Raw genomic sequence first — 60,948 nt, 5'->3', positions numbered from 1 at the left:
CCCCTTGTGAGACCATATGCTGGTGCGGTTGGCCCTGGGTTCCTCCTAATGCAAGACAATGCTAGACCTCACTCAGGCTGGAGTGTGTCAGCAGTTCCGGCAAGAGGAAGGCATTGATGCTATGGACTGGTCCGCCCGTTCCCCAGACCTGAATCCAATTGAGCACATCTGGGACATCGTGTCTCGCTCCATCCACCAACGCCACGTTGCACCACAGACTGTCCAGGAGTCCGCCACCTCATCAGAAGCATGCCCAGGAGTTGTAGGGAGGTCATACAGGCACGTGGAGGCCACACACACTACTGAGCCTCATTTTGACTTGTTTTAAGGACATTACATCAAAGTTGGATCAGCCTGTAGTGTGGTTTTCCACTTTAATTTTGAGTGTGACTCCAAATCCAGAACTCCATGGGTTGATAAATTTGATTTCCATTGATAATTTTTGTGTGATTTTGTTGTCAGCACATTCAACTATGTAAGGAAAAAAGTATTTAATAAGAATATTTCATTCATTCAGATCTAGGATGTGTTATATTAGTGTTCCCTTATTTTTTTTAGCAGTGTATAAAGAGATACTGTACATGGTGAAACAATTGAAAGTCCCAGTTTTCACATAAAAAGAGGGACTGTTTTATTGTAAAAAACAGTCTGTGAAGGTGTATTTCTTTCCATCTTGTCTCCACCAGTCAGCGGTACCTGGCCAAGGTGCTGTACACCAGCCGACCCACAGCCCAGAACCACCTGGTTCAGCAGCAGCTCATGCTGGGGGATCACCAGCACAGACTCACCGCACAATACGGGATCTCAGATTCAGAAGATAGGCACAACACAACAATAAAATCAAGTTTATGGTATAGGCACACGTTACATGCTTTCACGTCTTTTATCCCTAAGATTTAGTCACTAGGTCAAATGTTGAAGTGTCTGCAACTTATTATAAAATGACTATCTAGCTGTTCTTTTATGTTTCATGTGTCGTGGTCAGTATCTAATTTGGCTTATCTTTTGAAGATAAACATGCATGTTACCATCTTTAGACATGAATGCTATGAGTAATTTAAAGGATGACAACCCGATGATGCCTCTTTTGGTTCAGATTGTTCCAAGTTCTTTTTATTTAAACAATCACATATTTAGTTACAAGTAGCTGATTCATAATGCAGATAGTTACATTGTCATTGGGCCCATAACATACAGTACAAGACCCCCTCCATACAGTGATCCCAACCCACTTCACTTCAGTCTCAACCAATGGCACGAGCACACTAGCCCAGTCCCAGATCGGTTTGTACTGTCTTGCCAACTCCTACGACTTTAGCATGATAACAACCATAGTTTGCTATACAACCCAAACAGATCTGGGACCAGGGTGTGAATTCACTACTGTACCTTCCAGTCCCCCAAATCCATTTTACCAGTGTTGCACCCCAAACAAAGCACACAGAGGCATTCTGTCTTTCTTCAGGCAGTGAAATACATAGTGTACATAGTGTCCTTCCCCTCCCTCCATCACAAATATAAATCCATGAATGTCATGTCCTAAAATAAGCTGTTGCTGTCATTCTCCTCTATATGCAATTCTTATTCACTTTTTTATTTGCTTTTATGTTGTAAGTATAAAAAACAGGAAAGGAAAGTAACAGAGGGGAAAAAACAAACGCTGGCGCTAAGTCTGGCTTAGACAATCTCCTCACTGACCACGTAAGAAGCAAAGCAAAGCCAGATAGATATATAGGCAGGCAGGCTGGCAGGCAGTAGAGTGAGTATCTGTGTGTTCAGTAGTTCACTCATTCAAAGCAAACATTTGTCCTGAAATCACACTATGATAAACACAGATGGTTAGCAGCTCTATTGGCACACTATTTCCCCATATAGTGCACTTTTGACCAGGGCATATGGTTATTTCTCTGAACACAAAGGGCTCTGGTCATAAGTAGTGCACTATATAGGGAGCCATTTGTGACGCAATCCATAGTCGTGATAGAATAACTGGCATATTACTTAATTTTCTCATTCCCATATGAGTGTCCTGAGTGTGTCTGTAACAGCAAACTACAGGGAGCTGGGCTCACTCAAACCTCTCGTTCAGACCCACTGTCTTTCTGCCAAGCCAGAGACAATCCCACTTTCTCTATCCCATCTCCCTGGGGATGCACTGAACAGTAACGGTTTGGCTTGCAGTCAGACCTGGGTTCAAATAGTATTCACCCTTTCTCAAATACTTCAAGCTGTGCTTGATTGAGATTGCCTGGCACAATGGAACAAATAGAGTAGTCCCAAAAGTGCAAACATTGGTCTCCGGCGATCCAGGCAGGCCCAATCAAACTCTTCTTTGAAATAAAAATAATCTTATTTGAACCTGGGTCTGTCTCAGAATAGACGGTAGGCTAGATTGACTGGGTGAGCAGTGAGAGCAGAGCCAGCACATTGCATATGCTCCCTGTGGTGCTTCATCACAAGCTAGCTCACTGCATCCCTCCTTGCCTCATCATCACACTGCCTCAGCACAAAAAGTGTATGAAATGGCAACCTAGTCCCATAATTAGTGCACTACATAGGGAATAAATTGCATTTTCAAACAGTAAATGTAAACTGGACTGCAAAGGGACACTATAAAAGTCAGGAAACAAAACATTGATGTACATGAGGAACATTAGCCTACTTTTTAACCTCTGCTTTCAATAGGTGGGTTTTGATTCTATTGTATATTTTAAAATGACATTAGCTACTGATTAATCTCGACACCCAGAACCAAATCTCACATGCGCACTTCTACTAGTAGTGATGTAAAATGTATATTTTTAGTTTTCTTTTTGAGCGTTTGCAACATGAAATGGTGTGAAGATACATTTTTTTCCTTTTAGTTTTTTTCCGTACTATTGAATATTTGTTTTAACAGCCAAATCACCGTCATCACCTTCAAAACAAGTATTCATTCATCGGTTCGTTGTTACAAAACACAAATGAAATGTATTTTTAAGTCAACTTTAAAGTAAACTTAAAACACACATTTTTATCCAACAAACTCATCGATAAATAACAATATTTTGGGTTGTATTTACATTCAGAGCGACATTTAAAAAAACATGATCTTTTTCGGTCTCGTTCCTCTCTGGAGAGATACCTCTGTTCTCCTCTAAATGCTTGTTTCTGTCTACTTCTTGTCATCATTCTTACCATTGTCTAATTCAAAACAAAGTGTTTTTGGCATGTAAATATTAGTTCTACTCAGCCCTACAAAGAACACATTCTACACATTAGATGCATAAAGCAACCAATCTACGCATATGCCTTTCAGCCCAATCTGCTGATCAGGTAAGCCTGTTTTGGATTGCCAGCGTGCATTGTTCATGGCTTGAAAGATAGAGAGAATCTGTGTATTTTACTACCAGCTAACTGTAAATATACAGAACTACTGCTCCCTACCACACATTATAGCGTGTAATAGTGTTATGTTATGCTATACTATGACATGAAGAGGTATGGGAAAGATTACATTTATCAGCTGACAGTTTAATACACCGTAGAAAGAGACAGACAGAATAGATACAGAAAGCTAGAGGTCTATATATAAATTACAATATCATACCAATAATGAAGTCACTCTTGTGGTGAAAAGGCGAGAGTAGAGTACAGTAAAGTAGAGAGGAGTAGAGTACAGTAGAGTAGAGAGGAGTAGATTAGAATAGAGAAAGGAGTAGATTAGAATAGAGAAGAGTAGAGAGGAGTAGATTAGAAGAGAGGAGTAGAGTAGAGAAGAGAGGAGTAGATTAGAGTAGAGAAGAGGAGTGGAGTAGAGAGGAGTAGATTAGAGTAGAGAGGAGTAGATTAGAGTGGAGTAGATTAGAGTAGAGTAAATAAGAGTAAATAAGAGGAGAGGAGTAGAGTAGAGAGGGGAAGATGAGTAAAGTAGAGTAGATAAGAGAGAAGTAGATAAGAGAGGAGTAGAGTAGATAAGAGAGGAGTAGAGTAGATTAGAGAGGAGAGGAGTAGATAAGAGTAGAGAGGAGAAGAGGGGTAGAGTAGAGTACAGAGGAGAAGAGGAGTATAGTAGAGTAGATAAGAGTGGAGTAGAGTAGATAAGAGAGGAGTAGAGTAGATATGAGTAGATAAGAGTGGAGTAGAGTAGATAAGAGAGGAGTAGAGTAGATATGAGTAGATAAGAGTGGAGGAGAGTAGATAAGAGTGGAGTAGAGTAGATAAGAGTGGAGTAGAGTAGATAAGAGTGGAGTAGAGTATATAAGAGAGGAGTAGAGTAGATGGGAGTAGAGTAGATAACAGAGGATTAGAGTAGATATGAGTAGATAAGAGTTGAGTAGAGTAGATAAGAGTGGAGTAAAGTATATAAGAGAGGAGTAGAGTAGATAGGAGTAGAGTAGATAAGAGAGGAGTAGAATAGATTAGAGAGGAGTAGAGTAGATAAGAGAGGAATAGAGTAGATAAGAGAGGAGTAGATAAGAGAGGAGCAGAGTGGATAAAAGAGGAATAGAGTAGATAAGAGTGGAGTAGAGTAGAAGAGGAGAGAGGACTAGAGTAAGGATGTAATCTGGTGCTCTGTGTTGAGGGCCAGTAGGCACTGGAACTCATAATGAACATGTTGTACATATCTATAATACTGTATATGGCTAGATAGATAACATTGTAGAATAACAGATGCTTCTGAATGGTCAGTAGTATATTGATCATATAGTCAGTGATCTTATCAATGGAAAAGTCAGTCAAGTAGATAGCTAGATAGATGTTAGAGATAGCTAGGAGTGTGTGGGCAGTGGACATGTTTATATTGTTGACATGTTATACTGTAGTTGACAGAGATATCTTGGTCTAACAGATAAACAGTTACTAAGGCAACGGGATTATCTAAAACGGTCACCTCTAACTAACTAGCCTAATCTAAAATGGCGGCCGAGTTGGGCAGGCCATTGGTGGTGGTGTTGGGATTGAGGGGGGAGCTGTCCTGCAGTGTGCCCGGGTCCGGGGTGGCTTCGCTGGGTCGGCTGTACTGGCTGACCAGGGAGTCTTCCATGGTCACCTCGGTGACAGCAATGCTACCATTGTTATAGCCATCCAGGTTGTCGTCACTGATACACAGTTTGCTCTCATCACACAGAGATGGTTGGCTGGCTGTCCGCTTCTCCTCGTTGTCACTACAGGATGGAGGGAGAAATTGTGGGGAGAGAGAGAGGGGGGGTAGAGAAAGACGGATAGAGAGGTATAGAAAGAAAGAGGGGGATGAAAGGAGGTTGGTAGGTGGGAGAGTTACTATGTGTGGGTGGTTCACCAGTGGAGGCTGCTGAGGGGATGACGGCTCATAATAATGGAGCGAATGGAATGACATCAAACCATTTTTTTTTTTTGACCTTTATTTAACTAGGCAAGTCAGTTAAGAACAAATTCTTATTTTCAATGACGGCCTAGGAACAGTGGGTTAACTGCCTGTTCAGGGGCAGAACGACAGATTTGTACCTTGTCAGTTTGGGGGTTTGAACTTGCAACCTTCTGGTTACTAATCCAACTCTCTAACCATTAAGGCTACCCTGCCGCCACAACTATGTGTTTGATGTATTTGATACCATTCTACTGATTCCGCTCCAGCCATTACCACGAGCCCGTCCTCCCCAATTAAGGTGCCACCAACCTCCTGTGCGGTTTACATACCAATGTCAGTCATTGTATTGTATCACATAGCCATAGGAAGGGTATTGGCTAGGTATACTGGGAAAAGAAGAGGATACATGGGAGAGCCTCTAGAAAAAACATAGACTATTTGGACTCAGTTGCAGGAAAGGCATGCAGAGTAGAGCACCTTACAGCATACCTCTCAAGAGATCTGGCAAAGCAGGGGAAAGCATTATGGGAGAGAGGAACAGTAATGAACACAGGACACTGGGATAAAACGCACATATCTTTTCAAACAGGGAATCAAAGCGATCATGTTGACATTTAAAACATGCTAATTTGCGGGGTATTGACTTGCATTGTTTGTTTTTATTGTTATTATTATTTTATTTTTTGCATTTTCATGACAGCAGCCAGGTAAACAAAGCCAAACCATGGATCGCTGTCTTACCTTGTCCAAAGACTGCTTACAAGGTAAGGAAACCAATGTCATTTTGGAACTTGGGTAAACTATCTTTTTAACTAATATTCAACAATTATATAATCTACAGGTTTGAAGGAATATTAATACATGATCAATGCCTAATAATCAGTATATCGTCTGATTAGACAGGCCAACCTGTACTCTCCGAATGTTTCATCCTTCATAGGGCGCGCCTCAGAGTCTACCTGACCCTCCTCCTTATCTTTGACTGAGAGAGAGACAGAGACAGAGAGAGAGAGAGAGAGAGAGAGAGAGACAGACAGAGACAGACACAGAGACAGGGAGAGAGAGAGAGACAGAAAGAGAGAGAGAGACAGAAAGAGAGCGCGACAGGGAGGGAGAGAGAGAGAGAGACGGAGAGAGAGAGAGAAAGAGACAGAGAGAGAGAGAGAGAGAGAGAAAGAGACAGAGAAAGAGAGATAATTGAATTTTGGTATCTGTTCATTAATCAGTAGAATGTCCTTTCTAAGCTAGTGGCTGGCTGAGGTTTTGGTAATGCCATAGACGCTGGCCAGTTAGTGAACTAGCAGCACAACAATATAGAGAATGTGTTGTGTTTTTTTAGAGCTGCCTGGTCTGCTACATATCATGTGATTTGTCAGAAACTCCCTGACATATAGGGTTTCTCAGAAACAATCTGGTATGGCCCAACTCGGTTGGAGTGTCCGCCCTGATATTGGAAGTTTTATTCCCGGCCGAGTCATACCAAAGACTAAAAATGGGACCTGATGCATCTTTGCTTGGCACTCAGCATTAAGGAGATAGATTGGGGCTAAGGCCCTGTGATTGACTAGCATCCTGTCCAGGAGGTGTACTTGTACATCAAGCTGCCTCAAACTATAGAAACAGCCAAGGCTCCTGCAAGGCTATTTACCTACCATCTTTTATATGTGGTGTGTTAGAAACTACATTCTTCAGTATATGTGGTTTATTAGAAACTATATTCTACAGTATATGTGGTTTATTAGAAACTATATTCTACAGTATGTGTGGTGTGTTAGAAACTATATTCTACATTATATGTGGTTTGTTAGAAACTATATTCTACAGTATATGTGGTTTGTTAGAAACTATATTCTACAGTATATGTGGTTTGTTAGAAACTATATTCTACATTATATGTGGTTTATTAGAAACTACATTCTACAGTATATGTGGTTTGTTAGAAACTACATTCTACAGTCTATGTGGTGTGTTAGACCTGAGGTGGTTTGTCTGGTATCTGGTGGTGTTATATTTACACCTACCTGAATACTTTCCCCCTTTGCCTCTCTTGATAAAGCAGAGGATGAGCAGCACCAGCAGCAACAGCACGATGGCGCTCACGAGCCCAATAAACCAGCCCTGAGTAGCAAAGCCTGTCTGCACATCCATCACCCCTACATAAGGAGGGAGGGAGGGAGGGAGGGCAGATGGGAATGGACAGAGGTTGAGTGAAAGGGAGAGAGGGTCATAGCAAGGGATCGTAGAGAGACGTGGGGGGATGAAAGGAAGGATGAAAGGAAGAGAAGAGATTAAGAAGAGAGGGTGGGTATGGAGCGCACACGCACTGTGGCTCAGTCGATACACACACTCACACAGACATAACCTAACATACATTACACTAAGGATGTAGGAAATACAGTCCAATTCCCCAAACAAATACTACTAATGGAGCACTTCATTTGGCCTCTGAACGTCTTGCCATCTAGTCTCTTTCATGTAGGACATTTCAAAGCAAAGCACTTCCAACAATAGCAGAGTGCTGCTGTACACTGTCAGATGTAGGCAGGGGAGGCCCAAAGGAGAAGCTGTTTTGCTGTGCGTGTCTGTATGTGTGTGTGTGTGTGTGTGTGCGTGTGTGTGTGTGTACAGGCTATGCTCCAGTACCTGCTCCCTCTGATCTCAGGGACGGACGCGTGTGGGGACGTGTTTAACTATACTTGTGGGGACCAGAAGGGTTAGTTTTAGGGTTAAGGTAAGTTTTTTAGGTTAGGGAAAATAAGATTTTGAATGGGACTGAATTGTGTGTCCCCACAAGATTACACAAGTATACTTGTGTGTCCCCACAAGTAACTGTGTGTGTGTGTGTGTGTGTGTGTGTGTGTGTGTGTGTGTGTGTGTGTGTGTGTGTGTGTGTGTGTGTGTGTCTGTGTGTGTGTGTGTGTGTGTGTGTGTGTGTGTGTGTGTGTGTGTGTGTGTGTGTGTGTGTGTGTGTGTGTGTGTGTGTGTCTGCGTCTAGGTGTGTGTACAGCCTGGGATTCCTACCAATCCCTCGGTTTCAGTCTCCCAGAATATATATATATATATTACTGCCTCCGGTACCTGCTCCCTTTGTGGTGATCTCAGTCTCCCAGAAGGTGTTGTTGCTGAAGGTGAATCTGAGGCGGTACTGTGACCCCGGGGTCAGGCCTTTCAGCTGGTAGAATGATGCAGACGAGTTCAGCTTCTCAGACTGCTTCCACTTCCCACCGTCTGAAGACAAAATAACCACTTGATTTGTTTAGACATAGAAATAGAAATATAATAAAAAATATATATTTTTCCTTCTTGTTTTTACAGGCAGGGGAGTGAAGTTATATTTACAGATTTTTATTTTAACAACATGTCCGTCTCCTCCAGAGCGACTATGTTTAAATTTCACGTTTACTGTCAGTTACAAGTGTGTTTGGTGTTTCCACAGGTATACTGTTGGTCAGCTGGTAGTGTATGTTCTTGTTGAGGTACTGTACCTGCACGGCCACATGCACACACAGAGCTCATACATACCTTGCTTGTTGAGGTACTGGACCTGGAAGCTCACACTCCTCTGTCTCTGTCCTGGCACCCAGCTCAGGTTAACAGACTGCTCTCCTACATACAAGCTGATGTTGGACGGAGGAGCTGGAATGGGTTGAGAAGGGTTTAGGGTGATTCTAATGGAACCAGTTGTAACCATGGCAGTAGCGAATTGAGTTAGAAAACCATGATGCATCTGCAACAATCAGTTATCATTCTAAAGACTAAGATGCCTAGTTTATGGTGCAGTATGTTATTTGAAATAGCTTAAATATTTTTACAATAATTTTGTACAGATTTCACCCCAAATTCTCATTACCAAAATGCATCCAGATTAAATTATCTGATCATTTTATACAATTTTACCTTAGAAAAACCAAACTTAACTGAATAAAACACAAAATATGTTGCTGTTGTTTGTCCATAAATCATACAAATGGTATACTAGTTGAAGTTTCCATTTCCAACTATAATATTTCTTACATAAAAACACAGTGTGTTTGTTTCTCATTACATAACACTTTTTCAAGTTGCTGTAAAAATTCCAATCAAAGTTTTATTCACCCATGATACATCATCTAGAGGAGTAGTCCTTAGATGAGCACAAGTTCATTTCATTTATTCACCCATGATACATCATCTAGAGGAGTAGTCCTTAGATGAGCACAAGTTCATTTAATTTATTCACCCATGATACATCATCTAGAGGAGTAGTGCTTAGATGAGCACAAGTTCATTTAATTTATTCACCCATGATACATCATCTAGAGGAGTAGTCCTTAGATGAGCACAAGTTCATTTAATTTATTCACCCATGATACATCATCTAGAGGAGTAGTGCTTAGATGAGCACAAGTTCATTTTTTATTTATTTTTTTGTATTTTTACAGGGACAGTGCACATTAATCAACGTTTCAGTAAAAGTGCCGGTTTTAGCCAGCCGGCTAATTTTCAACCGCAGTCCCTGGACAGGTTATTAAAAACAATTACAATATAGACAATAGCAACATAGAACAAGCAAGACATAGCAACATAGGACAAGCAAGACGTAGCATACAGACAGAGCAACATAGAGCAAAAAGCTGCAAGACAAAATTCATAAAAGCAACAAAGTGTTTCCACACCTCACAAGCTACAGACAACAGACAACATGGAAAGCGGCAACACACAGCTAGGGACCAGCGCTATTTCATTTATTCACCCATGATACATCATCTAGAGGAGTAGTGCTTAGATGAGCACAAGTTCATTTCATTTATTCACCCATGATACATCAGCTAGAGGAGTAGTCCTTAGATGAGCACAAGTTCATTTCATTTATTCACCCATGATACATCATCTAGAGGAGTAGTCCTTAGATGAGCACAAGTTCATTTCATTTATTCACCCATGATACATCATCTAGAGGAGTAGTCCTTAGATGAGCACAAGTTCATTTAATTTATTCACCCATGATACATCATCTAGAGGAGTAGTCCTTAGATGAGCACAAGTTCATTTCATTTATTCACCCATGATACATCATCTAGAGGAGTAGTCCTTAGATGAGCACAAGTTCATTTCATTTATTCACCCATGATGCATCATCTAGAGGAGTAGTCCTTAGATGAGCACAAGTTAATTTCATGTAGTCACCCATGATGCATCAGCTAGAGGAGTAGTCCTTAGATGAGCACAAGTTCATTTAATTTATTCACCCATGATACATCATCTAGAGGAGTAGTCCTTAGATGAGCACAAGTTCATTTAATTTATTCACCCATGATACATCATCTAGAGGAGTAGTGCTTAGATGAGCACAAGTTCATTTTTTTTTTTTTTTTTTTTTGTATTTTTACAGGGACAGTGCACATTAATCAACGTTTCAGTAAAAGTGCCGGTTTTAGCCAGCCGGCTAATTTTCAACCGCAGTACAGGTTATTAAAAACAATTACAATATAGACAATAGCAACATAGAACAAGCAAGACATAGCATCAAGCAAGACGTAGCATACAGACAGAGCAACATAGAGCAAAAAGCTGCAAGACAAAATTCATAGATGAGCACAAGATTCATTTAGATTTCATTTAATTTATTCACCCATGATACATCATCTAGAGGAGTAGTCCTTAGATGAGCACAAGTTCATTTAATTTATTCACCCATGATGCATCATCTAGAGGAGTAGTCCTTAGATGAGCACAAGTTCTTAATTTATTCACCCATGATACATCATCTAGAGGAGTAGTCCTTAGATGAGCACAAGTTCATTTAATTTATTCACCCATGATGCATCATCTAGATAGTCCTTATGAGCACAAGTTCATTTAATTTAGAGAGTAGTCCTTAGATGAGCACAAGTTCATTTCATTTATTCACCCATGATGCATCAGCTAGAGAGCACAAGTTCATTTCTTAGATGATACACAAGTTCATTTCATTTATTCACCCATGATGCATCAGCTTTCATTTATTCACCCATGATACATCATCTAGGAGTAGTTCATTTCCACCCATGATACATCATCTATGAGATGACAAGTTCATTTCATTTATTCACCCATGATGCATCATCTAGAGGAGTAGTCCTTAGATGAGCACAAGTTCATTTCATTTATTCACCCATGATGCATCAGCTAGAGGAGTAGTCCTTAGATGATCACAAGTTCATTTCATTTATTCACCCATGATGCATCATCTAGAGGAGTAGTCCTTAGATGAGCACAAGTTCATTTCATGTAGTCACCTATATGCCTTCAGAATGAGAATCTTATTCTCAAAACAACCCCTTTACGACACTTGACCTTCTTATTGCCGAAATTACTAAAAAGCTCAAATTGAGAAAAACTTAGAGAATTATTACCTTACCAACGTGGAGGCCTGAATGGGCTTTAGTGATGTGGTCAATTGTTTGCTGACTCATAATGGCTGTCTCCTATTAGGGTAGCGGCAGTGGTTCGAGCGTTGGACTAGTAACCGGAAGGTTGCAAGTTCAAACCCCCGAGTTGACAAGGTACAAATCTGTCATTCTGCCCCTGAACAGGCAGTTAACCCACTGTTCCTAGGCCGTCATTGAAAACAAGAATATGTTCAAGAATATGTTCTTCTGACTTGCCTAGTTAAATAAAGGTAAAATTAAAAAATAAAACCTGAAAATTGAGCGAAGGGCCTTTCATTACCAAAACACACATTACTAATTTCCGCATCATTTTTAGGTTTCTAATTTCCGCATCATTTTTCGGTCTGTTTCAGTCATGAGAACCTTAATTTAAGTAATGATAATAAGCTCATTATAATGTAAAGTCAGGGCATGTGCTGGTAACTTTAATTATTCACAAGGCCCACTGCTTACACCTATTGTATAGCTTTTTTTTGTGAAACATCAGTTATTTGATTAAGTAGGGGTTGTCGAGAAATGCACATTTAATTTACTTGAAGCCACAATATGGACTTTGTGTTTCAGCAAAGAGCAAACCTGCCACTTAATGGAGGAGATTTTGACAGGTGCACCTCTTTTAGCGCTGACCTATACTGTCGTCTGATATCCCAAGACAGTTTTGGTCCATATCCCACATATTTAAGTATTTTATAGGCATATCATGTTATGTGATTTATCCTTAGGATCCCATTCAATTTTGAAATGCATCTAAAATACCTTGGAACCACACATATCCATGTCATTATTACACCAACATTGCCTGTAAAGGCCTTGGAGAAATTCGTTTTTTATAGTGACTTATTTATACTTAAATCCACGTTTGAAAATACTTGCGGGTAATTACACAGATTAAAATAAATAGTGGGGGTACGCCATACCGGTAAAACGTGAGGCGATCACAATTAATAAAACATGCCCCCAAAAATATAGGCTGATACACCATTATTTAATTAACATGAACAATTTGCGATATATTTTGTGGTATACGCTTCAAATTGCGTTGTGGTTTGAGAAGAACCCTACACTTTGTCAAGGCGGGGATGAGTGGCCGAGATTTATGGATTGAAACTCTCATCTTTCCGTAGAGACGCTCGCGGACAAGGCGGAGATGTGTGGCGGAGACCGAGGTGCGCGTGGACAACAGTGGATCCATCAATTCAGGCTACAAGTGTAGGTCTCACAACATTCACATAATTTCATTACGCTACTGGTAGGATAAATTATTTCTGTTTCCATTCATCAAATTGCGTGTGCACAGTGCACGTGAACGAAAGTGCGCGTGTGGCCTACAGCCTTTGTTAAGTTATTGACAATCGGATGAAAACATCATAACATCATCACATTAAAAGGCATACTGTAGGCAGCGTGTCCATAAGGCTAGGAGAAGCGAAGCTTTCCCTAAAGTAAATTGAATTAAATTATATAGCCTAATTAGCGTATTCCTGTCTATACAGAAATCTAAAATAAAATAATAAAAAATAGGCTACTACACCAGAAAGCATGATTTGGCCACAGAGGAACATTTGCTTCTTCTTAGATTGTTTTAAATCGCATTGCCTATAGTTGGAAGGGCAGCGTGTGTAGCAAATACCAAATATACTGAACAAAAATATTCATGCAACATGCAACGATTTAAAAGATTTTACTGGGTTACAGTTCATAAGGGAATCAGTCAATTGAAATAAATTAGGCCCTAATCTATAGATTTCACATGACTGGGCAGGGGTGCAGCCATGGGTGGGCTTTGGAGGGCATAGGCCCACCCACTTCGCAGCTAGGCCCAGCCACTGGGGAGTCAGGCCCAGCCAATCAGAATGGGTTTTCTCCCACAAAAGGGCTTTATTACAGACATAAATACTCCTCACCCTCGCATTGTGTTGTGTGACAAAACTACACATTTTAAATTGGCCTTTTATTGTCCCCAGCACAAGGTGTACCTGTGTAATGATCATGCTGTTCAATCAGCTTCTTGATAAGCCACACCTGTCAGGTGGATGGATTATCTTGGCCATGGAGACATTTCTCACTAACAGGGATGTAAACAAATTTGTGAACAAAATTTTTGAGAAATAAACTTTTTGTAAGGATGGAACATTTTCTTGGATTTTTTTCTTTCAGCTCATGGAACATTGGACCAACACACATGTTGTGTTTATATTTTTGTTCAGTGTAGATGATTGTTAAGTTGCGTCTGTCAGTGAAAAGCATAAAGACCCAGCCAGGCATATCTCATTATTTAAAAATAAATTCATGGAAAAACTGTTTGGAAAGCAAATGGCTGTTGCTGTATAGAGTTGACAATGGAAAGACTCCAATCTGTCTTTTAGTTATCAACATTCTTAATTTAAAGGAGCAAACAATAGCCTATCTTACATCAGCCATATCCCCGGTAAGTGTGCATATAAACTGTCTTCAAATAAAATAAAATACTGTGAAATGGTTACTTACAAGCCCTTAACCAACAATGCAGTTTAAAGAAAATAGAGTTAAGAAAATATTTACTAAATAAAGTTATTTTAAAAAACATTTTTTTAAGTAACACAGCAAAATGACTATAACGAGGCACTATACAGGGGATACTGGTACTGAGTCAATGTGTGGGGGTACAGGTTAGTCGAGGTCATTTGTACATGTAGGTAGGGGTATAGTGACTATGCATAGATAATAAACAGAGAGTAGCAGCAGTGTAAAAACAAAGGGGGGGGGGGGTGCCAATGCAAATAGTCTGGGTGGCCATTTGATTAATTGTTCAGCAGACTTATGGCTTAGAAGCTGTTAGAAGCTGTTAAGAAGCCTCTTGGACCTAGACTTGGCACTCCGGTACCACTTGCCATGTGATAGCAGAGAGAACAGTCTATGACTTTGGTGACTGGAGTCTTTGACAATTTTTGGGGCCTTCCTCTGACACCGCCTGGTATATGCCACTTTTGTTTGTTTTTGGACAATAATTTCCTCCTACAGGTTAGATGGACGTCATATTCTAAGTGTCGCCCCTTTTCGTAGGACGATTATATGGATCAGACAACATCTGTTTGTCAGTGTCAGCAGAGTAGGCTACCCGGTCATTTTTGGAGTATAAAAAAAATGTGCAAAGAAATTAATTCCACTTTCACCCCTGATTACAGTACTTATAATTAAGATGAGGGGTATTTTAGTCAATTTTATTAAGATCAGTGATTTCAGTATTATGCAAGTCAAATTTTGCGATTTATGATGTTTGATGATGTATTGGGTTAATGAATCTCTAGTAGAGCTCAGTACAGATCTTCAATGGCAAACTTTGCAACACTCATTACCAAAACATACATTCTCATCTCCAAAACCTGTTTAGTATTGTCATAAGCACCAATATTTAGAAAATATTAGGAGAAATAAATGTCCACTTTAGTCATTTTGGCTGAATCAGATGGTGTGCCTTTTGTTCCTTATCCAAATATGTGTACATAAAAATAATAAGTCATTTTGACAAAAAAAAGCAAGATTCAGAAAAGGTTGTGTGTTGCATTAATGAGATAAATGACAAAGTAAAAGTTTATAGTTAAATAAGAAATATATTTGTTTTCATTGTATGTTTACCTCAGGCCTTTTCGTTATGTAAGCAATGTTAAAAAAATATTAGATCTGTTAATAACTTTTTTGGACTTCAAAAACTGTTGCGGTAATGAGAATTTGACATTGCTATTTGTGGAAATTGTAGTAGAATGCATAATATTTCGTCAATAAACATAACAATAATTATGAAATAGATCAATACAGATTCTAATCTTAGTGATCCAAGAAGAATTATGGTGGAAAATGTTTAGTTCAATTGTGTGCCATTTTCGTGAGAATCACCAAGTTAGAATCTCGTTCATCCTTTTAGTGTTAAACCACTCAGTAATATTACTTATGCGCTAATGTCACCACAGCATGATACATCCACCAATAAACACTATGGTTTAATGTCGGGTTTTATGTGTATGAAACCGGGAGACACATTTCCACATTGTGTAGACAAAACCGTTTTTCTACTTCTAATCCTCCTGCAGTACTGCCTTCGTCCAGTGTGGTGCCTGGTGATGGGCTGTCAATCAATCAACCTGTTAGTGTTAACCCTCTCGGTGTGTTCATATAAATAATCCTCCTGCAGTACTACCTCCGTCCAGTGTGGTAGCTCCCTCCCTGGTGATAGGCTCTCCGTCCCCGGCCGAGGTGCGCCCCCTCAGGTAGAAGCGGTAGCGGCTGTGAGGGTCCAACTGCTTCAGGGTCAGGTGAGTGACCTTGTGATCGTCTATCGTCTCCACCTGCATCGGGCTGTCACTCTTTACGACTACAGAGGACAGACAGGAAGGTTAGGGTGTGTGTGTGTGTGTGTGTGTGTGTGTGTGTGCTTATTTGTGTGTGTGTGTGTGTGTGTGTCTGTCTATCAGTGTGGTCATCTATGGTCTCCACCTGCATCGGGCTGTCGTTACTCTTCACGACTATAGGGGCAGAGAGAGGAAAGGTCGACTAGAACAGTCAATAACGTTTGTCTGTGACATAATTTGAGGAATAGTCTATAACATTATGTAGGTTTGTCTCTAACATAGTTGAGGAAGGGTCTATAACATTATGTAGGTTTGTCTCTGACATAGTTGAGGAAGGGTCTATAACATTATGTAGGTTTGTCTCTGACATAGTTGAGGAATAGTCTATAACATTATGTAGGTTTGTCTCTGACATAGTTGAGGAAGGGTCTATAACATTATGTAGGTTTGTCTCTGACATAGTTGAGGAATGGTCTATAACATTATGTAGGTTTGTCTCTGACATAGTTGAGGAAGGGTCTATAACATTATGTAGGTTTGTCTCTGACATAGTTGAGGAATAGTCTATAACATTATGTAGGTTTGTCTCTGACATAGTTGAGGAATAGTCTATAACATTATGTAGGTTTGTCTCTGACATAGTTGAGGAATAGTCTATAACATTATGTAGGTTTGTCTCTGACATAGTTGAGAAATAGTCTATAACGTTTTATAGGTTTGTCTCTGACATAGTTGAGGAATGGTCTATAACATTATGTAGGTTTGTCTCTGACATAGTTGAGGAAGGGTCTATAACATTATGTAGGTTTGTCTCTGACATAGTTGAGGAATAGTCTATAACATTATGTAGGTTTGTCTCTGACAGAATTTGAGGAAGGGTCTATAACATTATGTAGGTTTGTCTCTGACATAGTTGAGGAATAGTCTATAACATTATGTAGGTTTGTCTCTGACATAGTTGAGAAATAGTCTATAACGTTTTATAGGTTTGTCTCTGACATAGTTGAGGAATGGTCTATAACATTATGTAGGTTTGTCTCTGACATAGTTGAGGAAGGGTCTATAACATTATGTAGGTTTGTCTCTGACATAGTTGAGGAATAGTCTATAACATTATGTAGGTTTGTCTCTGACATAGTTGAGTTATAACATTATGAGGAATAGTCTATAACATTTTATAGGTTTGTCTCTGACAGAATTTGAGGAAGGGTCTATAATGTAGGTTTGTCTCTGACATTATGTAGGTTTGTCTCTGACATAGTTGAGGAAGGGTCTATAACATTATGTAGGTTTGTCTCTGACATAGTTGAGGAAGGGTCTATAACATTATGAGAATTTGAGGAAGGGTCTATAACATTATGTAGGTTTGTCTCTGACATAGTTGAGGAAGGGTCTATAACATTATGTAGGTTTGTCTCTGACAGAATTTGAGGAAGGGTCTATAACGTTATGTAGGTTTGTCTCTGACAGAATTTGAGGAAGGGTCTATATATAACATTATGTAGGTTTGTCTGACAGAATTTAAGGAAGGGTCTATAACTTATGACACAGAATTTGAGGAAGGGTCTATAACGTTATGTAGGTTTGTCTCTGACAGAATTTGAGGAAGGGTCTATAACATTATGTAGGTTTGTCTCTGACAGAATTTGAGGAAGGGTCTATAACCTTATGTAGGTTTGTCTCTGACAGAATTTGAGGAAGGGTCTATAACGTTATGTAGGTTTTTCTTGATGGATTGATGGAATATGATTGATATATAATTCACTAGCCATCTCTAGAAGTGACTGGTAATACATCAACAATATGTCACTGAGAAACAACAGAGATAGAGATAGATCAGTGATACCATATGATAATAAGTAGCAATGTTGTCTTTTACAAGACAGAGAAACAGACACGATGTGTAAACTTGCTATGACAGTCAGTTGAACACACATATTTACATTTGAGTCATTTAAAGGAGTAATTAGGATTAAGTGCCTTGCTCAAGGGCACATCACTAGATTACTAGACTACCCTCGTCTAATTAAAGATAGCCAGTTAAGGGGGAGAGGTGTAGTAAGGTAACCACTCTGGTACTGCAGCAGGTATCCTTTGAGAACCCCGTTGGGTTGGGCAGGAGGTGTCCAGTGTAGGGTCATCTCTGTGCCTGCATGGCTGTCCAGGCGTAAGGACATCGGGGGGCCAGGAGCTGACAGGAACACAGGCACGCTTGATTAGAGTATCCTTCCACTGCAGTGTACACTGTCCCCCCTGCTTTTCCCTTTCTCTCACCTCCCTCGTCAGTTTCAAAGGACAGGGTCTTGGAGGGGGGGCCCTCTCCCTTGCTGTTGAACACAGTGACAGTGAGGGTGTAGTGAGAGTAGGGTCTGAGTCCCCCCAGGACCCTCTTCTCCTCTTTGGGCCCTGTCTCCACCTCAACACTGGTGTCTGGCTCTCTAGCCCTGCGGCCTTGGTGGTGGCCCCTGGAGCCAAACCTCAGCAGGTGGATCTGGGAGGGAAGAAGTTATAAAGCTCTATGTAGCCATAATGTCATGGTTATGATGTTGATGTTGATATGACCATAATGTCATGGTTAGAGGGGAGGGGGAAGGAGTAAAGCTCTATGTAGCCATAATGTCATGGTTATGATGTTGATGTTGATATGACACACAGAGGGGGGAAGGAGTAAAGCTCTATGTAGCCATAATGTCGTGGTTATGATGTTGATGTTGATATGACACACAGAGGGGGGAAGGAGTAAAGCTCTATGTAGCCATAATGTCATGGTTATGATGTTGATGTTGATATGACACACAGAGGGGGGAAGGAGTAAAGCTCTATGTAGCCATAATGTCATGGTTATGATGTTGATGTTGATATGACACACAGAGGGGGGAAGGAGTAAAGCTCTATGTAGCCATAATGTCATGGTTATGATGTTGATGTTGATATGACACACAGAGGGGGGAAGGAGTAAAGCTCTATGTAGCCATAATGTCATGGTTATGATGTTGATGTTGATATGACACACAGAGGGGGGAAGGAGTAAAGCTCTATGTAGCCATAATGTCATGGTTATGATGTTGATGTTGATATGACACACAGAGGGGGGAAGGAGTAAAGCTCTATGTAGCCATAATGTCATGGTTATGATGTTGATGTTGATATGACACACAGAGGGGGGAAGGAGTAAAGCTCTATGTAGCCATAATGTCATGGTTATGATGTTGATGTTGATATGATGGATGGATATGACACAGAGGGGGAAGGAGTAAAGCTCTATGTAGCCATAATGTCATGGTTATGATGTTGATGTTGATATGACACACAGAGGGGGGAAGGAGTAAAGGGGACAGGAAATTGACAGTCATTGTATCTCCCTTGTAGTAGAAGCTATTTCAGTGCCAGAGCTGGAGTTGAACATGGACAAGGTGCAAGTCACCTTATATCCCAGCAGGTGTCCTCTGACAGTCTTTTCGTTCCCTGGTTCCCATGTCACCCTGATGGCTGAACTGTTGAGCAGCTCCATAGTCACATTCTGAGGAGCCTTCAGGGGGACTGGAGGAAGAGGGGGGGGGAGAGAGAAATGCAGAGAGGGGAGAGAAAGATACAATCATTATCTTGCTCAGCATCATAATCACTTGAGTGTTTATTATTGTATTGTTTACCGGTGAACACAATAGACTAATTGGTCATCATTAGAGGGAGAATAAGAGGAGAAAATGAGAGTGAGGGAGAGACAGAAACAGAGGGAGTGTTCAGGGGAGAGGGTTAGACACCTCTGTATATATACATAATATGACATTTGAAATGTCTTTATTCTTCATTACAGAAAGACAGGAGAGAACGCAGTAGCCAGAGAGAGAGAGAGATCATTACTGAAAGAGAGGAGAGAACACAGTAGCGAGAGAGAGATCATTACAGAAAGAGAGGAGAGAACACAGTAGCGAGAGAGAGAGATAATTACAGAAAGCGGGAATTCTAAAACAAAATCTTACTGTCCTCTCCAGAGTAACCAGTCACAGGGTCTAGCTCAGGTCCATCTCCTTTCTGATTGGCAGCCTGAACTTTGATTTGAAAGGCGGAGAAGTTGCCCACTTCAGTGACGATGTACGGTGGCTCAGTGGAGACATCAGAGTACCAGGTTGTGTCACCTACCACCCTTTTCCAGAACACCTTGTAGTGGAACTCTGGGCCGTTAAACACACGCCTGTCCATCTCCTGTGACAGTGACATACAGGGATATGAGCCAATCAGCCCTTCCCACAATAATAACAAAAATATTTTGAAAATGTTCTAGTGTGTGGTGGTAGGGGACAATAATAGTAAGGGTAATAACAATAATACATTATATAATAATAATCATGACAATAATCATGACAATAATAATAGTAATAATGATAATAATAATAGTAATAATAATAATAAATAATGATAATACAATGATAACAATAGTAATGATAATAGTAATAATAATAATGATAATATAATATTGATAATAATGATAACAATAATGATGAAAGTAATAGTAATGATAGTGATAGTAATAATATTAATGATAATAATAATTGTAATAAAGCTAATAATAATAATGGGTTACATATCTTTATTTGATTTAACAAGCCTCACCTCCCATGTGATGACCAGTGTGTCTGGGTCTGTAGACTCACTCCTCACATTCTCTGGGTTATTGTCTGGAGCTGTGGAGGGGTTGGAATAATTCAAGCTTGATTAAACCATTAAAGCTTGGAAGTTTTATTAAACGATTAAAGTTTTTTTCAATGATTAAAGCTTGGAAGCTTTATTAAACGATTAAAGATGTGTTCCATGTATTGGATTATTTAGAACATTTAGCCTGGTTCATCTCTACTTGACATTTAACTTTGATATATTATAATATCTAACCTTGAGGTGGGGTGCTGTGAAGGTCAGAGGGCATGCTGGGGTCACTCTTCCCGATGTTGTTGATGGAGATGACCCGGAAGCGGTAGGACATGTATGGTTGCAGAGAAATGGTAACGCTCTCATGAGTTCCACTGACTCTCTTCAGCTCCTCCCAACCCCGCTCCTTAGAGTCACCATCTTCAAACTCCACCACAAACACTGGAGAGAGAGAGAGAGAAAAAAAAAGAGAGAGAGAGAGAGAGAAAAAGAAAGAGAGAGAAAAAGAGAGGAGATAGAAAAGAGAGAGAGAAAAGAGAGAAGAGAGAAAGAGAAGAGAGAGCAAGAGAAGAGAGCGAGAGAAAAGAGAGCGAGAGAGAAAAAAGAGAGCGAGACAAAAGACAAAAGAGAGACAAAAGAGAGAGGAGAGAAAAGAGAGCGTGAGAGAAAAGAGAGAAAGAGAGAGAAGAGAGAGGAGAAAAGAGAGAGAGAAAAGGAAGAGAAAAGAGAGAGAGAGAAAAGAAAAAGAAAAGAGAGAGAGTGAGAAAAGAAAGAGAAGAGAGAGAGAGAAATGAAAGAGAAAAGAGAGAGAGAGAAATGAAAGAGAAAAGAGAGAGAGAGAGAAATGAAAGAGAAAAGAGAGAGAGAGAGAAATGAAAGAGAAAAGAGAGAGAGTGAGAAATGAAAGAGAAAAGAGAGAGAGAGAGAAAAGGAAGAGAAAAGAGAGAGAGAGAGAAAAATGAAAGAGAAAAGAGAGAGAGAGAAAAATGAAAGAGAAAAGAGAGAGAGAGAGAGAAATGAAAGAGAAAAGAGAGAGAGAGAGAAATGAAAGAGAAAAGAGAGAGAGAGAGAAATGAAAGAGAAAAGAGAGAGAGAGAGAGATGAAAGAGAAAAGTGAGAGAGAGAGAAATGAAAGAGAAAAGAGAGAGAGAGAAATGAAAGAGAAAAGAGAGAGAGAGAAATGAAAGAGAAAAGAGAGAGAGAGAAATGAAAGAGAAAAGAGAGAGAGAAATGAAAGAGAAAAGAGAGAGAGAGAGAGAGAAGAGAGAGAGAGAGAGAGAGAGAGAGAGAGAGAAAAAAGAGGAGAGAAGAGAGAGAAAAGAGAGGAGAGAAGAGAGCGAGAGAAAAGAGAGAGAAGAGAGAGAGAGAAAATCAGTGACAATGCAGGGGTCCAATGGTCCAATGACTTAACCACTAAGCAGAAGAGATGAAGTAATATATGACAATGCAGAAATCACTCAGTCCATGTAATGAGAAAACAGACTTGTGCTCTCAGGAGAGATATGATGATATAATGATTGTATGGTATGGGGTTGGTAACTCAAAGTGATGTTATCAAAGTCAGGCAGCAGTGTCTATTCTGTCTCAGGCCTGGACAGCTGTGGTCATCTCCACTGAAACTAATACTCTCCCAGGGGAGATACATGATAGGACAGCTATGGGTTTGTAGTTTAAAGCATCACAGGGCTGTAGTATCAATCAGACCTGGGTTCTAATAATTCTGAGCATTTGATTGAGCTTGCCTGAGGTGACAGATAGGCAGGGTTTGCAGTTAGCACTATTGGGGCTGTTTGATTGGTTCCATTGGGCCAGCTAGGCAAGCTCAATCAAAAGCATGTAGACTATTTAAAACAAATACCATTTGAAATGAGGTCAGGGATGTCTGTTGAGAGCAGGGGAGAATGACTGACTCATCTCATTTTAGCCACGGAGGTTCAAGGCCGACCGCAGTACTGCAGGCATTGTTAGCAGCACATTATAGTGAATTGAAAAATGGCACACTTCGTGGTCAATCTTTGTGTAAATAAATAGAAAATCAATTACAATCATGGTACCAGATGTATGTCCTTGAACTAATTATTTTAAAAATGCACAGAGAAGAAGTTATAAGGAGAATTGTGTTTCTAATGAAAGCCTGCAGTACCCCGGTCGGCCTTCAACTTGAATTACTCAATAAGAGAGTGCAGCATTGAGCTAGCCTGCAACGTCTCTTCCTGGAGTAGCTCAAACTGTGCATGCTATGTCTCCATGACTTGGTTGTGAGCCTACTGCTTGGTTGTGAGCCTACTGGTTGTGGTCATTCTAGTGTCAGTGTGTTGGTTGTCAGCCTACTGCAGGGTGGTTGTGGTCACGTTGTGTTCATTCTAGTGTCAGTGTGTTGGTTGTTAGACTACCTATGACAGGGCTGTTGTGGTCATCTCCTGCGGTCCAACTCAGGGTGACACTGCGGTCCTTAGGGTCAGAGACCTGGAGCTGGGTCGGGGGGTCTGGACGGTCTGGAAGAGGGAGAAACACAGAGAGGTATATTAAAGACATCGTTAACAGAACATATTCAGGATTTCCCAAAGTCAGTCCAGGGGCTCCCACTCGGAGCACCTTTTGGTTTCTGCCTTGCACAGCCTAATCAGCTCTGCTAGGGTGAGTAAAATGGTCAGAGTGAGGTGTTCTCTCATATGTATCTGCAAGTAGCTAGCAAGCCAGCTAACTAACTTTAGATAGCTTGGGTGCTTGACTGCCATTGTAAGGTCAGAACGCTCTGATGAACCCTACTCCTCGGCCCTCTGTACGCTCCAACGCTCTGAATTTACGAACGCCTGGGGTGCACTCTGGAACTCCAGAGAGAATTTATGAACACACTTAACTGTCGTCACTGATTGGCTCAAACGCATTAAGGAAAGACAATTGACAAATTAACATTTAACAAGGCACACCTGTTAATTGAAATGCATTCCAGGTAACTACCTCATGAAGCTGGTTGAGAGAATGCCAATGGAGTGACTGACCATTCAGAGAAGCAGCTCCAATGGAGTGACTGACCATTCAGAGAAGCAGCTCCAATGGAGTGACTGACCATTCAGAGATGCAGCTCCGGTGGGCTGTTGAAGAGGGCCTGTTGTTTGTTTTGGTTTCTCCTTGGCTGTCCCATCGATTCCCTCTCCACTAAGCCTGCACTGCCTTTCCAAAACGAATCATTTCTAAATTTTTCTAAGCAAACAATATACACAAAAGTATCGCCGCCATTGGAGTGGTGTGGAAGCTCGCCGCCATTGGAGTGGTGTGGAAGCTCGCCGCCATTGGAGTGGTGTGGAAGCTCGCCGCCATTGGAATGGTGTGGAAGCTCGCCGCCATTGGAGTGGTGTGGAAGCTTGCCTCCATTGGAATGGTGTGGAAGCTTGCTTCCATTGGAATGGTGTGGAAGCTCGCCTCCATTGGCATGGTGTGGAAGCTCGCCGCCATTGGCATGGTGTGGAAGCTTGCCTCCATTGGAATGGTGTGGAAGCTCGCCGCCATTAGAATGGTGTGGAAGCTCGGCATGGTGTGGAAGCTCGCCGCCATTAGAATGGTGTGGAAGCTCGCCGCCATTGGAGTGGTGTGGAAGCTCGCCGCCATTGGAGTGATGTGGACGCTTGCCACTATTGGAGTGATGAATCATGCGTCACCATCTGGCAGTCCGATGGACAAATCTGGGTTTGGCGGAAGCCAGGAGAACGCTACCTGCCCTAATGCATAGTGCCAACTGTAAAGTTTGGGGGAGGATGAATAATGGTCTGGCGCTGTTTTTCATGGTTTGGGCAAGGCCCCTTAGTTCCAGTGAAGGGAAATCTTAACGCCACAGCATACAATGACATTCTAGACAGTTTTGTGCTTCCAACTTTGTGGGAACAGTTTGGGGAAGGCCCTTTCCTGTTTCAGCATGACAATGCCGCCGTGCACAAAGCAAGGTCCGTACAGAAATGGTTTGTCGAGATCTGTGTGGAAAAACCTCAAGATCCTTAACCCCATCGAACAAAGGTTCAATTTAAAAAATAATTTAAAAATGTCTTATTCATAGAATAGAAGAGAATACAATTAAAAAATAATACAATAGATATTTCCATACCGACTATAATGATGGACCCGCTGGCCTCAACCCTGTCCAGGTTGGTGATGACCTCACAGGTGTAAACACCCTCGTCTTCTGTCTGCACATTGGCCACAATCAGGTCTGGGCCCTCAAATGTGTACCTGGAAATAATGTATTCTTGGTCACGATCGTGATTGAGATCATCGTCATTACACACACACACAGCCTTCTCGGACACAGACACACAGTAAATATGTCCTTACTTGTCCTCTGCGTATGACTGAAAGAGTTCCTGTCCGCTCCTCTTCCACTGAATGTGTGGAGGGGTCAGTTTGGGGTCCACCTGTGCCAGGCAGGTAAAGATGGCCGTCTTACCAGGCTGAACAAGCAGAGACCCAGGAGGAGACAGGATCACTGTCCTGTCTGAGAGAGAGAGATGGGGAGAGAGAGATATGAGGAGAGAGAGTGGGAGAGAGAGAGATGAGGAGAGAGAGAGATGAGGAGAGAGAGTGTGAGAGAGATGGGGAAAGAGATGAGGAGAGAGAGTGGGAGAAAGATGGGGAGAGAGAGAGATGAGGAGAGAGAGTGGGAGAAAGATGGGGAGAGAGAAAGATGAGGAGAGAGAGCGTAAAGAGGGAGGGGCGGGTTACAGAGACAGGTGCAGGCAGGGTTTGAGGAGTGTGTGTGTTTCATGGCCTACTCACTCATGACATCCAGGTCAGCGTTGATTGATAGGTTGGTATTGCTAACGGAGCAGGTGTACAGGCCCTCGTCGCCGTGGGAGACGTTGGTGATCTGGAGGTTTCCATTGGTCAGCAGGTTAACCCTGGGCTCAGCCAGTAGAGAAGCGCTGCTGTTCCTCTCCCTGGATAGGAAATACAGAAAACACAGCCAGAGAGGGTGGGAAACCCAGACCCTCGTTAAAAGCATCCTAAAGGCAGCATTTTGGCTGACTGGTCGTCAATGAAGACACATTCCTTCCTTAATGGAAGACTATCTGAATCTAATTAAACAAGATAGTTTCTTAGAATAGAACACAATATATACTCATACAGGTGTGTGTCTTACCATGTTACTTTAGGTCTGGGAGAGCCGAAGGTCTGACACTGCAGTACAGCCATCTGTCCCTCTGTGAAGTTGTACTTCTGTCCGTCAGCATTCAGGATCTGAGGAGGCAGTTCTGGAACAGGATACAAGGTACAGGTTTATCAATGTGACATATCTGTTGTTGACACACACACGCACACACACACGCACACACACACGCACACGCACACACACAGCTCCCCCTCACCAATGACGAAGATGTAGGTATTGACTAGGATGGTTCCGTGTTTGTTGTGGGCCTGACACTGGTAGACTGCTGTATCAGTGAAGACCACATCTCTCAGAATCAGAGTTCTATCTCTCACAGTACGCCTAGGGGTTGGGTCTATGCCTGGGGAGAGACACACACACACACATTAGAGCAAGTCATCACAGCATCCTACCAAAGCACAATACTGACTGGCATAGTCATGAGGAAAAATGACATTTTAAGTTATATTTTTAGAGTTGGTAATAGCCGAAAGATACTAATTTGACCTAAGCACATCATTAGCAGGTGTAATAAGCTGAGTTTGTTGCTAAACCATGTTAATGCATAGGTCAACTGTATGTGTAAGAGTAACGTGCGTTATTCCACACCTGTGATGGGTTTTCCGTTGATGCTCCAGGCGACAGCAGGAGACGGGATGCCATCAGCCTGACAGTCCAGTTTCACCGTCTCTCCTGGGGCATAGAGCTGGCTGACTGGCTCCTTGGTCCAGTATGGAGCCGCTGCACAACAAACAGCACAGCATTATACACAACATTATACACAACCATCAATATGATAGTTAAACACAATAGACACAAAGACCATCAATATGACAGCAATAGTTAAACAGACAGCACAGAACACAGACAACAAACAGACCACATAGACAACAAACAGACAGCACAGAACACAACAGACAGCACAGCAACATACAGCACAGAACACAGACAGCACATAACACAACAGACAGCACAGAACACAACAGACAGCACAGAACACAACAGACAGCACAGAATACAACAGACAGCACAGAACACAACAGACAGCACAGAACACAACAGACAGCACAGAACACAACCGACAGCACACAACACAACAGACAGCACAGAACACAACAGACAGCACAGAACACAACAGCACAGACAGCATAGAACAACAGACAGCACAGCACAGAACACAACAGACAGCATAGAACACAACAGACAGCACAGAACACAACAGACAGCACAGAACACAACAGACAGCATAGAACACAACCGACAGCACAGAACACAACAGACAGCACAGAACACAACAGACAGCATAGAACACAACAGACAGAATAGACAACAATAATGTTATACATCACATAGAAAAGCATCAACAGACAACAGCAGTATGACACACAACACACAAGATCATATGTACGTACTGTAACGCATGAGGGCATAGTGGAAAACACATCAACACACAGCCACAGCAGTAACCTTAGCAGGTAAACGAGAGAGGAAACAGTGTGTGTGTGTTGTCTTGTTTACCTTCGACGCTAACGGTGTAGGTGTGTGTGACCTTGCCCTGTGAGTTGTTGACTGAACACTGGTACTCTCCCCCGTCGCTATCTGAGATGTTACTGATGCGCAGCAGACGGTCAAACAGATGTCTGGACGTACGGGACTCGGACAGCTGACCGTCCTTCCTCACCCACTGGACTGTAGGGGTAGGGCTGGAGGGGGAGGGAGTGCGAAGAGGGAGGGTGGGATGGTGGAGCCAAGAGGGGGAGTGGAGGGAGGGAGAGGGGAAGGAAGGGGGGTGTGGAGGAGGAAGGGAAAGAGGAAGAAAGAGGGGGAAGGAGAGGGGGAGGAAGGAGGGAGGGGGGAGAGGGAGGGAAGGAAGGGGGGTGTGGAGGAGGAAGGGAAAGAGGAAGAAAGAGAAGGAGAGGGAGTGGAGGGAGGGAGAAGGGAAGGAAGGTGGGTGTGGAGGAGGAAGGGAAAGAGAATGAGAGGAAGAAAGAGAAGGAGAGGGGGAGAGGGAGTGAAAAAGAGGCAAGATAGGTCAAGAGGAACATCTAACAGGCTCGCTTTGATTGACCTAGCCATGCCTGTGCACAGACAGAGAGAGAGTTAGACTTACAGGCCCTGGACGATGCACTCTAGCTCCAGGCTCTGGCCTCGGAGGGCGTGGTAAGTGCTGTGGGTCCCCGAGGGCCTCATCATCTGGGGCCTTCGGCTCCGAACCACTGAGTTAGCTGGTGAGAGAGAGAGAGAGAGGGAGAGGAACATAGAGACCCGGAAAACCTGAGTCTACGCCTTCAATATGGTGAATCACTAAAACAATACAGAAATACACCATAAAAAGAATACACAATAAAAAGAAGGAACAGCATGTCAGAAATCAGCTCAATGTAATTGAAGAATCCATAGACTCTAACCACTTCTGGGAAAATTGGAAAACACTAAACAAACAACAACACAAAGAATTATCTATCCAAAATGGAGATGTATGGGTGAAACCACTTCTCCAATCTTTTTGGCTCTATAACAAAGAATAAAGAGCAAAAACATATACATGATCAAATACAGATCTTAGAATCAACTATTAAAGACTACCAGAACCCACTGGATTCTCCAATTGCATTGAATGAGTTACAGGACAAAATAGAAACCCTCCAACCCAAAAAGGCCTGTAGTGTTGATGGTATCCTCAATGAAATGATCAAATATACAGACAACAAATTACAATTGGCTATACTAAAACTCTTTAACATCATCCTTAGCTCTGGCATCTTCCCCAATATTTGGAACCAAGGACGGATCACCCCAATCCACAAAAATGGAGACAAATTTGACCCCAATAACTACCGTGGAATATGCGTCAACAGTAACCTTGGGAAAATCCTCTGCATTATCATTAACAGCAGACTCGTACACTTCCTCAATGAAAACAATGTACTGAGCAAATGTCAAATTGGCTTTTTACCAAATTACCGTACAACAGACCATGTATTCACCCTGCACACCCTAATTGACAACCAAACAAACCAAAACAAAGGCAAAGTCTTCTCATGCTTTGTTGATTTCAAAAAAGCCTTTGACTCAATTTGGCATGAGGGTCTGCTATACAAACTGATGGAAAGTGGTGTTGGGGGTAAAACATACGACATCATAAAATCCATGTACACAAACAACAAGTGTGCGGTTAAAATTGGCAAAAAACACACACATTTCTTCACACAGGGTCGTGGGGTTCGACAGGGATGCAGCTTAAGCCCCACCCTCTTCAACATATATATCACCCTCTGGCGCGGGCACTAGAAAAGTCTGCAGCACCCGGCCTCACCCTACTAGAAACCTGAAGTCAAATGTCTGCTGTTTGCTGATGATCTGGTACTTCTGTCACCAACCAAGGAGGGCCTACAGCAGCACCGAGATCTTATGCCAGATTCTGTCAGACCTGGGCCCTGACAGTAAATCTCAGTAAGACCAAAATAATGGTGTTCCAAAAAGGTCCAGTCACCAGGACCACAAATACAAATTCCATCTAGACACTGTTGCCCTAGAGCACACAAAAAACTATACATACCTTGGCCTAAACATCAGCGCCACAGGTAACTTCCACAAAGCTGTGAACGATCTGAGAGACAAGGCAAGAAGGGCATTCTATGCCATCAAAAGGAACATAAATTTCAACATACCAATTAGGATCTGGCTAAAAATACTTGAATCAGTCATAGAGCCCATTGCCCTTTATGGTTGTGAGGTCTGGGGTCCGCTCACCAACCAAGACTTCACAAAATGGGACAAACACCAAATTGAGACTCTGCACGCAGAATTCTGCAAAAATATCCTCCGTGTACAACGTAGAACACCAAATAATGCATGCAGAGCAGAATTAGGCCGATACCCACTAATTATCAAAATCCAGAAAAGAGCTGTTAAATTCTATAACCACCTAAAAGGAAGCGATTCCCAAACCTTCCACAACAAAGCCATAACCTACAGAGAGATGAACCTGGAGAAGAGTCCCCTAAACAAGCTGGTCCTGGGGCTCTGTTCACAAACACACCCTACAGAGTCCCAGGACAGCAGCACAATTAGACCCAACCAAATCATGAGAAAACAAAAAGATAATTACTTGACACATTGGAAAGAATTAACAAAAAAACAGAGCAAACTAGAATGCTATTTGGCCCTACACAGAGAGTACACAGCGGCAGAATACCTGACCACTGTGACTGACCCAAAATTAAGGAAAGCTTTGACTATGTACAGACTCAGCGAGCATAGCCTTGCTATTGAGAAAGGCCGCCGTAGGCAGACATGGCTCTCAAAAGAAGACAGGCTATGTGCTCACTGCCCACAAAATGAGGTGGAAACTGAGCTGCACTTCCTAACCTCCTGCCCAATGTATGACCATATTAGAGAGACATATTTCCCTCAGATTACACAGATCCACAAAGAATTCGAAAACAAATCCAATCTTGAAAAACTCCCATATCTACTGGGTGAAATTCCACAGTGTGCCATCAAAGCAGCAAGATTTGTGACCTGTTGCCACGAGAAAAGGGCAACCAGTGAAGAACACGCACCATTGTAAATACAACCCATATCTATGCTTATTTATTTTATCTTGTGTCCTTTACCATTTGTACATTGTTAAAACACTGTATATATAAACACATGTTTCCCATGCCAATAAAGCCCTTGAATTGAGACAGACAGACAGACAGACAGACAGACAGACAGACAGACAGACAGACAGACAGACAGACAGACAGACAGACAGACAGACAGACAGACAGACAGACAGACAGAAACAGAGGTTCATACAGTGGTAGAAAATGTAAAAGTAAAGATACCTTGATAGAAAATTACTAAAGTAAAAGTGAAAATCACCCAGTAAAATACTACTTGAGTAAAAGTCTGAAAGTATTTGGTTTTAAATATACACTGAACAAAAATATGAAAGTAACATGTGAAGTGTTGGTCCCATGTTTCATGATCTGAAATTAAAAGATCCCAAAAATGTTCTATACCCACAAAAGCCTATTTTTCTCAAATTTTGTGCACAAATTTGTTTGCATCCCTGTTAGTGAGCATTCTCACTACTAATCCATCCACCTGACAGGTGTGTCATATCAAGAAGCTGATTGAACAGCATTATCATTACACAGGTGCAGCTGAGGAGCATTTGTCTGTAATAAAAACCCTTTTGTTTGGAAAAACTCATTCTGATTGGCTGGGTCTGGCTGTCAAGTGGGTGGGCCTATACCCTCCAAAGCCCACCCATGGCTGCACCCATGTCCAGTCACGTGAAATCCATAGATTAGGGCTTTATTTATTTAATCGACTGATTTCCTTATATGAATATTTTTACATTCACGGACAGCCAGTGGCACACTCTAACACTCAGACATAATTTACAAACAAATAATTTGTTTTAGTGAGTCTGCCAGATCAGAGGCAGTAGGGATGACAAGGGATGTCTTGATAAGTGTGGGAACATTTCCCTGTCCTGCTAAGCATTCGAAATGTAACGAGTATTTTTGGGTGTCAGGGAAAATGTACGTGAGTAAGAAGAACATTATTTTCTTGTCATCTATGTTCATTAGCCACTCTACTGTAGGCAACACTACAGATATCTGACATGCTCCTATACCCCCAGGTGGCCTTGGCTTGGGTTACTGTTTATCAATATCAGAGTGGCTTCTTAACTAACATGTGGGGAGGGGTTGAGACAACCGTACTGTAGCTAACAAATGGCCTTCAGGTGCTATCATATGTTACCATGGTGACTGACATTATTAGTGGTGACTCATGGTCAGGGTGATTGACTCGTACTGCATTTTTTATTTTTTTATTTTTTATTTTACCTTTATTTAACCAGACAAGTCAGTTAAGAACAAATTCTTATTTTCAATGACGGCCTAGGAACAGTGGGTTAACTGCCTGTTCAGGGGCAGAACGACAGATTTGTACCTTGTCAGCTCGGGGGTTTGAACTTGCAACCTTCTAGTCACTAGTCCAACGCTCTAACCACTAGGATACCCTGCCGCCCATGGTGACCAAGGTCAGTCTACATTGTGTTACCATGGTTACTGAGGTCAGTCTAGTTTAGTATTTACAGGTTGTGATGGTGAGGATGATGGGTTCCTTAAAGAATTTGGTTGGAGCGCTGAGGTGCTGGGCATTATCGGTCGTAACAGTTATAGTACTGTGTTACCATGGTGAGTGACGGTGTACTTACAGGTTGTAACAGTCAGGGTGATGGGTTCCTTGGAGAGGATGGTGCGAGCGCTGAGGTACTGGGCGTTACAGGTGTAGTCAATACGGGTGTCATCGACGGTGACGTGAGAGAAGTATAGGTTCCCGTCCCGGCCCTGGGTTACACGATCATTTAGCTCAATGTGATGCATTCCTGGAGGGGAGGGAGAAGAGATGGAGCGGGGAGGGGAGAGTAGGGGAGTGAGAGGAGAAGGAGTGGGGAGGGGGGGAGGGGGAGTATGGGGGAAGGGAGGGAGAAGAGAAGGAGCAGGGGGGTAGGGGGGAAGGAAGTGAGAAGTGAAGGAGCGGGGAGGGGAGGGGGAAGAGATGGAGCAGGGAGGGGAGAGTAGGGGAGTGAGAGGAGAAGGAGTGGGGAGGGGAGGGGGAGTATGGGGGAAGGGAGGGAGAAGAGAAGGAGCAGGGGGTAGGGGGAAGGAAGTGAGAAGTGAAGAAGCGGGGAGGGGAGGGGGAGTAGGGGGAGGAGAGGGAGAAGGGTAGGAGGGGGAGGAAGAGTAGGGGGAAGGGAGTGAGAAGAGTAGGAGAGGGGAGGGGAGGGGGAAGGAAGGGAGAAGAGAAGGAGCGGGGAGGGGAGAGTAGGGGAGTGAGAGGAGAAGGAGCGGGGAGGGGAGAGGGGAAGGAAGGGAGAAGAGAAGGAGCAGGGGAGGGGAAGTAGGGGGGAAGGGGAAGAGAAGGAGGGAGAATATACCTGTAGTTTATTTATGTTTTATTCAGCAAAAAGAACACACCATAAAGTCAGATGGTCCAAGGAGATGGAGAGGCAGATAAAGGATGAGTAAAACAGATAGAGAGAGAGAGAGAGAGAGAGAGAGAGAGATACTCACGCTCATCCATCCAGTGGATGACAGGAGGAACAGTGCTGAAGGGAGGGTTACATTTCAGTACCACACTCTCTCCTTCCTCCACCTTCTTCTTCACCTTCTGCTCTTTCTGCAGGGCCGGGGTGTCTGAAAGGGAGATGTCACGAACTCTTTAGGTGAGGCTGGTAGTATGTATTACTTGTTATGAGCTTGTATAAATCATGTAGTATGTATTACTTGTTATGAGCATGTTTAATCCCATATAATAGTTTCTTGTCAACTCATAACAAGTATGTCAACTCAGAGCACTTATGTCAACTCATAACAAGTATGTCAACTCATAGCACGTATGTCAACTCATAGCACCATGTCAACTCATAACACCATGTCCACTCATAACACGTATGTCAACTCATAGCACATATGTCAACTCATAACACCATGTCAACTCATAACAAGTATGTCCACTCATAACAAGTATGTCAACTCATAGCACGTATGTCAACTCATAACACCATGTCAACTCATAACAAGTATGTCCACTCATAACAAGTACGTCAACTCATAGCACGTATGTCAACTCACGACAAGTACGTCTGTCACGATCGTCGCCCTCCTCGTCTGAGGAGGAGTAGTTGGAAGGTTCGGAGGACCAAAATGCAGCGTGGTATGTGCTCATTGTGAATTTAATGAACAGAGAACACTTGAACAAACTATTCAAAACAATAAACAAATAACGACCGTGAAGCTATAATAAGAACTGTGCTGACACAAGCAACTAACATAGACACATACAAAGCAAACTATGGTCAGGGTGTGGCAGTACCCCCTCCCTCCCCCCAAGGGGACTCCGGCCGCAACACCTGAACCTATAGGGGAGGGTCTGGGTGGGGGATCTGTCCGCGGTGGCAGCTCTGGCGCTGGGCGTGGCCCCCACTCCACCATAGTCTTAGTCCACTTTAGTAGCATCCTTTGATGCCGACCTTGGACTGGCAACCCTACGAAAGGGCCCCACTGGACTGAGGGGCAGCTCCGGACTGAGGGGCAGCTCAGGACTGAGGGGTAGCTCAGGACTGAAGGGTAGCTCAGGACTGAAGGGTAGCTCTGGACTGAAGGGCAGCTCTGGACTGGCTGGCGGCTCTTGGCTGGCTGGCGGCTCTGGCGGATCCTGGCTGGCTGACGGCTCTGGAGGCTCAGGACAGACTGGCGGCTCTGGCGGCTCAGGACAGACGGGGGACTCTGGCGGCTCAGGACAGACGGGAGACTCTGGCGGCTCAGGACAGACGGGAGACTCTGGCGGCTCAGGACAGACGGGAGACTCTGGCGGCTCAGGACAGACGGGAGACTCTGGCGGCTCAGGACAGACAGGAGACTCTGGCGGCTCAGGACAGACGGGAGACTCTGGCGGCTCAGGACAGACGGGAGACTCTGGCGGCTCAGGACAGACGGGAGACTCTGGCGGCTCAGGACAGACGGGAGACTCTGGCGGCTCAGGACAGACGGGAGACTCTGGCGGCTCAGGACAGACGGGAGCACCTGTAGGCAAAAGACGGAGAGACAGCCTGGAGCGTGGGGCTGCCACCGGAGGGCTGGTGCGTGGAGGTGGCACTGGATAGACCGGACCGTGAAGGCGCACTGGAGATTGTGAGAGCAGGGCTGCCGCCATCCGGCCTGGCTGGAATTCACCCTAGCCTGGCAGATGTGGAGAGCTGGGATGTAGCGCACCGGGCTAAGCATGCGTACTGGGGACACCGTGCGTTCCACCGCATAACACGGTGCATGACCAGTACAACGCCCGCCACGGTTAGCACGGCTAGGAGCTCTGTAGCGCTGAGCTGGCACAGGACGTGTAGGGCTAGGGAGGTGTACAGGAGGCCTGGTGCTTGAGGCTGGCAAGTCTTCACCAGACGACTAGCACGCACCTCAGGACGAGTAAGGAGAGCTGACCCAGGTGACATCAACTCCCCGACACGCTCCGTTGGGCGGATGTCGTGCCTCATGCACCAACACAGCACCTCCCTCATAACTCTCTCCTCCAATCTCCCCAATAACTCCTTCACTGTCTCTGCTTCGCTCACCTCTAACACCGCCCTGATCGGCTCTGGTTCCCTCCTTGGCTCCTTACGGTAAACAGGGGGAGTTGGCTCAGGTCTGACACCTGTCTCTGCCACACTCTCCCTGTGCCACCCCCACCCCCCCCAATACATTTTTGGGGCTTCCTCTCGGGCTTCCAGCCGCGCTACCTTGCTAGCTCCTCGTAATGCCGCCTCCAGCTCTGCTTTGGGGCGGCGATATTCCCCTGGCTGCTCCCAGGGTCCTTTGCCATCCAAAATCTCCTCCCATGTCCAGGAGTCTTGTGATGCTGGCCGCTGCTGCTGCCGCCCGTTACCACGCCGCTTGGTCCTTGGTTGGTGGGTGATTCTGTCACGATCGTCGTCCTCCTCATCTGAGGAGGAGTAGTTGGAAGGATCGGAGGACCAAAATGCAGCGTGGTATGTGCTCATTGTGAATTTAATGAACAGAGAACACTTGAACAAACTATTCAAAACAATAAACAAATAACAACCGTGAAGCTATAATAAGAACTGTGCTGACACAAGCAACTAACATAGACACATACAAAGCAAACTATGGTCAGGGCGTGACAATGTAATCTCATAGCATGTACAGTGCCTTGCGAAAGTATTCGGCCCCCTTGAACTTTGCCACATTTCAGGCTTCAAACATAAAGATATAAAACTGTATTTTTTTGTGAAGAATCAACAACAAGTGGGACACAATCATGAAGTGGAACGACATTTATTGGATATTTCAAACTTTTTTAACAAATCAAAAACTGAAAAATTGGGCGTCTTCAGCCCCCTTAAGTTAATACTTTGATGCCACCTTTTGCTGCGATTACAGCTGTAAGTCGCTTGGGGTATGTCTCATCAGTTTTGCACATCGAGGACGGAAATTTTTTCCCATTCCTCCTTGCAAAACAGCTCAAGCTCAGTGAGGTTGGATGGAGAGCATTTGTGAACAGCAGTTTTCAGTTCTTTCCACAGATTCTCGATTGGATTCAGGTCTGGACTTTGACTTGGCCATTCTAACACCTGGATATGTTTATTTTTGAACCATTCCATTGTAGATTTTGCTTTATGTTTTGGATCATTGTCTTGTTGGAAGACAAATCTCCATCCCAGTCTCAGGTCTTTTGCAGACTCCATCAGGTTTTCTTCCAGAATGGTCCTGTATTTGGCTCCATCCATCTTCCCATCAATTTTAACCATCTTCTCTGTCCCTGCTGAAGAAAAGCAGGCCCAAACCATGATGCTGCCACCACCATGTTTGACAGTGGGGATGGGGTGTTCAGGGTGATGAGCTGTGTTGCTTTTACGCCAAACATAACGTTTTGCATTGTTGCCAAAAAGTTCAATTTTGGTTTCATCTAACCAGAGCACCTTCTTCCACATGTTTGGTGTGTCTCCCAGGTGGCTTGTGGCAAACGTTAAACAACACTTTTTATGGATATCTTTAAGAAATGGCTTTCTTCTTGCCACTCTTCCATAAAGACCAGATTTGTGCAATATACGACTGATTGTTGTCCTATGGACAGAGTCTCCCACCTCAGCTGTAGATCTCTGCAGTTCATCCAGAGTGATCATGGGCCTCTTGGCTGCATCTCTGATCAGTCTTCTCCTTGTATGAGCTGAAAGTTTAGAGGGACGGCCAGGTCTTGGTAGATTTGCAGTGGTCTGATACTCCTTCCATTTCAATATTATCGCTTGCACAGTGCTCCTTGGGATGTTTAAAGCTTGGGAAATCTTTTTGTATCCAAATCCGGCTTTAAACTTCCTCACAACAGTATCTCGGACCTGCCTGGTGTGTTCCTTGTTCTTCATGATGCTCTCTGCGCTTTTAACAGACCTCTGAGACTATCACAGTACAGGTGCATTTATACGGAGACTTGATTACACACAGGTGGATTGTATTTATCATCATTAGTCATTTAGGTCAACATTGGATCATTCAGAGATCCTCACTGAACTTCTGGAGAGAGTTTGCTGCACTGAAAGTAAAGGGGCTGAATAATTTTGCACGCCCAATTTTTCAGTTTTTGATTTGTTAAAAAAGTTTGAAATATCCAATAAATGTCGTTTCACTTCATGATTGTGTCCCACTTGTTGTTGATTCTTCACAAAAAAATACAGTTTTATATCTTTGTTTGAAGCCTAAAATGTGGCAAAAGGTTGCAAAGTTCAAGGGGGCCGAATACTTTCGCAAGGCACTGTATGTCAACTCATAACACCCATGTCAACATAAGTGTTATACATGCCCGTGACAAGGCTTACAATGCAAAATACTTGTTGCGTTAGCCAAAGTGTTGATGATATAAGCCTTTTCAACACAACTCAGAATGCAAGCAGTAGACCACTTGTTTACGGGCAAACAGTGTTATGCTCCAGAAGTAGGATGCTGAATGCTTTGTGAGTCATAATCTGTGTGTGTGTGTGCTCTCTTCTCTCTTGTTCTCATCGTTAATAATCCCAGCAGACCTAGCAAACTAAATATGTTGCTGTTCTGTTGCTGCACGATATCAACTAGACCTCGTCGTCAGGGAAACTGAGAAGGAGGTTTCTGGAGAGGAGAGCCGGAGATACAGGTAGATGTGTGTGTGTGTTTGTGAGAAGAGAGTGTGTGTGTTTGTATGTGTGTGTTTGTGAGAAGAGTGTGTGTGTGTGCGTGCATGTGTGTTTGTGAGAGAGTCAAATCAAATCAAATTTTATTGTTTCCTACCCTCACCACCTGGGGGTGGCCCGTCAGGAAGTCCAGGACCCAGTTGCACAAGGAGGGGTCGAGACCCGGGGTCTTGAGCTTAATGATGAGTTTGGAGGGTACTATGGTGTTAAATGTTGAGCTGTAATCGATGAACAGCATTCTTACATAGGTATTCCTCTTGTCCAGATGGGATAGGGCGGTGTGCAGTGTGATTGCGATTGCGTCGTCTGTCGACCTATTGGGGCGGTAATCAAATTGGAGTGGGTCTAGGGTGCCAGGTAGGGTGGAGGTGATATGATCCTTGACTAGTCTCTCAAAGCACTTCATGATGATGGAAGTGAGTGCTATGGGGCGGTAGTCGTTTAGGTCAGTTACCTTAGCTTTCTTGGGAACAGGAACAATGGTGGCCCTCTTGAAGCATGTGGGATCAGCAGACTGGGATAAGGATTGATTGAATATGTCCATAAACACACCAGCCAGCTGGTCTGCGCTATGAGGACACGGCTGGGGATGCCGTCTGGGCCTGCAGCCTTGAGAAGGTTAACACGTTTAAATGTTTTACTCACGTTGGCTGCAGTGAAGGAGAACCCTCAGGTTTTGGTAGCGGGCCGTGTCAGTGGCACTGTATTGTCCTCAAAGCGAGCAAGTTGTTTAATTTGTCTGGAAGCAAGATATCGGTGTCCGCGACGGGGCTGGTTTTCTTTGTGTGTGTGTGTGTGTGTGTGTGTGAGTGTGTGTCTCAGGTGAAGGTAAGCAGGATATACGTGTTAAACCTCAGTAGCACACGTGTTGTCAACAGAGTGCTCTATAAAACACACTCAGCTTTATAGGGGCTCTTATCATGGCACTAGAAATTGTTATGTTATTGTCCATAAAGAAACCAATAGCTTTGCTAAAATAATATCCATTCTAAATTAAATGTAGGACACAAAGACTTTTACCAGCAGCTGCATGATGTCTCAACCTAGATTTCCACACCTTGACATTAAAAACCTTCAAATCTAGAAAGATTTTGAAAGAAGTGATGGAAATGTTTTGGTTAACCTTGTCCCTCACACAGTGTTACTTTGACTCTCTGTGAGGGAGATTTCACAATTATTCACCTACTGATTGTCAGCAGCAGACACAAGCCAAGAGATCGACTAATGTGCAAAAAAGGAAGAATGTTCAAGTTCCAAGCTGTTCAAATCTCCACACTCGCAAAATACTAAAACAAATCAATGTAATGGGGATGCACTGTAGCTGTTGTACTAGTATGGATATTGGAACAAAACATAGTTGGTGGTCATTGGAATGTTGGACTGGAGTTTCTGCTTGACTCACTCTCAGTGATGAGCTGGACCTCGTTAGACACAGCAGTTCCTAATGCGTTTTCAGCGTAGCAGCTGTATTTGCCCTTGTATTGGCTCATGGGGCCTGACACCACCCCGGTTTTCATGAAGGTTCCAGAACCCGGAGACACCGACAGGCCCGGGTCATTGGCAGGGATAAATTCTTCCCCATCTTTAGTCCAGCGGAAACTGAGAGAGGGAGGGAGCGGGAGAGCGAGAGAAATAAAGAGAGAGGCAGAGAGAGAGTGAAGACACAGAGACAGAGAGTTAATGCCACAGCTTAACCCTGCAATCAACTCTGTTTGAGTTGAATAGAGGAATGAGTCTGAGCCTTCTGTACTGTACTGTTTCAATATACATCTCTTCCTCTACAAATTGAGCTTTTGTTCCACCTAGTACAAGCTGAGACAAAATGACACAGTCCCTTGAGTGTAAAATTACATGTCTCCCATTCCCTAAGTGTAATGTCTGCTTCCAACTTACACCCTAAGACACATAGATCCCTGAACGTAGCTCACATTCCAGCCCACTTTCCAGCTTCCACTCTAAAACACCTAGATTCCCTGAACGAAGCTCACTCTCCAGATCCCAATCACCTGAATTCTAATCACCCGTTCACACACCTGTATGTCATTATCACACACTATTTAGTTCAGTTGTTTGCACCCCGTCACTGTGAGGTGTTGTTTGTTTTGTGACACATGTCTTTATGAGCGCTGGGTTTCCTGTGATTTACTCCTCCCATGTATAATAGTTATTGCCTGTCTCACTCACGACGCCGGATTTCATGTTATCGGTTATCGGATTTCATCTTATCTACCTATTGCCTGGACTACGTTACTAACCTTTTCCCTGCCTGTACTGTTGCCCTTTTGGACCTCCTGTGTATGACCTTCTGCCTGCCCCTGGACCCAGCTACCTGCCTCCTCCTGTGTATGACCTTCTCCCTGCCCCTGGACCCAGCTACCTGCTTCCTCCTGTGTATGACTTTCTGCCTGCCCCTGGACTCATCTACCTGCTTCCTCCTGTGTATGACCTTCTGCCTGCCCCTGGACCCAGCTTCCTGCCTCCTCCTGTGTATGACCTTCTGCCTGCCCCTGGACCCAGCTTCCTGCCTCCTCCTGTGTATGACCTTCTGCCTGCCCCTGGACTCATCTACCTGCTTCCTCCTGTGTATGACCTTCTGCCTGCCCCTGGACCCAGCTTCCTGCCTCCTCCTGTGTATGACCTTCTGCCTGCCCCTGGACCCAGCTACCTGCCTCCTCCTGTGTATGACCTTCTGCACTTGAAAGCACCTCTCTGTCTCCTCTCATGTTCATTACAATAAGTAGTGGGAATACATCCCAAATAGCACACTATTCCCTACAAAGTGCACTACTTTTTTTTCCCAGTGCCCATGTGAAAAGTAGTGCACTTTAAAGGTAATAGTGTGTCATTTGGAATGCAAGCCTGTGACTGAGGAGCTGTGCTCTCATGTAATTTTAATGGAACATTTCCAGATGTCTGAAAAACTACATGTCATATTCCTTACAAAACAGTTCAGAAAAACAGATCACAGTTCTACTGTAGTTATAGCAGTGAAGTGTGGTAATTGGGACACACTGCACTTTATATTAACTGCAGTTTTTTTCGAAGGGTTTGGTGTTAGGTAACTAACTCGGGAGGAGGGTTTCCTGATGCTTCGCAGGTCAAGAGGATGTCTTCAGCACCGAACACAGTGATGGACTCAGGCTGGGTGGTGATCACTGGGGGTTTCTTAACTGGACGGGAGAGACACAAAGTTAGCACACACACACATCGATAGATTTTTTTACTTAATCGGCTCAGGTATTCGAATCAGAAACCTTTTTGTTACTGGCCCAAATTCTCTTAACCGCTAGGCTACCTGCCACCCCACACAGTCCTAAAGCCCATAGTCCTACTAACTACAGCCCACCACCCTACAGCTCAACTGTGCTACCTATATTCTGACTCACACAGGGGTTAATAGCCCACCAACTACAATCGACAGTCCTACTGCCACTGACAGGAGCTGGCTCACAGAGGGACTCAGTGATAGCAGTCATTTCCATTTCCTGAAACATAATGGGGGAATGTATTCATTCATATCACTAAAGTCCCCCACGAGAATAGACGGAAATAGAGAGATGGGGACGGGGAGAGAATGGGTTGAGAACAGAGGAAAGAGATGGTGTATATCAATGCTAAGGAGACAGTAGTGTAATATATATATATATTACATATATTAGCTGAGTGGTAGAAAAGACAGGGCCTTGGGGATGAGAGGAGATAATGTAGAAAAATATGAGTGATTCCTCTTTCTACTATTATGATGTACTGTTATGATCATTAAACATCCACTCATATCCGACTCATAAAACCCTACATACTAGGACGTGGTTCAGCGATAAAGAACATGGTAACTTTATCCAAAATGGCACCCTTTTCCCTTAGGGCTCTGGTCAAAGGTGGTGCATTATATAGGGAGCCATTTGGGACAATAGCCATATTCTATACATTCTCTATTGCCATATGTTGTATGACTAAGGGATGCAAAGGTAATTTACCAAAGTTAAAGGAATCTTCTATAATTTTGGTAGTTAACAGAAATATATGTTATCTATTGACTTTGGTAATTTATACTTTAACTTAAAACATTTTTTTGTCATATATAGTATTCACATAGTATTTCTAGTGGATATACCATATGTGTAACGACGTTCTTGCCACCGAAATTATTTGGTTACTCATGTTTTTAATGGAACAAATGACGATACACGAAATAACAAAAACAACAAACGGAACGTGAAAAAACCTATACAGCCTGTCTGGTGAACACTAACACAGAGACAGGAACAATCACCCACGAAAAACAAAGTGAACCCCTGGCTACCTAAATACGGTTCCCAATCAGAGACAACGAGAATCACCTGACTCTGATTGAGAACCGCCTGACAGCCAAGCCTATACAACACCCCTACTCAGCCGCAATCCCAAATACTACAAAAACCCCACTATGAAATACAACAACATAAAACCCATGTCACACCCTGGCCTGACCAACTAATTAACGAAAACACAAAATACTAAGACCAAGGCGTGACAATATGGTTCTTGCCATTATTTTGGCAACTCTTCAAACTATTGACTTTTTTCACAACTGCCACTAGTTTGACACCAAAACAAGGACAACAAAACATATTAACATAGTAAAATAAATACACGTTTGTAAAAATATATACAGTACCAGTCAAAGGTTTGGACAAGGGTTTTTCTGTCTTTATTCATTTCTTTTTTTTAATGGTTTATATTTAAGTTATACAACTTTGTCATTTTTTAAATCATCTTCTTTCATATATTTTACATGTGATAAGGCCACACAGAGGACCAGAGATCATTTCAGACACCTGTGATAATCTGAAGTACCCAAATGGGCCACTAGATATCTTGTGATAAATTACATAAAACCTTTGACAGAAAAAATGCTGGTAATTTACTGGTAATCTTTATAAGTTTCCAGTAAAATACCCTTCCTTTGCACCTTATTTATGACGCCTGTTGTTTTTCATGTTCATGTGTTTTCAGTATGTGGAAAATTGTCGTCTTTTTCAATTATTTTTGCCAGTGTGAACTACATTCTCTAGAGGTCAATGGTACTTGTTGGTTGGGTTCTGATTTGACTCTGAATGAAAAAGACAGACCCAGTCTCAAGGATACATTTACATTATGTAACATGGGTAGGTAAATGGTCAAAGATGGCAGGAGATGAAGGGAGGAGAAATGGGGGGGGTGGAAGGAGAAATGGAGGGAAGGATAGAGAGGAGGGATGGAAGTAGGAGGGAGAGACAGAGAGAGACACAGAGGAGGAAACAGAGGGATCGGGAGGCGGAGGGACCAATGAGCAAAGGTCAAGGACAGGGAGGGAGACATAGAGAGGCAGACAGGCAGTGGCATGTATTTATGGGTGCTAATGGAAGCCAGGCTTCCCCAAAAAATGTACAGGAAAAAAAGTTAGATTTCGTCTCTCTGTGTTTCATAATTGTCCTTCAATTTTCAAGAGACTGAATGTGTCTCAACGGAGAAAGCATCCGAGCGAGCGAACTGTGCCGCCCTGTCTCAGTATGTCTAGCCCATCTATCTGATGCTGTCTGATCAAAACGAGCAAGACATTGTTGTCGCCCCTGGCATTGAATGCAAGGGAAGCCAACAAGCATTTGGCCTCCCTTGATAAAAAATATAAACAATAATAGCCAATCCAGCATTTAGCTAAACTGAGTGAACTCAACTGTGAATGGTCCTGGCGCACCAAAAAACTGTTTCAAGGGAAACCTGTTTGGATTTGGCTTCACACCAATCACATCACATCAAAAGCCAAACCCCATTAACAGAAAAAATCTTTAATTGTTGCATCTAGTTGTTGTTGTCCTCCGGTGGCTAGCTAGCTAGATAGCTAAAATTGTCCCTTTCCTAAATTGGCCATGGATGGAGATTTTGATTTGGTCTTGTGGTTTTACTTAATTCTCCATATTGGCCAATGATTATAGTGGTGATTTTGATCCAACCATGAATTCATAATCTGGCCTCTGACCTGAGAGGATAGAAGTTCAACATGTAGCTAGATGTAGTAGACTAATGTTAACTAGCTGGCTAATCGTTGCCCATGAAAGGAAATTAGGCTAGTGAGTAAGCATTTTAGCAAGATAGCCTAGGACAACAAAAACTAAAAGTGTGTACTGTATCACAGAGTGATAGACAGTTTTGGCAACAAGAAAGAGAGGAGGATGGCATTGGTGTTTCTTTACAAGTAGGGGGAGTAAACACACTTTTTCAACTTGCACACACTCACACAGACATAAATCAGAACCATGGAAAGACACATCATATTTAGCTCATGTTGATTCGACTAAATTATTTTTGGAATCTGTTAGTTTTAGTCACTATATTAGCCTAAGCATAGGTGATTTGATGATGTTGAAGTTGAAATGGTGCTGGAATAGTGGAGGCAGCTCCTGTTTTCTTTGCAACTTGTGTTAACCCTTCGATGTTCTAAACCAATAGTTGTTTAGTAGAAACATTAACTTGCTTGACCATGCTGTAAGTCTGTTACTGTACATGCAATATGCTTTGTAGACTTCACTGGACAGATGTTGCTGTCCGGTTTTGTGATGAAACGTGTGGTTGAATTTATTCTGCCACTGTGACTTCTTATTGTCTCTGTCTTAAGCCTGTATATCACAGTGTCAAGGCCTATGAACTAACTAGATTATAGAGCAAACAACGCAATTATCACAACACATAGGTTGTAAAATGGCTTTTGTTTCTAGCTTGGATTCCACAGTGATTTTTCCCATGCACTGCTACTATAGACAGGAGAGAGTGATGAGAGAGAGAAAGAGAGAGAGAGAGAAAGAGAGAGAGAGAGAGAAAAGGGAGAAAGAGAGAGAGAGAGAGAGAGAGAGAGAGAGAGAGAGAGAGAGAGAGAGAGAGAGAAAGAGAGAGAGAAAGAGAGAGAGCGAGAGAGAGAAAGAGAGAGAGCAACTGTAATGACAGAGGTACAGTGCCTTGCGAAAGTATTCGGCCCCCTTGAACTTTGCAACCTTTTGCCACATTTCAGGCTTCAAACATAAAGATATAAAACTGTATTTTTTTGTGAAGAATCAACAACAAGTGGGACACAATCATGAAGTGGGACACAATCATGAAGTGGAACGACATTTATTGGATATTTCAAACTTTTTTAACAAATCAAAAACTGAAAAATTGGGTGTGCAAAATTATTCAGCCCCTTTACTTTCAGTGCAGCAAACTCTCTCCAGAAGTTCAGTGAGGATCTCTGAATGATCCAATGTTGACCTAAATGACTAATGATGATAAATACAATCCACCTGTGTGTAATCAAGTCTCCGTATAAATGCACCTGCACTGTGATAGTCTCAGAGGTCCGTTAAAAGCGCAAAGAGCATCATGAAGAACAAGGAACACACCAGGCAAGTCCAAGATACTGTTGTGAAGAAGTTTAAAGCCGGCTTTGGATACAAAAAGATTTCCCAAGCTTTAAACATCCCAAGGAGCACTGTGCAAGCGATAATATTGAAATGGAAGGAGTATCAGCCCACTGCAAATCTACCAAGACCTGGCCGTCCCTCTAAACTTTAAGCTCATACAGGGAGAAGACTGATCAGAGATGCAGCCAAGAGGCCCATGATCACTCTGGATGAACTGCAGAGATCTACAGCTGAGGTGGGAGACTCTGTCCATAGGACAACAATCAGTCGTATATTGCACAAATCTGGCCTTTATGGAAGAGTGGCAAGAAGAAAGCCATTTCTTAAAGATATCCATAAAAAGTGTTGTTTAAAGTTTGCCACAAGCCACCTGGGAGACACACCAAACATGTGGAAGAAGGTGCTCTGGTCAGATGAAACCAAAATTGAAGTTTTTGGCAACAATGCAAAACGTTATGTTTGGCGTAAAAGCAACACAGCTCATCACCCTGAACACCCTATACCCACTGTCAAACATGGTGGTGGCAGCATCATGGTTTGGGCCTGCTTTTCTTCAGCAGGGACAGGGAAGATGGTTAAAATTGATGGGAAGATGGATGGAGCCAAATACAGGACCATTCTGGAAGAAAACCTGATGGAGTCTGCAAAAGACCTGAGACTGGGACGGAGATTTGTCTTCCAACAAGACAATGATCCAAAACATAAAGCAAAATCTACAATGGAATGGTTCAAAAATAAACATATCCAGGTGCTAGAATGGTCAAGTCAAAGTCCAGACCTGAATCCAATCGAGAATCTGTGGAAAGAACTGAAAACTGCTGTTCACAAATGCTCTCCATCCAACCTCACTGATCTCGAGCTGTTTTGCAAGGAGGAATGGGAAAAAATGTCAGTCTCTCGATGTGCAAAACTGATAGAGACATACCCCAAGCGACTTACAGCTGTAATCGCAGCAAAAGGTGGCGCTACAAAGTATTAACTTAAGGGGGCTGAATAATTTTGCACGCCCAATTTTTCAGTTTTTGATTTGTTAAAAAAGTTTGAAATATCCAATAAATGTCGTTCCACTTCATGATTGTGTCCCACTTGTTGTTGATTCTTCACAAAAAAATACAGTTTTATATCTTTATGTTTGAAGCCTGAAGTGTGGCAAAAGGTCGCAAAGTTCAAAGGGGCCGAATACTTTCGCAAGGCACTGTAAGAAGCCAGTTTTTCAGCTGATCAGATTTATGTCTGAAGAGCTGCAGCCTCTAACTGCTCTATTATTGTAAGAAGAATTGTCAGGTTACACTCATTTTTTAACGGTTACACTTGTTTTTTAACGGTTACACTTGTATTTTTTACACTTTTTTTTAATGGTTTTGTATTTTAACGGTTACACTTGTATTTTAACGGTTACACTTGTATTTTAACCACTTGTTTTTTAACGGTTACTTTTTTTTAAGTCCCCCTTTCTTTGATCCGATATCACTATTCCTATTTTAGAGAGGGGTGTACTTCTCTTCCTCCTAATTCCTGTAGGTATCACCTCCTCCAAGAGGAAGAAAGCAAGACTACATTTAGACTCACTAATGTGAAGGAGTCACACTAAAGCCAGATTTATTAAGGTGAAGTGGGAGGCTGAGGGTTTGTATTGTGTGCTGTGTTTGCAGGAATATTTTCTCATAATGAAGTTCTTTACTATGGGGCTGTGGCAACAACTTGTAGCTCTTGCTGCACTTAGACAGACAGACAGACATCAATATGGTTAAAAGCAATAGGAAGTAAAGCACTTACATTCATTTATTTGGTCTGTTAGTCCAGAGAGGCACAGCAGCAAGAGAGCAAGGCAGAACAAGAAAGGCAGTATGTTACAGTCAAGACAGTCTGGCAGGAAATGACATTACACCGTAGCCAACATCGGTACTTGCCCTCATTTCCCCAACAAATTCCCCATCTCTGGTTGGGATCATTGTTCATTGAGAAGCAATGACCACCAATGGGCTATAAATATGTATTCTACCTATTTCAATAAACAATGATTTTTACCCCCTCATGGTCTCCCTGAGATGAATTCAGATGTGGGTGGTGTATTGATTGAGGTAACTGTCTCAGTGACTCTCATTGACATTAGAGAGGCTTGTTAATTCAACAGTAGACACCTTGACCTTTACAATCGCCAGAATCTGGTCCTCCACCTCTTCCTCCTACTGCTGCAACTATTCAACCTGCCTCTCCTCCTCTTTTCTCTTCCTCCTCCTCCTACTGCTGCAACTTCCTCCTCCTCCTACTTCCTTCTATTCAACCTCCTCCTCCTCCTCTTCCCTTCTATTCTTCCTTCTCTCCTCCTACAACTATTCAACCTGCCTCCTCCTCTCCTCCTTCTCTTCCTCCTCCTACTGCTGCAACTATTCAACCTACCTCTCCTCCTCCTCCTCTTCCTTCTCTTCCTCCTCCTACTGCTGCAACTATTCAACCTGCCTCTCCTCCTCCTCCTCTTCTTTCTTTCTCTTCCTCCTCCTACTGCTGCAACTATTCAACCTGCCTCTCCTCCTCCTCCTTCTTATTTCCTCCTCCTCCTACAACTATTCAACCTGCCTCTCCTCCTCTTCCTTCTCTTCCTCCTCCTACTGCTGCAACTATTCAACCTGCCTCTCCTCCTCCTCCTCTTCCTTCTCTTCCTCCTCCTACTGCTGCAACTATTCAACCTGCCTCTCCTCCTCCTCCTTCCTTCTCTTCCTCCTCCTCCTACTGCTGCAACTATTCAACCTGCCTCTCCTCCTCCTCTTCCTTCTCTTCCTCCTCCTCCTACTGCTGCAACTATTCAACCTGCCTCTCCTCCTCCTCCTCCTTCCTTCCTCCTCCTCCTACTGCTGCAACTATTCAACCTGCCTCTCCTCCTCCTCCTCTTCCTTCTCTTCCTCCTCCTACTGCTGCAACTATTCAACCTGCCTCTCCTCCTCCTCCTTCCTTCTCTTCATCCTCCTCCTACTGCTGCAACTATTCAACCTGCCTCTCCTCCTCCTCTTCCTTCTCTTCCTCCTCCTCCTACTGCTGCAACTATTCAACCTGCCTCTCCTCCTCTTCCTTCTCTTCATCCTCCTCCTACTGCTGCAACTATTCAACCTCCTCCTCCTCTTATTCTCTTCATCCTTCTCTTCCTCCTCCTCCTACTGCTGCAACTATTCAACCTGCCTCTCCTCCTCCTCCTCTTCCTTCTCTTCATCCTCCTCCTACTGCTGCAACTATTCAACCTGCCTCTCCTCCTCCCTCCTTCCTCCTTCCTTATTCAACCTGCTTCATCCTCCTCCTACTGCTGCAACTATTCAACCTGCCTCTCCTCCTCCCTTCTCTTCCTCCTCCTCCTACAACTATTCAACCTGCTTCCTCCTCCTCCTCTTCCTTCTCTTCATACTGCTGCAACTATTCAACCTGCCTCTCCTCCTCTTCCTCCTTCCTCCTCCTATTCAACCTGCTCCTCATCCCTCCTCCTCCTCTGCTGCAACTATTCAACCTACCTCTCCTCCTCCTCCTCTTCCTTCTCTTCCTCCTCCTACTGCTGCAACTATTCAACCTGCCTCTCCTCCTCCTCCTCTTCCTTCTCTTCATCCTCCTCCTACTGCTGCAACTATTCAACCTGCCTCTCCTCCTCCTCCTCTTCCTTCTCTTCCTCCTCCTCATTTTCATCCTCATATCTTACTGACACCTTAGTTCTCTGGGAGGAGCTTGACTGCTTTGTGTGTGTGTGTGTGTGTGTGTGTGTGTGTGTGTGTGTGTGTGTGTGTGTGTGTGTGTGTGTGTGTGTGTGTGTGTGTGTGTGTGTGTGTGTGTGTGTGTGTGTGTGTGTGTGTGTGTGTGTGTGTGTGTGTGTGCGTGACTGATAGATGTGTGGGTGCAGGTCTGTGTGAGTCATTGATACTTTACTTAGATGAATAACAGAACAACAATAGCAGCCGCAGCAACCAACAATTCTTCCTCTAACTCCCTATGTACTAGATAGTACTGTACTATATAGTAGTGTACTTGTAGTGCACTATATAGTACTGTACTATATAGTAGTGTACTTGTAGTGCAGTATATAGTAGTGTAGTATATAGTAGTGTACTAGTAGTGTACTATATAGTAGTGTACTTGTAGTGCAGTATATAGTAGTGTACTATATAGTAGTGTACTAGTAGTGTACTATATATTACTGTACTATATAGTAGTGTACTTGTAGTGCACTATATAGTAGTGTAGTATATAGTAGTGTACTTGTAGTGCACTATATAGTAGTGTAGTATATAGTAGTGTACTTGTAGTGCACTATATAGTACTGTACTATATAGTAGTGTACTTGTAGTGCACTATATAGTAGTGTACTTGTAGTGCACTATATAGTACTGTACTATATAGTAGTGTACTTGTTGTTCACTATATAGTAGTGTAGTATATAGTAGTGTACTATATAGTACTGTACTATATAGTAGTGTAGTATATAGTAGTGTGCTTGTAGTGCACTATATAGTAGTGTAGCATATAGTAGTGTACTAGTAGTGTTGCATATAGTAGTGTACTAGTAGTGAACTATATAGTACTGTACTATATAGTAGTGTGCTATTAGTGCACTATATAGTAGTGTAGTATATAGTAGTGTACTTGTAGTGCACTATATAGTAGTGTAGCATATAGTAGTGTACTTGTAGTGCACTATATAGCAGTGTAGTATATAGTAGTATACTAGTAGTAGTAGTTTACTAGTAGTGTAGCATATAGTAGTGTACTAGTAGTGTACTATATAGTAGTGTACTAGTAGTGCACTATATAGTAGTGTAGTATATAGTAGTGTACTTGTAGTGCACTATATAGTAGTGTAGTATATAGTAGTGTACTAGTAGTCATTTGGAACACATCCACAGTCCTCTAACTCTGTTATTAAATCAAAGCTGTAGAAAACCCAGCAACCTTGAAGTATAAGAATCAATTTCCCCGCAGGCCCACAAACTCAGTCTGTCTGCTCCTTGTGTTGTATAACTCAATTCCCTGTTGAACTACCCCGGCCTTCCAATCAGAATCTGATTTGCACCAAGGAAACCAGATCAATAGAATGACTAATGAATGAGTTGAGGTAATCAATTAAAAAGTAATTTGACACACTATGCACATAAACACAGATTGAATGCCCCAAAAACTCAGTGACCCTCCCTGTCTTCATGGTTTAACACAATAGGTTTGATTTGGCTGCTGGGGAGCAAGGAGACCCCAGCTCTGCTAAAACCATTGACAACCATGTGTCGTTTTCAAGGAATTGTTCAATAAAGGTTATAACTATTTAGTTTTAATATCATCACATATTGAGCATAGTCAGAACCTCATCACTACTGTCTCTGATCTGGCAGACTCACTAAACACAAGTTCTTTGTTTGTAAATTATGACTGAGTGCTGGAGTGTGCCCCTGGCTATCCATAAATAAAAAAACAAGAAAATCGTGCCATCTGACTTTAACTTTCACTTGAATCCTTTTCGGGGGCAACCAATAAATCTTCTTTGGGATTGGTGTCCCTTCCACGTGATGGTTGAGCTAATGCAAATAGCGTGAGGTTATAAGTAACAGGAAAATGGATACGGCTAATGGCTGTATCCAGGCACTCCACGATGTGTCGTGGCTAAGAACATCCCTATGTTGACCATATACCACAAACTCTCGGGCCTTATTTGTTAAATATATATTATGTTATATTACATATACAATACATTGATGTGTAAATAAGTTGAAGATGGTGTACTCACAGTTAGAAGGTATGTGTATGGCTCCTTGGCTGAGCTGGGGGCGTGGGATAGGAGGAGAGAGAAGAGAGGGAGGAGGAGGATAGGGTGGAGGAGGAGAGGGGGCGTCGCCCCTACTGCCAACCTGATGTTGCTGAGTGTGAGGCATTGCTCACTGTCCCATCAAAGTCCCACCTGCTCAACACACACGTGAAACGCACACAGAGGGCAATCTGCACACACTCCTGCCGAGCGAGCGTGACTCTCTCTGTCTCTGTTGTCACGCCGATGTTCAGACAGAGTTTCTCTTCCTTTTCTTTGACCTTTTTCTCCTGGTTTCCTTTGGCTTTCGCTCAGGTCCACACCCTCCTGCAGTCTTCCCTAAAAGAAGGGGGAGGTGGGGAGAAGAGAGGGAGGGGGACAGGGGCCTGTGTCAGAATAAGAGAAAAATTACCCTGCACCATTTGGTCAGGGCTAGATAGAGCCAGGAACACACACACACACACACACACACACACACACATCCAGTAGCATGTTCATTCCTAGTTTAAAGACAACTCGCAGGAAAACAGCACATTAAGGTAATGACAGATTTTTTTATTGATGTAGTTCTGTGATGAAGTGATGAAGTGATGAGGAGATTAAGTGATGAAGTGACCAGGTGATGAAGTGATGAGGAGATTAAGTGATGAAGTGACGAGGTGATGAAGTTACGAGGTGATGACGTGACGAGCTGAGGAAGTGACGAGGTGATGAAGTGATGAGTTGATGAAGTGACGAGGTGATGAAGTTACGAGGTGATGAAGTGATGGGGAGATTAAGTGATGAGATGAAATGACGAGGTGATGAAGTGACGAGGTGATGAAGTTATGAGCTGACGAGGTGATGAAGTGACGAGGTGACGAGGTGATGAAGTGACGAGGTGATGAAGTTATGAGCTGACGAGGTGATGAAGTGACGAGGTGATGAAGTGACGAGGTGATGAAGTGACGAGGTGATGAAGTGACGAGGTGATGAAGTCCCATGTCGATCAGTTGGTAGAGCATGGTGCTTGCCACGCCAGGGTTGTGGGTTCGTTTTCCATGGAAGAACAGTAGGAAAGAAGTGTGAAAATGTATGTTCTCTCTACTGTAAGTCGCTCTGGATAAGAGCATCTGCTAAATTATGCTCTTACATAAGTGATGAAGTGTCATATCAGATAATAGACAGAACACAAATAGATAAATAAAAGGACATTTGTAATTTGATAAAGTGGTGGAGCAACTCAATTGAACGCAAGTGGCTAGGCTACTTCTGTGGTAATAAGCATGTCGTAAGAGGAGAGAGAATGAGAGAAAGGAGAGGGGAAAAGTTGTAGGGTGGTAAAGAGAGGCAGAGAGGGATGAAGGAGATGAGTGAGAAAGAGAGGGGCTACCCTGTTTCATGAGGGAGAGGAGAGCAGGGAGATGAGGGAGAAAGAGAGAGGGCTACCCTGTTTCATGAGGGAGAGGAGAGGAGGGAGATGAGTGAGAAAGAGAGAGGGCTACCCTGTTTCATGAGGGAGAGGAGGGAGATGAGGGAGAAAGAGAGAGGGCTACCCTGTTTCATGAGGGAGAGGAGAGGAGGGAGAAGAGGAGAAAGAGAGAGGGCTACCCTGTTTCATGAGGGAGAGGAGAGGAGGGAGATGAGGGAGAAGAGAGAGGGCTACCCTGTTTCATGAGGGGAGAGAGAGGAGGGAGATGAGGGAGAAAGAGAGAGGGCTACCCTGTTTCATGAGGGAGAGGAGAGGAGGGAGATGAGGGAGAAAGGAGAGATGGGCTACCCTGTTTCATGAGGGAGAGGAGAGGAGATGAGAGAAAGAGAGAGGGCTACCCTGTTTCATGAGGGAGAGGAGAGGAGGGAGATGAGGGAGAAAAGAGAGAGGGCTACCCTGTTTCATGAGGGAGAGGAGAGGAGGGAGATGAGTGAGAAAGAGAGAGGGCTACCCTGTTTCATGAGGGAGAGGAGAGGAGGGAGATGAGGGAGAAAGAGAGAGGGCTACCCTGTTTCATGAGGGAGAGGAGAGGAGGGAGATGAGGGAGAAAGAGAGAGGGCTACCCTGTTTCATGAGGGAGGAGGGAGGAGAGGAGGGAGAGGGAGAGGAGAGGAAGATGAGGGAGAAAGAGGCTACCCTGTTTCATGAGGGAGAGGGAGATGGGGAGAAAGGAGGGCTACCCTGTTTCCTGAGGGAGAGAAGGAGGGAGATGAGTGAGAAAGAGAGAGGGCTACCCTGTTTCCTGAGGGAGAGGAGAGGAGGGAGATGAGGGAGAAAGAGAGAGGGCTACCCTGTTTCATGAGGGAGAGGAGAGGAGGGAGATGAGTGAGAAAGAGAGAGGGCTACCCTGTTTCATGAGGGAGAGGAGAGGAGGGAGATGAGGGAGAAAGAGAGAGGGCTACCCTGTTTCATGAGGGAGAGGAGAGGAGGGAGATGAGGGAGAAAGAGAGAGGGCTACCCTGTTTCATGAGGGAGAGGAGAGGAGGGAGATGAGTGAGAAAGAGAGAGGGCTACCCTGTTTCATGAGGGAGAGGAGAGGAGGGAGATGAGGGAGAAAGAGAGAGGGCTACCCTGTTTCATGAGGGAGAGGAGAGGAGGGAGATGAGGAGAAAAGAGAGAGGGCTACCCTGTTTCATGAGGGAGAGGAGAGGAGGGAGATGAGTGAGAAAGAGAGAGGGCTACCCTGTTTCCTGAGGGAGAGGAGAGGAGGGAGATGAGGAGAAAGAGAGAGGGCTACCCTGTTTCATGAGGGAGAGGAGAGGAGGGAGATGAGGGAGAAAGAGAGAGGGCTACCCTGTTTCATGAGGGAGAGGAGAGGAGGGAGATGAGGAGAAAGAAGAGGGCTACCCTGTTTCCTGAGGGAGAGGAGAGGAGGGAGATGAGGGAGAAAGAGAGAGGGCTACCCTGTTTCATGAGGGAGAGGAGAGGAGGGAGATGAGGGAGAAAGAGAGAGGGCTACCCTGTTTCCTGAGGGAGAGGAGAGGAGGGAGATGAGTGAGAAAGAGAGAGGGCTACCCTGTTTCCTGAGGGAGAGGAGAGGAGGGAGATTATAGGGGGATAAAAAGAGGGGGAAGGAATTCTCTTTTTAAAGTAAATACCATTCCATTCATTTTTGTATTTATTTTGTATCAATCAAACAAGTTATAAACCACGTGTTGGATCATTTTCTATGTATTCCATTCCAGTCATTAAAATCAGCCTGCCCTCCAACCTCCCACCATTCTTCACTGATGCTGAACCTATATTCAACAATATCTGGCAACCAAAGAAATACATTACCATTCAAGGACTCCAAGCACAAAGACAATATATTTAAATCAACTGAGAAAGAATGGATTCAACAATATCTGGCAAAGGGAATAGAGACAGAAAAAATGATTCAGGACTTCCAACTCCAAACACTGAGAGAATACATCTAAATCAACGGAGAAAGGCTGTGAGATGAGATTGAATAGGGAACAACAATTAGAAGAAGTGAAGCACACCCAATAAGCCTGAGCAAACTAACAACATTAGGTTAAATGGTCCATTAGATTCAAGTCACTTCGCCTGACAGCGCTACCGCACAACTACCACGGACAGACAAGGGGGGTAGAGGAGGGGTGTGTGTTGGGGTGGGTGTGTGATGGAAGATGACAGCTGTGACGGTAATTCCTCCCTCCACGTAATGACACACCAGCTCTCCCAATCAATGTGTCACGTCTCTCTGCTGTCAGACACACGCACGCAAACACACACACACACCTCCCAGACTGTGTGATATTAGTACTGGCTGTTTAGGATGTCTTTTACAGGGGAGCCCGAGGGCCCAATTACCAGACAGGCCAGGGCAACTGGGCTGGCCAATAGCAAATGTGTGTGTGTGTGTGTATGTGTGTGTGTGTGTGTGTGTGTGTGTGTGTGTGTGTGTGTGTGTGTGTGTGTGTGTGTGTGTGTGTGTGTGTGTGTGTGTGTGTGTGTGTGTGTGTGTGTTCTTGCGAACGTGTAGGGGTCTGTGGCGGCTTTTTAACAAATGCCATTAGCACAGGATGAATGGAGCAGAGCTGGAACTGTCATGGGTATTAGTACAGACACACATTCAGAGACACAGACAGACAGACAGACAGACAGACAGACAGACAGCTACACACAGACAGACAGACAGACAGACAGACACAGACACACAGCTACACACACACAGACAGACAGACAGACACAGACAGACAGCTACACACAGACAGACAGACAGACAGACAGACAGACAGACAGACAGACAGACAGACAGACAGACAGACAGACACACAGCTACACACACACAGACAGACAGACAGACACAGACAGACAGCTACACACAGACAGACAGCTACACACAGCTACACACAGACAGACAGACACAGACACACAGCTACACACAGACAGACAGACAGACAGACAGACACAGACAGACAGCTACACACAGACGGACAGACAGACAGCTACACACAGACAGACAGCTACACACAGTTACACACAGACAGACAGACATTCGGAGACACAGACACACAGCTACACACAGACAGACAGACAGACAGACAGACAGACAGACAGACAGACAGACACACAGCTACAGACAGATAGACAGACAGACAGACACACACACAGCTACAGACAGACAGACAGACAGACACACAGCTACACAGACAGACAGCTAATGTGGTAAGGTGTCTGAGAGGGGGCTTGGTGGAGCCCAACCCGATTAATGCCACCGACAAACTACACACAACTGGGCCAGGAAACTTAATTACAAATTTAACCCTAATACACACAAGCACACACACACTGACACACCTCTGTCAGTCCCAGTCTCCTCTCTGCAGCTGGCGCTGATCCAATCTCGGCCCTATTACCTGCCTTCTTGGCTCAGGGCAGAGGTCAGCAGACACATCAGACACTACAGCCGGGGGACCTATGGCCTTATGTACAACCTAGACATGTCAGGGCCCTCTACAGCCATGTCTCAGGGATAAGTGGTTATCTGATCTGGTGGTGGCATCCAAATTCATTCAATCAGCCAACTGAAAAAGTGGAAGATGAAGTGATATAGTGATATAAAAGTGATAGGTGATATAAGTGATATATACAGCATATATATAGAGAGAGAGAGTGAGAGGGGGGTGAGGGAGAGACTGGGAGAGAGAGAGAAAGAGTGAGGGAGAGAGAGAGAGAGAGAGGGGAGAGAGAGAGAGTGAGGGAGAGAGAGAGAGAGAGAGAAAAGGGGGAGAGAGAGAGTGAGGGAGAGAGAGAGAGAAAGGGGGGGAGAGAGAGAGGGGAGAGATAGAGAGGGAGAGAGAGAGAGAGAGAGAGAATAGAGAGAGAGAGAATAGAGAGAGAGAGTGTGAGAGAGAGAGAATAGAGAGAGAGGGGGAGAGAAAGAAAGAAATAATAAAGGATAGAAAAAAAGAAGGAAAGAAGGAAAGAGAGGGGGGCAGGTGGAACCAGAAGAGGAAGATGTAGGTGGAGTGGAGCAGCAACAGTCTTCAAGAGTCAAACTGGTTATAAGCTGTGGACCACTCTGAATCAAACAGAGGCAACACCCCAAAAAATCAACATAAATCCATTTAGTGTGATTTGCTACCTTGATAAATAATTGATGTGGCGCATTGAAACATTTTGCTAGAGGGGAGGGGACAACACAAAAACTAAATGCCAATGCAAGAGAAAATGTATAGGCTTCTACATGTTATCTGTATATAGACTTTTCTATTGTGTTATTGACTGTATGTTTGTTTTACTCCATGTGTAACTCTGTGTTGTTGTTTGTGTCGCACTGCTTTGCTTTATCTTGGCCAGGTTGCAGTTGTAAATGAGAACTTGTTCTCAACTGGCCTGGTTGAATAAAGGTGAAATAAAAATAAAAATGAATCTACATTTGAGTTATTTAGCAGATGCTCTCACCCAGACTTACAGTGAGCACATTCAACTAAGGTCAAATCAACCACGTATCACAGTCATTGCAAGTAGAGCCTTCTTCAAAAGTTCATCTATCTGATAAATCTATAGCTGTTTATATTGTAACCTTTATTGCGGCTGTCTCTGGTTGCATCCAGCTCCTGTCTGTCTGAATGTCTGTTCACACTCTCATCTATTACATATGAAAGTGCTCTGCTAGCACACAAAAACAAAATGCCAAAGCAAGATAGAATGTATAGGCTTTTAGATGCCATATTGCTTTTTAAGTTTAATTGCAGCTCTGGCTCCAGTGGCATCTCTCTCCTGTCTGTTCACTCTGTCATCCATTAGATCTGAAATGGCTGGACCAGTTGGCCTGTCAATGGGCTCCCTGGGTATTGAAGTGGTATTGATGGCAGAGAGGCATGTTCAACAGCCACTCTTATCAAAGACAGGATGGAGAGAGGGAGGGAGGGAAGGAAGGAGGGAAGGAGGGAGGGAAGGAAGGAGGGAATGAGGATGGGGCGGATGGTTTTAGGGCAGGAAACAACACAGGATGTGGCCATTTGAGTCCATGTGTATTACAGCAATAACACAGATTATACGATACAAAAGCTCAGCATCTTCAAATGACTGGAAAGGTTTAATAGTTGAGATTGACATTTCTTTTAGCTCAAGTTCTGCCCTGGCTTATTGTTACCGGCAGAAACGCTGTTGCTACGGTAATACTGTGCCAGATATCATTAATAAACTCATTCTTAAGAGCATTCCCCAAACATGTAGCAGTTGAAAATAACTCGGGTAACCTAGTTCAACAAAGAATTTAAATGCCATATTGTTAAAAAAAATAGACTTTGTTATTGTATTCCACCTGTGTGAAGATGTGTAGTGGGAGGAGGGGGAGATTAAATAAATGAATACATGCACAGAGAGAAAATCAAAGAGCGAAAGAGACCGAGAGGACAATGTGAAGAAGAGATTTCGAATGAGAGAACAAGAGAGATGGACAGTAAACATGTTTCACTCAACAGAAGATGAGAGGAGTGAGGGATGGAGGGATAGAGGGATTAGGGGGTCAACTGACTGGAAAAAATAGGAGATGAAGAGTATGAACACGAGACATCTTGTGGAAGGGGTGGAGGATGAGAGAGGAGAGGAGAGGAGAGGAGAGGAGAGGAGAGGAGAGGAGAGGAGAGGAGAGGAGAGGTATGGATAGGGGACCACAGTAGTGGAGGATGAGAGAGGAGAGGAGAGGAGAGGAGAGGAGAGGAGAGGAGAGGAGAGGAGAGGAGAGGAGAGGAGAGGAGAGGAGAGGAGAGGAGAGGAGACGAGAGGAGAGGAGAGGAGAGGAGAGGAGAGGTATGGATAGGGGACCACAGGGGTGGAGGATGAGAGGAGAGGAAAGGAGAGGTATGGATAGGGGACCACAGGGGTGGAGGATGAGAGGAGAGGAGAGGAGAGGAGAGGAGAGGTATGGATAGGGGACCACAGGGGTGGAGGATGAGAGGAGAAGAGAAGAGAGGAGAGGAGAGGAGAGGAGAGGAGGAGGGAGAGGAGAGGAGAGGAGAGGAGAGGAGAGGAGAGGAGAGGGAGAGGGGAGGAGAGAGGAGAGGAGAGGAGAGGAGGAGGGTAGGATAGGGGACCACAGGGGTGGAGGATGAGAGGAGAAGAGAGGAGAGGAGAGGAGAGGTATGGATAGGGGACCACAGGGGTGGAGGATGAGAGGAGAGGAGAGGAGAGGAGATGAGAGGAGAGGAGAGGAGAGGTATGGATAGGGGACCACAGGGGTGGAGGATGAGAGGAGAGGAGAGGAGAGGTATGGATAGGGGACCACAGGGGTGGAGGATGAGAGAAGAGAGAGGAGAGGAGAGGAGAGGTATGGATAGGGGACCACAGGGGTGGAGGATGAGAGGAGAAGAGAGGAGAGGAGAGGAGAGGAGAGGAGAGGTATGGATAGGGGACCACAGGGGTGGAGGATGAGAGGAGAGGAGAGGAGAGGAGAGGAGAGGAGAGGAGAGGAGAGAAAAAGGCAATGGTGGCAAAATAAATACAATATAGCAAGTAAAACACTGGAATGGTAGATTTGCAGTGGAAGAATGTGCTAAGTAGAGATAGAAATAATGGGGGTGCAAAGGAGCAAAATAAATAAATACAGTAGGGGTAGAGGTAGTTGTTTGGGCTAAATTATAGGTGGGCTATGTACAGGTGCAGTAATCTGTGAGCTGCTCTGACAGCTGGTGCTTAAAGCTCGTGAGGGAGATAAGTGGTGTTCGGTTCTGATATACAGCGGTGTTCGGTTCACCATATATTTGGTTTGTTCCCCAGGACCCGGACCAATCGCCTACACCTTTCTCTTTCGGTTTCTCTCTCCTTTTCTCTCACTCTGTCAGGGTATAACCGAGTCTCTCTCACTTTGTCAGAGCTGCAGGAAAACTACTTGTCTTGGGAAATGACTACCTGTACTCTATATTGACTTAGATATGTGTGTATTAGGTATTTGTTGTGAAATTGTTAAGATTACTTGTTACATATTGCTGCACTGTCGAAACTAGAAGCACAAGCATTTTGCGACACTCACAATAACATCTGCTAAACACGTGTATATGACCAATAACATGTGATTTGATTTGCTATCTGTTTCTATGTCTTGCTGTGGCTCGTGGAATAAGTTATTGTTACTGCTACTCAGTTGGTCATGTTGTACCTTGACAACTTTTTAGTTTTTCCTGTGTTTTATATCATATTGTACAACAGCTGATTAAACTAACACAGTAGAAGAGTGAAAAAAATGTGATCAATGTTATTTCCTGATAGTTACAATCTATACAGGAGCTTCTAATCAGCAGGTTCCCATGGGCCCAATCAGCAGGTTCCCATGGGCCCGATCAGCAGGTTCCCATGGGCCCAATCAGCAGGTTCCCATGGGCCCAATCAGCAGGTTCCCATGGGCGGGAGATTCAGTTTTCCATGGTGACATCACCATGCGGTAAATTGGTTGATAGACCAATAACAACAAGAGTTCCAAACCTCTCTGCCAATAACAGCTAGTTTCCTGTCATAGACACACCATCAGAGGGGAGGTCCAGTGGAGAGATGGATCCATGGAGGAGGGGTGGAGCTGTGTGATGTGCAGGGCAGATTTTGATGAGAGAGCTCCTCACTCTGCCACTGCTTGCTAGTGATGTGCAGTTTGCGAACGATTTGTTCTTTTTGAACCACTGTTTTTACTGACTCAAGTCATGATTCATTTTTTCAGAGTGACTCGTTCGTTTTAGCTGTTTTTTTGACGAGCTGGCTGCATTGACTTCTTGTGTCAGATTATTACACTGTCCTCCAACTCACCGGCCCCGGAGACATGCAGGCAGCACAGAGAGAAAAAAAATCAAGAATGAATGCAATGAATTGATTATTGAATGTTATTTATGGGACACAGATTTGTAGAACCAATACCTAGGCTATAAATTCTGCCTCTGCTCAACACTCAAACTGGAGAATGAATCGTTCAGGTGGTGCTACAGTTCGCAAGGGAAATTCTCGAATCTGCCTCGAGCCAGTCAAGTCATTCCGCCGTATCAGTCCAGTTAACTAGACTTCGTTTCAAATGTACAGATGTAGGATCTTCATTTGAGCCAGTTTGCTACAGCAGGAAAATAATCCTGTAGCAACAGGAAATTATTATGTGGATTATAATTAATGGACATTTTTGTAGGGATTGATAAAAACAATTGTTCGAGCAAATCAAGTCTGACATTTTAAAGTGGAAGTTTGCATTTCCTGCTGTGCAGAACCATTTTTAGCAACAAAAGTGATCAAACTAAGATCCTAAATCTGCAGGGCCTATCAATAAATGATTTAAATGTTCAGTACATTGTTTGAAGCACACTTTTATAAGTCTCCGTCACAAATGAGTTCTTCAATAAGCCCCCATCTATCGTGAGCGAGAATCATGACCCTTTAGAGTTCATTAGAGAAGTGAGGTCTATCATTGGCTACCGACCACCAGGCAAGGCCTGGGATTGGCTGACCCTACAGTGAAATTAGAGCCCCTTGGCGACCTGGTCCCTAGCAACCAATCAGTTTGGCTAGTGCCAGAAGTGTGAAAAGTCAGGTGCAGTTAGGAATGTGTCCCAGGGCCAGAGAGAGGGTTTGAGAGAGGGCCAGAGAGGGTTTGAGAGAGGGCCAGAGAGAGGGCCAGAGAGGGTTTGAGAGAGAGCCAGAGAGGGTTTGAGAGAGGGCCAGAGAGGGTTTGAGAGAGGGCCAGAGAGGGTTTGAGAGAGGGCCAAAGAGGGTTTGAGAGAGG

General features: G+C 43.6%; 1 protein-coding gene across 1 annotated transcript; it reads right to left on the bottom strand.

Annotated features, from left to right (window-relative positions):
- Positions 1–1,092: 1,092 nt before the first annotated feature.
- LOC135559290 (neural cell adhesion molecule L1-like) lies at positions 1,093–33,585 on the bottom strand. Its single transcript, XM_064993482.1, has 24 exons — positions 33,501–33,585; positions 32,931–33,053; positions 32,072–32,242; positions 27,959–28,073; positions 27,367–27,551; positions 26,458–26,589; positions 26,066–26,209; positions 25,840–25,951; positions 25,476–25,636; positions 25,035–25,194; positions 24,808–24,932; positions 23,102–23,203; positions 20,952–21,149; positions 20,676–20,746; positions 20,045–20,267; positions 19,489–19,604; positions 18,339–18,555; positions 18,133–18,255; positions 15,914–16,087; positions 8,852–8,965; positions 8,408–8,557; positions 7,351–7,482; positions 6,239–6,311; positions 1,093–5,147 (listed from the first exon to the last, which is right to left on the bottom strand). Exons 1-24 carry the CDS (start codon positions 33,583–33,585, stop codon positions 4,889–4,891), a joined length of 3,465 nt encoding a protein of 1,154 aa, XP_064849554.1. The 3' UTR covers positions 1,093–4,888.
- Positions 33,586–60,948: the final 27,363 nt, after the last annotated feature.

Source organism: Oncorhynchus masou, chromosome 18 (genome assembly GCF_036934945.1).
Source record: "Oncorhynchus masou masou isolate Uvic2021 chromosome 18, UVic_Omas_1.1, whole genome shotgun sequence".
In the NCBI taxonomy this organism is placed as follows: domain Eukaryota; kingdom Metazoa; phylum Chordata; class Actinopteri; order Salmoniformes; family Salmonidae; genus Oncorhynchus; species Oncorhynchus masou.
This window is presented reverse-complemented; position numbering and strand designations above follow the sequence as displayed.

Excerpts from the sequence above, each read along its gene's own strand:
- LOC135559290 (XM_064993482.1), bottom strand. The coding sequence starts at position 33,585 with ATGAGCACATACCACGCTGCATTTTGGTCCTCCGAACCTTCCAACTAC. Across the intron at positions 26,210-26,457 it reads CAACGGAAAACCCATCACAG|GCATAGACCCAACCCCTAGG; the intron begins GTGTGGAATAAC and ends GTCTCTCCCCAG. Across the intron at positions 6,312-7,350 it reads CAAAGGGGGAAAGTATTCAG|TCAAAGATAAGGAGGAGGGT; the intron begins GTAGGTGTAAAT and ends TCTCTCTCTCAG.